The 60,948-nt window shown below is 37.4% G+C and overlaps 1 protein-coding gene across 1 annotated transcript; it reads left to right on the top strand.

Annotated features, from left to right (window-relative positions):
* Positions 1–1,589: 1,589 nt before the first annotated feature.
* LOC128106722 (arylacetamide deacetylase-like 2) lies at positions 1,590–36,186 on the top strand. Its single transcript, XM_052732252.1, has 5 exons — positions 1,590–1,727; positions 16,543–16,765; positions 24,435–24,504; positions 26,070–26,241; positions 35,584–36,186. The coding sequence occupies exons 1-5, from the start codon at positions 1,590–1,592 to the stop codon at positions 36,184–36,186; spliced, it is 1,206 nt and encodes a 401-aa protein (XP_052588212.1).
* The last annotated feature ends 24,762 nt before the right edge of the window (positions 36,187–60,948 follow it).

Here is a 60,948-nt window from a genome sequence, read left to right as displayed (position 1 = left end):
CAGAAAGGGGCAGGCCTCCCATGGGCATCAACAAAGCTTGGCACTTCAAGTTGAGGCAGGACCAAGCTCCTCCCACTGCATCAAGACTGAGCAAGGCAATCTAGCATGAGGAATAGGCTTCCAAAAGCCAGCTCAAGCACCAGGGGCCAGATCTGGATGCCACTGCTAGGAGCCCCACACAGAGCTCAAGCTGTATGACTGTCACACACGTGAAGAGAGTCTAGCAAGGTCCCAGGTGTGCTCCCTAGCTGTTGGTCCAGTGCTCTTGATCTCCCAAAAGCTCAGATCACTTGTCCCCACCATGGGTTCCCCCATCATGGTCTTGACCCCTCTGGCTCTTACAATCCCTCCTCCCTCTTTTCAACAGGACTTCCTCCAGGAGCTCAGTGCAGGGCTTAGCTGTGGATCTCTGCATCGGATTCCATCAGTTACTGGATAAAAGTTTCTGATGACAATTAGAGTAGTCATCAATCTGATTACAGGAGATGGTCAGTTCAGGCACCTTCTCTACTATTGCTAGGAATCATAGCTTTTATCATCCTTGTGGATTCCTCTGAGTTTCCCTGGCACCAGGTTTCTCCCTAACCCTGAAATGCCCCTGCCCCATAGACACATCTCTTTCATTACTCTCCCCATCTGCTCTGCCCCCTACCTGCTCAACTCAATCCCTCATGTTCCCATCCCTCAATCCCTTCCCGAACCCCCACCCATTTGCCCAGTTTATCCAGGAGATCTCTTCTATTCCCTGTCCTTTGAGCCTTCCTTATTACCTAGCCTCTCTGGAGCTGTGGATTGTAGCCTGGTTATCCTTTATTTTACACCTAATACCCACTTATGAGAAAGTACACAGCACGTTTTGATTTCTGGGTCTGAATTACATCACTCAGGATGATATCTTTTATTTCCATCCATTTGCCTGCAAATTTCATGATGCCCCTGGTTTTTTTTTTCAGCTGAGTAATACTCCATTGTGTATTGTACAACATTTTATTTATCCATATTTTGGTTGAGGAACATCTAGGTTGCTTCCAGGTTTTGGCTATTACAAATAACACTGCTATGAACATAGTTGAGTAAGTGTCCTTGTGGTATTATTCACCATCTTTAGGATATATGCTCAAGATTGGTATTGCTGTGTCTTGATGATCTGTGGTGTAGGAGTTAGCCTTAAGGTTGAAGAAATGATACCTATCATTTTACCTTGTTTTTAAACTAATCACTACTCTGCAAAATAACTAGAGAACATAGGGATCATTTGGTCCTTTTTTTAGTGTGCTCTAATCAGAGTCCTAAATGCTTCCGCTCTTCTGGTGTTATGTGATGAAAGAGGAGCTCACTGATCTCACAAGTTCATGCCATTGCAACACACTTTATTAGGCATTCATTCTGTCGTAAATTCTATTTCACAAAGGTGTGCGGTTGAGTAACCAGTTTCATCTGTGGCTTGATCTGAGAAGTGAATGTCAAGTCACTATTGCTAACCTTATCATTTTATCTCAGACAATACACCTACCTTTGTCCACTGCTCCCTAGTCTATATATGAGATGCTGTTGACTGTCACCACACACAAGTTTGGTAAAGATTTATCATGGGGTACAAAACACTGTGCTTCGGATTCTCCTGTATTCTATTTGCTTATTGTGTTTATTCACCTCTTCCAGAAAATATTGAAGAACCTTGGAGAGTGAGATTGGCAGATGTTCTTATAAAAATAACTTCACTTGTGGTAATATGTTTTTTACTGGGGAATTGGGATGCCATGCTATAAGTATATTTGAAACTTCTTTTATTTAAAGTGTTTGAAAGAGCTTTCAGTTTTCTTTTTTTCTTTCTTTTTTTTTTTAGTTGTTTTGTTGGTTGTTTTGTTTTGGGTTGGGTTTTGATTTTTCAAGGCAGAATTTCTCTGTATAATCCTGCTTGTCCTGGAACTCACTCTGTAGATAAGACTGGCCTTGAACTCAGGCCTTGAACTCAGATATCTGTTTTCCTCTGCCTCCTGAGTACAGTGATAAAAGGTATTCACCACCACTTGACTTTCTTTATGATTTGTAAACCAGATAATATTGCTGTATATTTAATCACTAATATGCTTAACTGATTGTCTACAAACAGGAAGACAGAAAGTGTTTGCTAAACTACTACATATAGTGACCATATGTCAACATCAGAATAAAAGAAATATTATTATCTGAAAAGAATATTTGGGAATTGCTAGGAAGTTAGGATATGTTTGATGCTTTAAACAATGCCTAGGATTCTACAGTCTCGGAAAACTCACTCTTTTATGTCCATTAAGCTTAAAATTTTGTTGTATTTAATCATTTATCATTCTAGTGATTTTCTTTTTTAATGTAGTTCTCAAGCTTTCTGTTCACAGAACTTTGTGTATTCTTTGTGTTATTGAGGGCTCCAAATAAATTTTGATTTGGGTACATTGCTCAGTATTAACTATGGGAGCAGTTTCCCTCTGATGATAATGACGCTGTCATTATAAATTAACACAACTAGTACATTTTATAATTAGATGAAGTGTGTTTTAATAACATGCAGAAGTGATAGTGGAATTTATTGTATTTTCTCAGATCTCTTTAGTACAATTTTACTTTGAAAAGTTACTGTTATTCATACTTTATACATGAATATAAAGAGTCAGCAGATGAGGGCTGGAGAGGTGGCTCAATGGTTAAGAACACCAACTGCTCTTCCAGAGGACTTAGGTTCAATTCCCAGCACCCACATGGCAGCTCACAACTGTCTGTAATTCCAGTTCCAAGAGACCCAACACCCATGGCAAAATACCTATGCACATAAAATGAGAATGAAAATTTTTTTAAATCATCCACAGTTAAAAAAAGAGTCAGCTTATGAAATTAATGTGTAATTTGAGATCAGTCTAGTTTTAAAGTGTTTTACATTGTATACAGTGAAACTCAGTGATATTTTTATTGAAAATTCATGCACTGTGCAGGGGGCCATGTGAATGCACAGTAGTGACAAGTAGCATTTAACAGGCTGACCCCCCAGTCGCATGAGTCCCTGTTGGGGCCCCACTTAGCAAAACTGTGCATTTATTGACTGTAAATGACTGGTTGTTTTCTGTCCATAACTTTCTCGGGTGCCACTGTTGTGCCTCCCTAATAAGAACAGCTGTGGGGTTTTTTCCACAGCCCTTGAGTGGTGTTTTATACTTGTTGGGGACACATATAGCTGTGGATGATCAGGAAGATAATTTCTGCCTATATTTTACATTACTCAGACTGATTTAGGATTCTCAGTCACAAAGACAGCCTATTACACAGAAAGCTAACTTTAGACTTCAGAGTAGATTCAAAGCAGTCTGGTTGCCCCTAGAGACAAATAACAAGGTCTATTTCCCAGGTGTTGTTTGTTGCTGATTCAAGGTCAGAGTAGAAGCAACTTTATTAGTCATAACTTCCTAAGTAATTGATTTTTGCATGTAGGCCCAGTCTCAGGCTCAAGGTTCAGTCAATTGTTTACTGTCTGGGATCCCTCACCAACTTAGAGCTATGTGCATGGATCAATGTTACATTACTAGCCTAAGAGAATCTACGTGACTTATTTTGTGTTATGAGCATGGGTTGAACCATGAAAAGTAACATAGTTGTCCAGAGTTTGATTAAGAGAGGGCAGCAGGAATGTAGAAGAGGAAGTTATAAAGAATGTGAGTGAAGTGTGTGTGTGCTGAGTGAGACATGAAGAGGAAAAAGAAGTGTTAGGGAAGGTGAGAGAAATGTGAGAGAATGAATGAATGAATGAATGAATGAATGAGTGAGCAAAGAGTGAATAATGTGGAAGAAATACATGTGTGTGAGTGAGTATGTGTGAGAGAGAAAAAGCTATGTGAAAGAGCTACTGATATGGACAGGAACTGTGTAAAGAGTGGTATGAAAAAGAGAAGGAATTGTGTAAAGTGTTATACAGTGAGAGAGCTATGTATGTGAAACGACTCTAAAGTTCATACTTAATTTATCTTTTATCGTAACCAAGGAACACTTTGACTATGGCTATCTAGCCTTCAACTCCATCAAAGACCCCAGAAAGATGAAATGTTACCAATGACAGGGACATCTGCCTACCTGGACAGTTACCCTAAGTTCTTCTGTAACACTGGAGCATACATCTTTGGCTCACAGGCCTAGTATATCTGACAGACTTTTCTGAGAAGCAAGGAATTTTGAAGGACTCTTCTACTTTGTCTGGTCAAAGTTTGGAAGTTGACTTTTTTGCATCCTGCTGGGCCACTTTAGACAGCATACTGTCGGGTCGAGGCAAGGGCAGTTTCTTGCCCAGGGGCTATCTTTTGCCACAAAGAAAGCAAACTCTATATGGAGTTTCTTTGATGCCCATCATCTTCTCTGAATTAGATTGGTATTGCCAGGAGCAGACATGTCTCACTGACGTGAAAAGCCTTAGGTTATTAAAAATATTAAATGCCATATTCTGTAAGTCTTGGAAGTGTATTGGTGGCAACTCCACATAGTTAAAAGGGAGGTTTATTTGGGAAGTAACTTACAAGTAAAGGGATAGGCTACAGGTGCAGGAGAGGTGCAGAGCAGTCCAGTGGTGTTCTCCAGATAACTCAGCTCAGTCTACCATCCAAAAGCCAGGATTACCAGGAACCAAAAGACTAGCACATCCAGATCCTGTCTCAGCCCCACCTCCGGGGCAGGCCATAGGTAGGCATGACAGGTACCAGAAGCCTCAATGGGGGTAATGCTTCCAGGTCAAAGCTGGAACAGCTACCCACTACAGAAGTGTTTGAAAACCACCTATTTAAATATATCTGTGTATTACCTTGAAAACATACCTAATATGACTATGAGTTTGACTATTATAGATGATTGCTAATCTTTATTTCTTAATTATACATTATATTTTTATATAAGCTGCATGGACATAATACCCCAAACAAGAGTAGAAATATACATACACTGTAACAAAATTAACTTTAAATTTGTATCAATATATAAATATCCACACCAATGTAAAATATTTAAGACTAGTAGTTGTTCTTTTCATTTAAAAGTAGATTAAATAATCTACCCTTTTATCCTATCATTTCTATATCCCTCCTTTTTCTTTTCATAAAGAGACCTTTGGATCTAGTCTCCTTTGTTCAGCTTTCTTTCTGACAATACAAATAACAATTTGTACTAACTTTCCTTAAATCATAATAAATCATAATAAATATTCATAACCCATCTTTTGAGAATATGGGTGTCATGCTCTAGACTATTTCATGTTGTTGTGGGGTGCTGGAAATCGTTGCAAAAACTTTGAGAAAATCAGGATAATTGTTAGGTCTTGACTGGAGTATTCTGTGAGGCTGGATCACTTCTGTCTATTGTGTCCCTTTAGAAAAGAGCCTGCCTCCCAGGGGTATCAACAGAACATGGCATAACAAAATTCCATAAGACAAACCATCAAACCATCATATCAAGGCTGGACAAGGTAACCTAGTAGGAGGAAAGAATCCCAAGGACAGGCAAAGAGATTCAGAGATACCCAATCTCTTACTGTTATGAGCCCTGTAAAAACCCTAAGCTCAATAACCAAAGCATGGAGGACCTAGTGCAGGCCCATGTCAGCTCTGTGATTCCTGTTTCAGTCTCTGTGGGTCCATATGAGTCCTGCTTGGCTGATTTTGTAGGCTGTTTTCTCCTGGTGTCTTCGACCCCTCTAACTCCTGCAATTTTTCCTCCCCCTCTTCTGAAGGCTTCCACAAGCTTCACACCTGTTTTTCTGGGGGTCTCTGTTTGCTCCCATCAGCTCTCAGAGGAACTCTCTCTGATGAGATCGGGCTAGGCACCAATCTATAAGTATCTGTGGCGGCTCACAGAGGCTCCCTAGTAAGGCCTTATTCAAGGTCAGAAAGTCAGCACTTGCTTTACCCAGCAGGGCTGCACAATAGGATGATTTGGTCAAGGGCATGGTTACCAAGTGTTTTGAAGGGTCTACACTTGGCTGTACATTGTACTTGGATCTTGAAAGGGGAGGTCTTTTGCCTCTCCCCTTGGTAGTGTATAGAAAGCCCATTAGAATAAATCTCAAGGTGGCTGGGTATTAACCCAGGGCCCTCCTGAAGCTATCCTGTGTCTCTGTCTTACTCTCTCTATCTATATTTCTATTTAATATTTCCTCATTCCTCTCTCCTCCCACCAAGAACCCTTCAACAGGTTATAACCAAAGCCCCCCTCCCCACCCCTGTGGGTACCTGCCCTGAGGAGATTTCTCCCAGAGTCCTGGGGAATAAGCAGACAAGTGACTGGGTATTTAATCTGGAGGATATCAAATGAATCTATGCACACAGTGTTCTTTCAGTCCATTCACTTCATTGTTCTAAGTTAATTATTTGATTTCTTTGCTGTTCTCTCTCTTTTTTTCTTTTTCTAAGTCTACAGCCCCTTTTTCCTCTTATAATTTTTTCTTACCTGAATTATCACATTTTTCACAGAAGACTCCTTGCGATCCTAAGAAAAGTTTCAAAACCCTCATGGTCATAGCACATTCCTGGAATAGATGATAGGGAGCAGAGCCATTATCATAGTAATGGAAGGTCCCAGAATCCCAAGACCAGAGGGAGGGATCTCAGTGCCCAGTACCACAAACTCTGAGACATAGTTGTTGTTTTTTTTTTTTTTTTATCATCAGACGTGGAAAGTGAAGAATTGGCAGGCTTATCTTATGGAGTTTTGTGTTAGTAGCCTTAAAGAGATACCTGCAACTCTGACCTTGATCATAGCTGTAAAGTTTTAAACTTATGATTGATATACAAAGGACTTTAGTCTAGTTTGAACTTGCTCTGAGGTAAAAATGAGCTAAATGTATGCAGTTTGTGTTAGACTGAGACAAGATTATTATTTTCTGTATTAGTCTGAGCAAAAGGAACAAAGATGTGTTTAAGTGTCAACAGTCTCATGGGACAATGGACCTGGCTATGAAGTATATCTGTAACACGGATTGCTAAAAGGTCATATTAATAGAAAATCTGGAACCAGATATTGGGGTGAAAGCTGAAAGATCAGTGAAACAGAACAACCACAGCCAATCTCACCTTGCCAACTGCTCAGCCCATCATGTTTCCACAAATGGGTCTCAGTTTAACTGCTGCTTAGTTCCTATCTCTTCAAGCCTTAAATACTGTTATCCACCCAGCCATGGGATTAAAGGCATGTGTACTTCCCAAGCAAAGCCTACAAAAACTCTAGTTCCTGGTCCTTATATATCTTTCTGCTTCCTGCCATCACTTCCTGGGATTAAATATATGTATCCTTCCCAAGCAAAGACATGAGATCTCAAGTGCTGTGATTAAAGGTGTGTGCCACCATGCATGGCTCTGTTCCTAATGTGGCCTTGAGCTCACAGGGATCCAGACATATTTCTGCCTCCCAAGTGATAGGATTAAAGGTATGTGCCACCACTGTCTGGCCTCTATGTCTAATTAAGTTGCTGATTCAGTCCTCTGGTCCCAAAATAAGTTTTTAGGGTACACAATATATTGGGGTACACAATATATCACCACATATATCCTAGTATACATTCTATATTTCAAAATTATACAACTAAATGAAAAACATCTTCTTGACCACCAACAGATATATGTGCCCATAAGACTGAAGTGAGATTACATTCATACATTTTATGAAAATGCATGGTAATGGGAATATCATAGCTGTACTTGCATAAGAAGTTTGCAACAAGAAACAGCCAATAAAGGCAATAACTCCAACATGCCTTACATGAGAGCTTAGTCCTCTACCAAAACCCTTGGTTCTGTTAGATGGAACTTTTGAACACTAGTTGTCACCTGCTGCATACTCCAATGGCCTTTTGTTATCAGCATCCTTCAATAAGGTCAGAGCTGTTCTCCCACAAGTATCATTAGGAATCATTTCATTAGTTTTCCTTGTCAGTTGAGTTTGGTTCTATCCTATTTCTCTGAGCTACACAGCTGCCAGTTCCTGGCCATCTAGGCAGTTTTGGACCTGAGCTTGGATATAATGTAGATCAGTCATTTGTTGGCAGCTCCCACAAGCCCAGAGCCACCATTGCCCTAGCACGTCTTTCAGGCAGGTCAGGTTTTAGTTGACAGTTTTGTGGCTGGGTTGGTGTCCCTGTCCCACTACTCGAAGCCTTGTCTGGTTATAGAAGATGGATAGCTCAGAGAAATAGGGTAGAACCAAACACAACTGACAAAAAGAAAGAATTCCTGATGGTTCTGTGCTTTACTCATAGGTATTTATCAGCTGTAGGAGCTCACTAGTAGAATTTTTGGTAATGCTTATGTATACTATCATATCATCTGCAAATAATGGTTTTTTAACCTCTTCCTTTCCAATTTATATCCCCTTGATCTCCTTCAGTTGTCTGATTTCTCTAGTTAGATTGTCAAATACTATATTGAATAGATATGGAGAAAGTGGACAGCCTTGTCTTGTTCCTCATTTTGATGAGATTTACTTTGAGTTTCTGTACATTTAATTTGATGTTGACTATAGATTTGCTGTAAATTACCTTTATTATGTTGAGGTATGTCCCTTGTATACCTAATCTTTCCAAGAATTTTGTTATATAGTGGTGTTGGATTTTTTCAAAGACTTTTTCGGCATCTAATGAGATGATCATGTTTCTTTGTTTTTTCATTCAGTTTGTGTATGAGGTGGATTACATTGACTGATTTCCTTATGTTGAACCATCCCTGCATCTCTGGGATGAAGCCTACTTGACCATGGTGTATGATTTTTTTTATGTGATCTTGGATTGTGTTTTTAAGTATTTTGTTGAGTATTTCCATCTATGTTCATAAGGGAAACTGGTCTGCAAGTCTCTTTCTTTGTTGAATCTTTGTGTGGTTTGCCTATCAGGGTAACTGTGGCCTCATAAAACAAATTTGGCAACATTCCTTCTGTTTCTATTTTGTGTGATAATTTGAGGATTATTGGCTTTAACTCTTCTTTGAATGTCTGGTAGAATTCTGCCCTAAAACCATCTAGCCCTAGCTACTTTTTTAATAGATGTTCTTATATGCATGTTTCTATATATGCATATTTGCTTTTAAGTTGAGAGCTTTATACTGTTTTTAAAAAAATTTTTTAATATGACAAAACGACAGTTCTGGTACCATCAACAGCACCTGTCACTCCTCGAAGTGTTTTATACCACTGCCATTTTGATCTTCTACTTGTTACATTCTTCTAGAATTTAGCATTTTTTTTTACTTTTGTTTATAAGATGTATAGCCGGGCGGTGGTGGCACACGCCTTTAATCCCAGCACTCGGGAGGCAGAGGCAGGTGAATCTCTGTGAGTTCAAAGCCAGCCTGGGCTACAGAATGAGTTCCAGGAAAGGCACAAAACTACACAGAGAAACCCTGTCTCAAAAATAAAGTTCTATAATGTATCAGCTAATATACAAAGAAGATCATATATACCACTAGCCTAGATACATGGCATTTCATCTTGTTCTTCAGTTACTATCTGTGTAAAAATGATCAGCCTTGGGGGTTTCTGGAGACAGTATTCTCACCATTAATGTAGATAGGTATAATATCTGTATGGATTTATAACCTTAACATCATAGGGCAGACATGCTGTGGGATGTCTTTCTCTATGCTGTGAATATGTAAGGCTCCCATTGGATAATAAAGCTGTTTTGGCCTATGGCAAGAAAGCTTACAGCCAAGTGGGAAATCCAAGCAGAGATACAGAGAAAAGTGGAGTAGAGAGGGATGCCAGCCACCAGTAAAAAAGCAATAAGATGCCAGCAGACTGGTAATGCCATGGCTGCATGGCAACATATAGATTAATAGGAATAGATTAATTTAAGATGAAAGAGCTAGCTAGCCAGAAACTGGAGCCATAGGGCTTACAGTTTGTAATTAATATAAGCCTATGAGGAATTATTTTCTAAGGTGCTATAGGAATGCAGGGCCAGGTGGGACCAGGTGGGACTGGAGAAACTTCTGGCTACATTTGGCACTCAACGTGGTAGCAAGAATTTCCACCTAAGACCTGAAAAAAGCTTTAGAAAGGGTTCTAAAATTGAGCTAAAAACAGCTTCCTAGTGGTGTCTCTCATGCAAGCTGTGATAAAGAGACACATTGGTGTGTAGGCTTGAGCTACAGCATGGCAGGTTTGGAGCATGTAGGCTCAACCTACAGCATGGCAGATTCCCAACATGGTACACAGAAGCATCTCCAAGCTTCACTGCATGATAGATTTAGTTTTTGCTAGTACAGACAGAAAAAAAAGGTTTCTGGGCTACATGCTGCTTCATAGAGGCATAGACCCACTGCTTCCCATGGTAGTGAACATGACTCCCAGAGCTGGTGATAAACATACCTCCACCATGTTGGAAAGCTGAGGTGAGCAGAGCCAGCAGCCAGGGCATTTTAAATCAATGGTCCTAGCCAGGCTGCAATTTAAATCAATGGTCAAAAAAGGATTATATATATACAATAAGACAGATTCAGATGGAATAAAACTTTAAACAGTGTACATTGTGTGTAAAAAATACATAGGCTTGAGAGAGAGAAGAGACAGGATATAGTCATAAAAATAAAATCTTACAAAGATAAAATAATATATAAAAATATAGTAAGTAACATAAAGATGGAAATTACAGAGAGTGACTGGATTATATTGTCTTTGGGATTTTTAACTGGAGAGAGACATTTGATTTTAAAGGCTGCTGAGTTAAACAAATATACATGTATTTTAAAAGTATCTTGATTTCAAAATTTGGATCTAAGGATATATTCCATTGGAAAGGAGGCTCTGCTTTTCCACAGAAAGCAAAAGGCTATGGACTAGCTCCAGGTTAAGATGGATCAGATTTGATCAAGCAAGACCTCCTGAACCTTGACAGATGGTATCTATCAACAAAGGTTGCAACTTGTCTTCCCAGGACTTGACCATGATCTTGAATTTTCTCAGGATCCCCATATGATTGTCAGCATCCCCAATCAGCAGGAAGTAGTTTGGGAAGCTACATCCAAATTCTCAAAATATTGTTTATTTAAAGTGAGTTGATTATAAATGCAATCTCTTTCTAAAGAAAAAAAGGTGATATATATATATTGATAGGATAGGATAAAATGGTAGATTATGGAATCTACTTTTAAAAAGCAACAATTTGTTTGAATGTTTTACATTGCTATGGATTTTGGTTTATTGACACAAATTTAAAGTTAATTTTGTTATACTGTATATATATTTCTACTCTTGTTTAAGGTATTATGTTTATTCAATTCATTTAAAACTGTAATATATAGTTAAGAAATACAGATTAATAATTAGTCATCTATGATAATCAAACTTATAGTAGTTAAGTTTTCTAGGTATACATAAGTATATTTCAATCAGGTAGGTAATCTTCAAATACTTCAAAGACCTACAGAATATGGCATTTAAAATGTTTTAAGTACTTAGACTTTTCTGGACAGTGAGACACATCTGCTCCTGGCAGAACCAATTACTTCAAAGAGGATGATGGGCATTGAAGAAACTCATTATGGAGTTTGCTTACTTTATGGAAAAAGTTAGCCACTGGGAAAAAAATGCCCTTGCCTCAACTGCTTCACAGGATGCTGTATAAACTGGACATGCAAGACTCATAGGAAGGTGACCACTGAACTTTTCAAGGCAAGATGGTCCTTCGGGTTTCTGCTTCACAGAAGAAACTGCCAAACATTCTATAAGACATGGATAGAAGCAACTGATGAACTATGCCAGAATGAACAGAACAGTCCTTAAAATTTCCTGCTTCAATGAAATATATGCCAGAGACTCTAGGCCTGTAGGCTGAAGATAGATGCCCCAATGTTACAGGAGAACATAGATGATTGTCCAGGTAGCCAGATGTCTCTGTCATTTCAAGTATTATGGAAGTTGCTTGCCATGCACTTCCTGTCTGCTCAGGTACTATATCTTTCTGGGGTCTTGATGGAGTTGAAGACTACATAGTTATAATTATAGTTTGCTTTAGTCATGATAAAAGATAAATTAGATATAAAACTTAACACTCACAAAAAGAGTATAGAAGATAGAATATTTTCTTAATTTTGCCAAATACAAAGACTAATATTGTAGCTATAATTATTGCTTGATAACTGTTTTATAATATATAATTTTACTATGTTAAAGTTACAACCTTCCTTTTTGACTAGACAGAAAAGGGGAAGTGTTGTGTGATGTCTTTCTGTATGCTGTGATATGTGTGACTCCCACTGGACAATAAATAAAGCTGTTTAGGCCTATGGCAAGAAAGCTTACAGTCAGGTGAGAAATTCAAGCAGAAGTACAGAGAGAAGGGAAGAGTAGAATGAGATGCCAGATGCTGCCAAAGGAGCAACAAGATGCCAGCAGACCAGAAACGCCATGGCCGTGTGGTAACATATAGATGAATAGAAATTTGGTTAATTTAAGATGAAAGAGCTAGCTAGCCTTAGGGCATACAGTTTGTAATTTATATAAGCCTCTGAGTAATTATTTTATAAGTGACTGTGGGACCACGGTGACAAGTAGGACTGGAGAAACTTCCAACACAACAGTATATACCCTGGAATCTTCTAGTCACGTAAGAATATAACAATGCTTTAACTGAAATTGGTCAGTAGGATGTTAGATAACTTATCAGAAATACTAAAGAAAACCTGTTTTCAATGGTATAAATAAAAAATGGCTTCTTTTTCCTTCAAGTGATCTAAAGAAAATGAAATGATGCTGTTTTATAGCTGAAAGGGGAGAACATAAACTACGATTTATATAAGAATTGGATGAGATTTTAAAATATTAAACTAAACTAGAGATGATGGAGACAGCATAGTGGGTAAAACGCTTGCTGTGCAAACATTAGGGTCTGCCCTCAGGTCTCCAGAACCCACAGTCTGCTGGATATGGTAGTGCGCATCCCCTACAGTGAGAGGGGAGGAGAGGGGAGGACAATCAAGGAAGCCGCTGGGTCAGAAAGATTGCCATATACAGCTGGAGCAACTGAACCTGCCTTTAACAAGTTCAAAAGATAAGGACCAATACCCAAGTTTATACCTGACTTCCACAGGCACACATGACCAAAATGTTCACACACACACACACACACACACACACACACACACACACACACACACATCATTTTATAACACTAAATTGAATGACCAACAAATAAAATAAAATATTGGAACATCCCTAAAATGCCACTTTTCAGATAATTTTGTTTTATATAAAATTACAGCCAGCTGGTGATGGTACATGCCTTTAATCCCATCACTTGGGAGACAGAGGCAGGAGGATTTCTATGAGTTCAAGGCCAGCCTGGTCTACAGAATGAGTTACAGGACAGCCAAGGATACACAGAGAAATTCTGTCTTAATATATATATTGAAAAAATATATTAAAAACTTTGGTGGCAATAAATGAGATTATGATTACTTCCAAATACAGCATGCTTAATATTTTTTAATTTTATTTATTTGTACTCCATGCATTTCCTGTTTCATTAGTTCTTTGAGAATTTTGTACAATGATGTTTGACCATATTTACCACTCTTGAAACTCCCTACTGAACCATACAATGTTCCTTACTTGTGTTGTCTTTTTTCCACACCCACCAAGTCTAAACTGGACTTCCTGAATACTCTTGGATGTGTGAATTTTCATAGGCAGACAAGTGATATACCAGAAGTCATACCCATAAAAAAACTGACCTTCTTCTCTGACCAGTTAAAAATTGCCTAGAGCTCCTTAGCTAAGGGGAAAGACTGCATGTTTACCTCCCTCTTCCATGATGGGATTTATCCTGTTTTAAGTTTACATAGGTTGGTGCATGCTGCCACAATCCATGAGTTTATACATTCAACTGCCATGTTGTACCTTGAGTACTCTATTTCTTTGTATTTATTCAATATCTCTGACTTATACAGCCCTTCAGTTTATCGAGGGCCTTTGAGATCCAGCCTCAAGGCCGTCTTCAGGGTTCAGGTCAGACACTATAGGAAGTGAAAGGAACTTTGGGTGTCTGAGGGCAAACAAATTAGCTCACATGCATGCTCTTCAAATCAGGTATCTTTATTGTTCCACTTTTCTTCTAATTTTCTTGCCCTAATTGTCTATAATTTCTTCACTCTAATTCTCTATTCTAGTCTTCCTGCTTCTTTTTCTCTAGCCTAAAAATTCTCTTTTTACAGGAGGTTTGAAGCAATAAAAAATTGCAAGAGTTAACTCTCATTGGTCAAAAACATATTTCTAGGGTGGGTGATAAGGAGGCAACCCATTTGCCATGGCAACACAAGGTTTTAAGGTTTCAGGACTAGAGGGAAGGGTCATAGTGCCCAGTGTGACAAACTTGAAGACATAGCTCTTTGTCAGCAGACTTGGTCAGCAAGAACAGGCATGCTTAGGGTGCTTTGTGTAGATAGCCTTGGTTAGACACCTGCAATTCTGACCTTGTGCATAATTATAAAGTTTTAAACTTATGATCTATTTACAAAATCCTTTAGTCTAGTTTGGACTTTCTCTGAGGTAGAAATGAGCAAAATATGTGCAGTTAGTCTGAGCAAAAGGAACAAAGCAGGCTTTTAAGTGTTTGTGGAACAACAGATCCAGCCACGAAGCACATCCTAGCATATAGTCCATATATCAAAATATACAGCTAAAAGAGAAGTCATGTTTCTGACCATCCACAAATACATGTGCCCATAAAATTGAGATATAATCATGAGATTACATGTACATATTACATGAAAATACATGGTAATATGAAATTATCATAGCTGTTATTGCATAAGTGGAATTACAGATGATAGCAACTGGTTTTTCAGAGCCTGTGACCCTGCCTAACAGGTTACTCCATTAGAAAACCATTTGTCTAGTGTGTTGGCTGCAGATGTAATTCTGAACGGTCTTATTAAATAAGAAACACAGAGCCAAATGCAGAGTTTAAAGCCCAGAGATCAATCAGCAGCAACCAAGAGCTAAGACCAAGACCGCCTTCTTACCCCTTGCTGTTGTCGTCCTTCACCTCAGAAAGAGACCTACTTCCTGTGTGTCTGTCTTTTTATTGACTTTCTGTTCTGCCTTCTCATTGGTTGCAAGCCCAACCACGTGACCTCCTTGTCACTGCCTGTCTATACAGACCTCCGGGTCTCTGTGGTTGGTATTGAGATTAAAGGCATGTATCTCCATGCTGGCTGTGTCCTTGTACACACAGAGATCTGCCTGTCATGTGATCAGGACTAAGGGCGTGTGCTACAACTTCCAGACTTCTGCTAAATTGCTTGCTATTAGCTCTGACCCCCAGGCAACTTTATTAAAATTCAAATAAAATTATATTTCAGCACAAATAAAATATCACCATAGTTGGCATCTGAATTATCAATTGCTATAAGCTGTAATTGTGTCATGGCCCACAGTAACTCATAACAATCACTCCTGACATCAGTCTCCTCTTCTGCAAAGATCTCTGAGCTTTGGAAGGAGAGAAGGCTCTATGAAAGTTCCATTTAGGGTTGAGTATTCATTGGTCTTTTATTCTCCTTAACTTAGTTCGTTTTGTATCTCTACATTAATCACAATCTACTACAAACAGAAGCTTCTCTACTGAGGATTGAGAGATGTATTAATCTATGGGTATAACAGTAAGTCATTAGGAGTCAATTTTAATACTATGTACATTTAACAGAGTGGCTGTAGTAGGTTCTCTCTAGGGGCCTATGACCTGTGTATCCAGATTCTTGACCCAACAATGGTATTAGATGTAAGTTTCATCTTGTGTAATAGGACTAAAATCAAAAAGAATGTATTTGGTTACCCTCATGATGTCAAACCACTGATGCAAGAGCAGGTAAGTCTTGCTAGTCCTATGGTTATTTTGGTTCATGGGGTTCACAGTTGGGTAAAATTGATGATTACTTTTCTTCTCTGGTAATATACATAGCATGTTTAAGTCCAATAAAAGCTAGCAAGTAGGAATGAAACTTCCAAGCCAATAGAAGCTTAGTATCTCCAAGCATTTATTTATTATTGTTGAACAGATTTATGAATTTACCTGATAAATTCCCTTCTCTCTCACTCCTTTCTGTGTCTACTGGAATCCATTTTCCCACCAGGTTCCCCACCCACCCACACATTTTCATGTCTTAATTCTTCTGTGCAGTCCAATGAGTTTAACAGAGTTTCTCACTTGAGCATTGGGAGGAGATTATTTACTATAGCAAGGGTAGTTCATTAACAGCTATGCAAGAAAATGACTCTTCCTTCTTATTAACCTATAACCACCAATATTTTCTCAAAGGGGTGGGATTTTATTGACGAATCTGCCATTCATTATGAATTGTTCATGAAAATAATCTTATGCTGGTCTGGAGCAAATAAACACATTTAGAATTTCACACTACCAAAACACTGTTAGAGATAAAATCGGTCCTCAAAGTATATCACACTGTTTGTTTTTATCATTGCATGAGTGTGTGCAATTTTTGTTATTAAAAAATGTTTAATGTTTAAAACTTTGTCTTCTTTTTATAGGCTACATTATTTGAAAACATAGGTCTCATGAAATATGAAGGACTATTTTCAATTATAGCAACAATGCACTTCACAAAACCAGTTTCAGATGAAAACGTTACAGTGATTGACACAAACTTTAGTGACATTCCTGTTCGTCTGTACTTGCCAAAAAGGAAATCTGAAAGACAGAGACCAGCTGTAATTCACATTCATGGTGGTGGCTTTGTCTTAGGGAGCTACAGTAAGTGTATTTCTGATGTGTGTGTTGTTCATATATTCATATTCAAATAAATGCTGTGGATTGACAGAGCAGTTATCAATATAATGTTGACTTGAGTAATGTGTGCTTCTTAAGTGAGATACATTGGAATTTATGGGTAATGCCTCATATGTATTTCATATTGGTAAGTAAAACATCATGGGGAAATAAAATTGTTCATTAGGAAAACTTCACTTTTAAATAAACATATAGATAGCCAAGATTTGAAAGTATAAACAATAAACTCTGAATTGAGACTAAAATAACCCAATCACATAAATTATATGAAACACTGATGTGAAACCGGTGCTTTAATTGTTGGATCTGAAATAACATAATCACTACCATAATGCAGTTAATATTTGTTCAAGTTATATATTATGATGCAACAATGATATAGATGCTTAAAATACAAAGCATAATGTTGAATTAAAGTGATAAAATGAAATAATGCTGAGTAATCAGTTCCTGACTTAAGCCAGAGGAGGGTGTAGTAGCTAAGACAGACAGGTAGACACACAGGCGTGCACACACACACACACACACACACACACACACACACACACACACACACGCGTGCGCACACACACACAGAGAGAGAGAGAGAGAGAGAGAGAGAGAGAGAGAGAGAGAAAGAGAGACAGAGACAGAGACAGAGACAGGAACGGACAGAGACAGAGAAAGAGACAGAGACAGAGAGACAGAGCAAGAGACCATTTTAGACTTTTGATGTCTTATGGATTCACTATGTAGCAAAGTGTTGGGATTTCATACTGTGTACTTAACAGACATAAAAAACAAATGATAACACCCTTTTCTTCAATGACGCTGTAACTTAATTATTATATCCAATATTTTGTTTTCATGAACTGTAGGCATTTTGAGATAAGCAAAAATGAGGGGATGCGCCTAGTCTTATTATGACTCGATGTACCATGTTTGGTTTGTATCCCTGGGAGGCCTGCTCTTTTCTGAAGGGAAAGGAGTAGAAGTGGATCTGGAGGAGAGGGGAGGGAGGGGAAGGACTGGAAGGAGATGTGGAGGCCCACAAAGTTTTCCTAGTAAGACCTGAGCTTGCTTTACCCAGCAGAGCTGCATTAGAGGATTGCTTGACCATGTGCATGGTTACTAGGTGATTGGAAAGGGTCTGAACTTGGCTGTGCTGGGGGGAGATCTTTTGCTCCACCTTGTAGCTAGAGTTTTTCTCTCCAGGTCCTGCCAAGTCCCAGCAGTTCCGTAGCCCACTTATAAAATAAACATACAGATGCTTATATTATTTAAACTACTTGGCCATTAGCTCAGGCCTACCATTGTCTAGCTCTTACTCTTATACTCAGCTCATTTCTGTTAATCTATATGTCGCCACTTGTTCCATGGCTTTACCTGTTGCCTCTACATGATGCTCCCTGGATGGCAGGCTGGCATCTCCTCCTCTCTGCCTTCCTGTTCTCTCAATTCTCCTCTCTGCTAGTCCCACGTATACTTCCTGCCTGGCTACTGGCCAATCAGTGTTATATTTATCAATCAATCATCCACAGCACCACCATTCCTATAAATAGCCCCTTTGAAGAGACAGAAGGGGCTGGTGGATTAGGATCCAGGCCCTCCTGAAGCTATCCTGTGTTTCTGTTGCTCTCCCCTCTATCCTTCTATCTAAATCTCTTATCCTTCACTCTTCAAGAGTATCCTGGGGTAAAATGTGGGAGCTGGTCTCCCAGTTGACCTCTCACAGATGGCACCCAGATCGGGGACCAGGGACTTGGTAAAAGGAGTGTCGGGGGCATGGTGGGTGAAAGGCATGTCAATAAGAATTAATAAGGCAATGATATTTTATTCTCAGGAGTCAAGTTAGGCAGTGGAATACCAAAGTTGAAAAGCGAGGCTGCAGGGTATATTTCTATCTAGGTACCCTTCTTTATCGCTCTCTCTCTCTCTTAATTTCTATCTATAGAAAAATAGTGGAGGAAAAAATTTAGAGTAAGTTAGAAAATAGAAATATTGGGTTAGGAATATAGTTTAAGAAAAAATTAGAATAAGCAACAAGACAAAGAAACAGTGTCCTTAATTACCAACTATAGGGCTATGTGTGCAAAATCCAGGGGAAGAGTCAGAAAAATCCACCAAAGATGAGGGGAAAAAATGGGCAGAAAAAGATTCCTGTAGAAGCTTTTTGCCTGGAGACAGCTTAAAATCAAGCCTTGAGAAACAGGGGAGAATTTTCCTGAGGCAAATTTGGACAAAACAAAATTCTCTGCTCCACCAGCAAACATCATTACAACACAGTACAATCAAAATTAGCTTCTGTTTGACTATGAAGTCAAAGTTTAGAGAGCAGAAGTTTTGGGGGAAAACTTAATAATCTTTCTCTCAAAAACTGAAAGCTTTCCTGGGAAAAACTTAGCAATCTTTCTCTCTAAAACAAACTAAAAGCTTTTCAGACCTTTCTTTCTCATATTTTTTCTCTTTCTGTAGGGGCAAAAAATTAAATACACATGGACAAAACATCTATCTGAATGGGAGAATCACTCCTAACTGCCCTAGTATGTTTTTTTAAAAAAAGTCCCCCGAAGCATTGCTAATTCTTATTGTTAACATTTTTTCTCCATTTCTAATCAGCAGTCGGGAAGCAATTAGCAAAGGGAGCAAGCACCTCCAAGTTTGAGTGCATTCTGGGGATGCTAGGGTTCCTGCAGTTGTCAAACAGCTTCCTCCTCCAGCATGGGGCCAAGGCAGAGGAGGTGCAGGACCCAGGAGAACTGCTAGCTTAAAAAAGGAGGACCATACAATCAAAGCTGGCATGAACGCCAACAGTTGCCCGCCCGACTGCAAACCCCAAGTCAGCAAGAGGGGCTACACAGCATCCAAGGCTGTGAAAAAAATCTCTCTGTAAAAGCTCTCTTTTCTATCAGGGGAAAAGAACTTTCTGAAAATGTTTTTAGTCCAAATACTTTCATTTCCCTTCACTGTCCTGGAAAAGAAGGGGAGCAAGCCCTGAAGGGTTTTTGCTTCAGGCATGAAGACAGATGTGACCAGCTCCAAAAACAGTGGCAGGTGAAAATTCTAATTAGAGAGGTACACCTGTCAAATGGTAATACAGGCATCCTAGAGCAAGCTCAGAAGCTCAGGGAGAACAGAAACCTCCCATGGCAAAAAAGAAAAAAAAAAAAGCTTGCTTGAAAACAGACCACATGAAGGGAATTTTTCTGCCAGTTCCAGAAAGGCAACCTGAGAAATGTAGTGTAGAAAATGTAGCACATAATGTAACAGCATGATGAAAGAGAAAGGCAATATGGGAAATGTAGTTTTTCAGCTCAAAATGGCAATATTGCCTGAAAACTCCATTTTTTATTTTCCAAGCAGTTAGAAAGCTCAATCTTATCTCTTGAGAACTATGAACAGGTGAAAAGTTTGCCTTTAAGGAGATAATTAAAGTGCTAATATCACTTGTCAGCAAGCCACTTTGAAATCTTTTAGAAAACAAGGGAAAGTGGTCCTTTCACTGGGAAATTGCTTCAGGTGTGAAAAAAAAAACTTACAGGATTGAGTTGTGCTTACAGTACAAGAAGAAACATTGGCATCATTAAAAGAACTCATGGTAATCTTAAAAAGCAGCTTTAAAAATTATGAAGGTGGATATATTGTACTTAGTCACCAAATGAATCTTGCTGGCTACCCACAGGAGTCTCATATCAAAGCTGACCTTAACTCCAAATTCAGAAATAAAGCAGTATTGAGTTCACTTATAATGGTAACTCATGATTTATGTACTCTCTATCTTTTTGAAAGAAAATAAGTTAGTTCTTTTAAGAGATTCTAGTGTAAGTTCTGTTAAGAGACTCTTTCTAGATGTTTGCTATAGAGTTTGCCTTTGAAGGTAATTTAGTTTTGTTAAGAGATCTCTTCTGGATATGTGCTAAAATTGTTCTATAGATATTCCTTTTGAATTAAGCATGTAAAAAGTATAAATGTTAAATGTAAAAAGTATATGTTGAATATGGATTTGTAAATATATAAATGTTAAGTGTAAATTCAAAATAAAATTGCTTTTTTTATTCCATCAATATCTGTCTAGTCCAGACAAATTAGATAACATTAATTTTTAAAGGATAAACCAAGTAAATTACATTAGAAGCATCTTGAAGTTTTTATTTCTGCTTTACCTTCAGATATATTTGAATACATTTTATGATAGCTTAAAATTGAAGAAGTCATAATTAGGAGAGTTTTTCTGTCTTCTTCCTGAAAGCTTCCACTCTTCTGTTTCTGTTTAGAAAGGGGTAGGCCTCCCATAAAGGGATAAGCCTCCCACAATCAAGTTAGTTTTAACAGTGTCTTTATAATTAGCATGGGATTTTGTAGAAACTTTGAAATGATTTGAAATCACTGTTTTCTCCTGGAAATCAAAATAGTCTCTTGAAATTTTTATTGAACATCTGTTAGGAGAGAGTTTTGATCCAGGAAAAAGGCTTGGTGCAGCTAAGACTGCTGTAATCACCTTAGACCCATTCCAATAAGGATATTTATTATGCTCTAATCCTTTACTGGGAGGTTTGGCAGCTATGGAGATTGCTGTGGATGTTTGCTAGCTAGTAGTATGGACCTGGGTCAGAGCTGAGTTAAGCTTTGTATTCCCTCTTGCCAGAGGCTGGTAGCCAAAGATAGGCAACTTTCTTCTTGATAACTTTCTGAATGTATGTATATAAAATTAATCAAGAAGAATGACCTAAAACAGGCACAGTCTATCTGAGAGGTCTGGGGGAACATTTCTTATATCAAGATGGGGAATTGTGGAGGCCCAAAAGGTTTCCTAGTGAGGTCTGAGCTTGCTTTACCCAGCAGCGTTGCATTAGAGGATTGCTTGGCCATGTGCATGGTTACTAGGTGATTGGAAAGGGTCTGTAATTGGCTGTGCTGGGGAGAGGTCTTTTGCTCCACCCCTTGTCATTCCTATAAATAGCCTTTCAGAAGATCCAAAAGAGGCTGGTGGATTAGGATCCAGGCTCTCCTGAGGCTATCCTGTGTTTCTATCTGTTTCTCTCCCCCTCTACCCTTCTATGTAATTTTCTTATCCTTCACTCCTCAAGAGCACCCTGGGGTAAAATGTGGGAGCCAGTCTCCCAGTTGGCCTCCCACAAGGAGAAAAGGGAGGGAAAACTGTGGTCAGGGTGTAAGATATGAGAGAAGAGTAAATGAAAACTGAGTAAGCATTTTTCAGATAGTTATCATCAGAGTTTTAGGGGTAAAGAAATAAATGGATTAAAGAATGCTTTCAAAGTCACACAGTTAGAAAGGGGAGGAAGTATCAGTCTTATTAGCAGAAACCAGGGGATTCAGTCTCATACTACTGCTGAGCAGACCATCCATGCTCTCACTGTTTCTAGAAAATGCCCCCTCTCAAAAGCAATTAGTCCCTCTGTTTTACTCCATTGATATTTCTAAATTTCCATCCTGTTTCCAACCTTACCTGCTCCTTGGAGCACAGAAGTCCATATGTTTGGCATCTCCTAATCTACTTTTCCCTTACCCATCTTGCACTGTCTGAAACTTACCGGCATCTTACTGATCCCTTCTTCACTACTCTCTACCTATATCCTGGGGAAAATGTGTTTATCTTTTGTCCAAGATGTGTCTCTTTGCTTACCTTGGGATAGTTCCTTCCAAATCATCATCTGTTTTGTGTTTCTTCCACCTTCAATTGTACACCATTTAGACTCCTAAGAATGTACTGTCCTTTCTGCCTTGACTTCTGTTGACCCTGGTTGGTCTTCTAGTTATTAGCTAAGTGTGCTTTATTTTCAGAGACATGTCTGTCTCTTTCTCTCCTTTGGATTCTGTCTTTGAGCTGTGTAATCTGAAAGCAATGCCCTTTGCTACACTAGTATTCTTTACTGTTAGCTTGTATGAATAAATTTTTTTCTTCCTTGCTTTATCCCTTCATTTGCAACTACAACTGTAAAACAAAAGAAAGCTGAAACCATGTGAGATAAGTTATTGTTTAGATGTTACAAATATTAATATTCCCACCTTTTAATATTTCATCCTTTATTTGTTGGTTCCATGTTTTTCCTCTTCTTTGTTGTTTACTTGTTTCCACCCTAGCCCCCATGCCATCCAGTTTTCCATCTCTAACATTGTTGCTGAATTTAAGTTCAATAAACTCAACTGTGAAATGAGTTGCATAACTGGCCATTAGTGGATCATGTGAATTCTGTAGCAGATACAACATAGTTTCCTCTTACAGAGTAACCAAGGAAATAAATAAAACCCCAACAACACAAGAAAGGCAAATGTCCCCCAGTAGTGACCACTATGCTCTACTTTATACTGTCTTTCAGATCCTACACTTTATGACATATTCTGGCCACAAAATTGTGAGCATCTTCTTGTTCCTGTCCAACTATGTAGATTCCTGTCCTTTCATTCCTGGTTGTTCACCACTGTTTCTTCATTTCTCTTTCCTTCTTCTCTGTCTTTCATAATGAGAAAATATGGCCACATGAATTATTGATAAACATTACTGATATATTGACCTACTACGGATAAATCTTTTGTCAAACATTGAAGTATTGACCCTCCATTCTTATTTTCTTATATTGCCCACTTTCTGCCTCAAGGCTAACTTTATATTGCAACTATATTTGGCTACATATATTTCCTTGAACTTTGAAAATTCTCATAAACTTATTATTTTTCTTACTAAAAATTATTATTTTCTCTAGTTTATTTGCTGGTGGTTCTTACATATTTACATTTAAAACGATGGTTGCCAATATATGCATTTTGGGTGAATTAATACATATTTCTATTAAGAGAGTCTTGACATTGCTACCTATTAAGAGTTTAATAAGCCGGGCGGTGGTGGCGCACGCCTTTAATCCCAGCACTCGGGAGGCAGAGCCAGGCGGATCTCTGTGAGTTCGAGGCCAGCCTGGGCTACCAAGTGAGTTCCAGGAAAGGCGCAAAGCTACACAGAGAAACCCTGTCTCGAAAAACCAAAAAAAAAAAAAAAAAACAAAAAAACAAAAAAAAGAGTTTAATAAAACACTTATTTTTCTCCTTTCTAATTCTTTTAAGTTGATTATAAGTCTATTCCATCCACAGTTAACTTTTTTAAAAAACTAAAAATGTAAGAACCTGCTATTACTTGATTTTAATAAAAATTAAATTATCTCTTTGATACAGAAAGTTAATATGAAGTTTACTTATAAATTAATTAAATATGCATGACTTTATGTAACTATGTAAGCATTAAGTAAAGGAAAACTCATTTGCTTTATTTACACTAATAGTACATCTTACTTTAAGTAAGTTGATGTCCATTCATTGAAAAGTTTCCTAAAAAATTAACTATAGTAAATCTATGAATTTGTGAAAATTATAATACTGGCTACAATAATATTTTCAAATTAATTCCAGATTTCCTAATTCTTCTACCAAGATTTTTGTGAAATAATGTGGTAATGAGTTGTAGACAATCTTATTTTCCTGAACTCTGACAGACTGTTGCTCTATATAACAACAAAAGTGGGTATTGCAGGATTTCTCTCAAAAAAATTACAATCTATATTTCTTTCACATTCATATGTATTTGTGGGATTCCATTGCTTTCTCTTTACAGTGCACCAATTTGTATTTATTTCTACTGTTTCAGAGGTGTCAACCTATGATGATTTGAACAGATGGACAGCAAACAAGCTTAATGCTGTTGTTGTGGGAATAGAGTAAGAGAATGATAATATTTCTTATCACAGCCCTTGCATTGTCAACATAGACTTGGCTTTCTCAGGACTAGACACCCACCTCAGCTTCACAAGTAGTTTATTTCATCTGCAAGTAATATATGTAGAATGTATACTCATTATATGCTTGAGATATTGAGTTTTGACATGATTATAAAACAGTGTAAAGTTAGTGTTGCTCTTGGTTCCAGCATTTTTTTGGTGAAAATATTGGTGAAATTTGAATAAGACATTATCTAAATAATGTCTTATTATCTCATGACTTTTACCAACATTTCCAATAACACACAAAAATATGAGCAAGTGTTTATTATTTTATGAATTATTGTGTCCTCTAAACTACTGAGACTCCTATCAGGAGGATGAAAAGATTATTGCACATCTAGACAATTCAATAGTGAAATAGTATAGAAATAGATTTACAGAATTCTAGACTTCAGACAAGAATCACCTCAAGGAATTTCATAGTTCAGAGTATATTGGGGGCAGGTAGGACATACTAGAAAGTTTAGTTCTGTCCTGCTCATAATTACTTGTTAATGGAACCAGACAAATTGCTTAAGTTTTGAGAAATATCTATATTATAATAGTAAGAATGGTGTGCTTTTCCTGAAATAATTTTAGCCAAATTTAACACATAATCATTTTTAATAAGATTTTTAAATGGTGTGATATATTGTACAATGCTTAAGAATTCTACATGATTTTAGGTTCTTGCTGTTCTTTACTGTGAAGAGGAATGATATTTGTATGTCATTGTTCATAATATGCTAACTTTCAAATATTTAAGACACAGATTAAAATATAAATATCTGCAAGGACCATGTGATGGATATTGTTTAATATAAGCATGTGAATAATTCACAAATTCTAATAGATATTAAGGTGATAGAAATAAATTATGATAACCCAATTGAGGTGTCCTCCAAAGAGAACACAAACACACACACACACACACACACACACACACACACACACACACACACACACACACAAAGCAAAAATGAAAAGACACAGTAATACTTAGTCTTATGAAACACTTCAAAAACTTGAGTAAGATCCATTGGTATACTTAGAATGTTCATATTTCATAATGACTATGTTGGCTTAAATTCTGATGTTCAATTTGTGATATGAAATTCTACAATTTTATAAATAATGGTCCTACATACATTTATAATTGAAGTCATCTGTCAATAATTTACTCTGATATTATCTGTATTTAAAAATTCTGGGGAATCCTATTGATAACTCTGAGCTCCCTTTGAGTCACCAAGCACACTGAGAGCCATTGAAACATGCAGGCATCACAGGGTGAACACCCCTGTCTCACTCATTTTTCCTTAGAACCAATACCTGAAACCCTGAACCCGAATCTATGCCTCACTTTAAGAAAGAAGTTTCCAGTGAGCTAGTGGGTAATTGGTGAGATTTAGGATTCAAAGTAAGGCCAAGATAAGAGTGTATCTGTTGGTGAGAATGAGAGCTATCTAATTGTCCAATTTTAACAAGGACTTTATTGTGTTTTTGTCCATTTTCCTCTAAAGCTACAGACTTGCTCCTCAGTATCCATTCCCAGTTGCACTTGAAGATTGTATTTTTGTGATCAAGTTCTTTCTCCAGGATAAAGTGCTTGCAGAATATGGAGTGGATACCACTCGAATCTGCATTATGGGAGACAGTTCTGGGGGAACCTTGGCAGCAACAGTGGTTCAACTGGTACGTTGTATGTATTATATATGTTTTAATCCTAACATAAAAAAGCTGTGTTTTATGTGTATTTGCAGTACTTTTAAACTGTTATCTGTGAAATTTAAACTAAACAGGATTATCCATTTTGCACATTACTTTAGATGTGTCTATCATTTTCTAGTGCTAAGGGAGGATTGTACAACCCTACTTATTTTTAGGGAGGAGGAGCATGGGCATTGAATCCAGGGATGTGTGCTTGCCAGACAAGGACTCTACCACAGCACTATGAAACCTTCCCTTTTAAACTTACTGTTTCAAAATAGGTTTTTGATAAGATTCCCTGAAATTTTCTGTAGTTCGTGCAGGCCTTGAGCTTGTGAGCATCCTGCCTCAGCAAATCAAGAACCTCGTATTAGAAAACTGTCATACTGACCATTACTCAACATGGCTCACCTTGCCAATGTTAGGAAAAGGTTCAACATCATCTATGAACCACTCTATTCATTACAATAAGGGATTCTGAGTTCATAACTTACTGATTTTCTATAGATAAACTATTAAAATTTTCAATATTTTTGTATCACTGTCATTGATGAGTGTTTGGTTACTTTTTTTCTCTGAGACTAAATATCTGACAAGAAGCAATTTAAGGGAAGAGAGGATATAACAGCTCCTGGTTTGGAACTTTCAGTGCATCATGGCCTTGAAGGCATGACAGTGGGAGTGGCCTTTGGCTGTGGGAATGTAAAGCTGTTTTTACTCTTATCTCTCAAGTCTAGAATTCAGAAACAGATGCTTGCCGGTACTAAGCCTCACTTCTGATTTATCAATCCTCTTCTCTTCTGAAAACTAAAACTTTTAAGATGATGCCTCCATTTTTAGGGTGAATCTTTACTCCTTAGTTAATTTTCTCTAAAATACTCTCATAGATACTCCTAGAGATATGCTTCAATCTCTTACATGATTGTAAATTCAGGCAAGCTGATATTGGCTAGTAACCATGGCAATGTGGCAAACATGCAGATTGTCATAGATAACATTGGACAATAAATCATGCTTGTATAGAAGAATTCCTACTATAATAAAACTAAGTCACCTCATATTAAATCCTTGCTGAGCAAAGCTAAATAATCACTGCTCAATAAGTGATGTTTTGAAAAGTGATCTTAGTCCAACACATGACTCATATTCCACCAAATGCTTTTGCAGAACAAAATGAATATTTATTTATTTATTTATTTTTATTTATTTATTTGGTTTTTCGAGACAGGTTTCTCAATGTAGTTTTGGTGCTGGTCCTGTATCTTGCTCTGTAGACCAGGCTGGTCTTGAACTCACAGATATCCGTCTGGCTCTGCTTCCCAAGTGCTAGGATTAAAGGCGTGCGCCACCACTGCCCGGGTCCAAAATGAATATTTTGTATCATTTATACTGCATAAACTAGCTTCCTCTTATAAAATATATGCAGTCTCAAAGTTTGTATTTATTGAATTTTACTGAATACTGCTATTTTTATTTGTAATTTACTTCAATCAATATGTTTCCTTTTTCAAGACTAGTTAATTCATTTTAAAACAACGATCCTTTTGATTATTCAACCATTATGAAATGCCATCTCATATAAACCCATGAAATACTCAAATTTTTTCTTGAATCACTTTGACATTCTGTTTGGTCAGGTAATCAGTGCATGAACACGGTCTCAGAATAACAGAATTTTTAAAAGAAACTTCTAAAACAGGCCATGGTTTTTCTAGTAGAAAAACAAAATATAGATGGACTAGAGTACAAAAGATGTGTTTTCTCATGTTTTAAAGAAACATGGCAGCCTGATGAGATGGCTGAGAAGGTAAAGGCACCTGGTGCCAAGCTAGAAGGCTTGATTTCACCTCAGGGATCATGTGGTAGGAACAAAAATTAACCAAATCCCAAAAGTTGTCATCTTCAGGTGGTTGTATATTATTATCTAATATACCATCAGAAAAAAAAGACCTGACACTATTCTAAACTGTGTGGCCCAAAACTAACATAAAGAATTAGAGATTAAAAATGTGTCATTTCAGTAGGGAGCAGCACTGTGATGTCTTCATATGAATCCCAAAGTTAACAAAGGTCCACCAAATCATTTAGAAAGATGAAAGGATGATGAATGGATTAATTCAACAAAGACATATGGATAAAGAGGCAGATTTGTGATGGCTCAGAAAGTGTCAGAAGTGAAGATATAAAAAAAAAAAACGAAAGTGATGAATAAAGACAGACCACCTTCTCCCCAACTGAAAAAGCTTTTAGGCATCATGTATACAGTGTTTAACATAAAGTAGGAAACGATCATTGAAATCAAGGTAAGTTGCCTTGTAAGTTTAAGAAATGATTCTCTTTCCTATGTGTTAGTATGTGTAAAACAAGTGTGCATGATTATGGTCAAATTAATTAATACATACTCAAATAAATGAAATAGTTATTGCCAGACTGGCAGTCTGTGGTTTTGGCTAGTATAGAATCCATAACTTGTACACTTTAATCCTTCAGTTCATTTTTTAAAATTAAATTTGGCTTGTAACTTGAAATAAGATTGAAAAGAGCACTGCATGCTAGATAAGCAAACATCACATGGGAACATTAGGATTGAGATAGCAGTGACAAAATGAGTTATCAGTCACTGAAAAGTTGATTCACCCTGACCATCTGAGTTCTATCTATGGGTCCAACAATTTGGAGGAAGAGAGTAACTCCTAGAAGATGTCCTCTGACTGCCACATGCACAAAGGCAATTTTCCCACTCCCTACGGTCTCTGTCTGTCTCTGTCTCTGTCTCTCTGTCTCTCTTAAAAACCCAGAGTCAGATATTGGGGTGAAAACTGAAAGATCAGAGGAATAGAATAAGCCATAGCCAACCTCACCTTACCAACTCCTCAGCCTCCAGAGAGACCTACTTCCTTTATACTCATGCCTATATCCTTTCTGTGCCCTGCCATCTCACTTCCTCTCTTATCCCAGCTATATCACTTCCTCTTTTTGCCCAGCTGTACCACTTCCTGTCTGTCTGTACAGACCTCCAGACCTTTATGGTTAACTAGTGCTGGGAATGAAGGCATGTGCCACCACACCTGGCTATTTCCTGTGTGGCCTTGAACTCATAGGGATACAGATGAATTTCTGGCTCCCGAATGCTAAGAATAAAGGCATGTATTACCATTGCCTGACTTCTCTGTTTAATGTAGTGGCTGGCTTTTTTCTGTGATCCTCAGATAAGCTTTATTGGGGTGAACAAATAAAATATCACCACATTTCCTCTTTTTATCTAAAATTAAAAAGTTATAACTAATATAAGAAAAATTATATACAATAAGTACAATAACGATATATAATATATACAGGCAATAAATATATCAACCATGTCTAGCCCATTTGCATTTGACAAATTCAGAGTAAATATTCCATTATCTATCCTATTTTGTTGAGTCTAAAATGTACCTAATTCACTTTCTATCCTAACTTATATTACCAACCAAAACTTATCTTTTGATGTCTTTCAAACTTATACACTTATACTCTTAGTGAGTTTCTTTTCTGAATTTCTTAAAAGGAAAATTATAACTATAACTATTTAATCTTTAACTCCCTCAGAGACCAAAGAAGGGAATAATATTACCTAGTTAAACAGGAAGTGCAAACAAGCAACTCCTGAAAAATGTGAGTTATGACAGAAACAGCTTGCTGCCTGGATAGTCACCTGAGGTTCCTCTGCAATGTTGGGGTACCCATTCTTTGGCCTACAGGGCTAGCATAACTGACAGACTTATCTGTGAAGCAGGATTTTCTAAAGAGCCTTTCTACCTCATCTTGGCAAGGATCGGCAGTCCTTTCTTTTGTGTCCTACTTGTTTATTTTGGATAGCATACTATCAGCTGTTGATGCAAGAGCACTTTCTTACCCTCTGACTAACTTTTGCCACGTTAAAAGTAAATTCCATATGGAGTTTCTTCAATGCCCATCATCTTCTTTGAATTAGATTGGTGCTGCCAGGAGCAGACATGTATCATAGTCATTAAAAAAAAAAGAAAAAAAATCTATGTTATTAAGACATCTCAAATGTCATATTCTGTAGATCTCTGAAATCTTTGAAGATGACCTGTCTATATAAAATGTATCTCTGCTTTACCTTGAAAACATGTCTAATATGACTACAAGTTCAATTGTAATGACTGACAACTAACTTACATTTCTTTATATCCTACTTAGTTGGTAATAATAACTTTCAAGGATTAGTAAATTGCATAAAATTGTTAAATGAACTGTATAGGTATAATATATTAAACAAGATTAGAAATATATGTACAGTACTTTTTAACAAAATCAATCTCAAATTTGTATCAATATACATAATTTAAATACAATATACAAAAATCCAATCCAATAAAATATCTAAAACTAGTAGATTCCTTCTAAAAGTAGATTCAATAATCTACCTTTTTATCTTATTATATCTATATAAATCAATCTCAAATTTGTATCAATATACATAATTTATATACAATATACTGAAATCCAATCCAATCTAAAATATTTAAAACTAGTAGTTGCTTTTTAAAAGCAGATTCAATAATCTACCTTTTATCATTATATATCAATTATTTCTCTTTTTTTCTTTTCAGAGTAGATTCAATAATCTACCCTTTATTTATCATTTATATATCTTTTTTTCAGAGCAGATTCAATAATCCACCTTTTATCTAAACCCTCTTTTTTCTTTTCAAACAAGAAAAAGAACCTTAAATCTAATCTCCTTTGTTTAGCATTTTTCCTGTCCATTAACAATAACAATTTGTAACCAACCATCCTAAACAGTGACAATTATCCAAAACCCATTGAAAGACCAAAAAAGACCCATCCCACCTCTTGAGAATGTAGGCATTGTATTCTTAAAATGACTTCCTGCTGTCTGGGGGTGAAGGCATCTTTAGGAGATCCTGAAAAGAAAAAATATTGAGTTAATTGTCAAGTCCTGGGAGAGGTAGTTGTATCATTTGTTGTCCAGTCTCTGCATAATGTGAAAGTGCAGGACTTGTCTCAAGTCCTTGCTCAAGTAGTCTGTGAAGCTGGATCATCTCAGCTAGCCATCTCGAAATTGTCCTGAGCAGTTCGTAGTCCAAAGCCAATTTTTGGGTAGTGTTTGTCAACTTAGTGATATTATCATCATCCTGATGGAATCATCATTAGGGGGCCCCATTATCCTTTTGGAGACTTCAAATTTGCTGTTAGGTGTGGTCATGATTCCCTGTAGAAAACAGATAGAAACTCAAATGCTACAAGGCACAATAAAATATAATGGAAGTCAGCTACTATCACAAAAGCTACTACTTGGAAAGGTCAAGGACATTTCCAAAGGTCAAACCATGGCTTAAGAATTTTTGGTGATATATTAGCTTTTGTATACATATTAATCAATTCCTGTAATGATTTTCCTTGTATGCTATGGATGCTTCTAAGAACTCATAACAGTGAATTTTATCTGAAATACCTATCAAGCATCCAAGACCAAATGATCTCCTGAATTAAGATAAATTAAGCTCAGACCCTCCTTTCTTATATAGCACTAGTGGTGTTTATACAAACATTATAGACTCCTAACATTTACCTAACCAACCCTAGGAATGTAGTTTGAGCATATAAAATCCTCCTTTCTGATCTATTAACCAATTTTGACTCTTAGTTGACCTCCTCCTTTACCACTCCCCTTTTAGGTTGTAAAAGAAAGCCTGATGGTCACTGCCTGAGGAAAATTCTTATCTGCCTTTATGACTCTGTAAGAATTCAAGCCTGGTGAACTTGCTTTAGCTAGAGCATTGCTATTGCATGGGTATATAACTGTACCTCAGAGACTTGAAGAGGATAAAAAGGAGTTTGACTGGAGAACTAGAAGAATGAGATGGAAGATGAGGAAGAGCCAGATGGGGAAGAATAAGATGGGGGGAGAACGAGATGAGAAAGACCAAGATGGAGCAGAACTAAGATGAGAGAATTAAGATAGATCTTAGAGGGGACAGCAGATAAATGTAGAGAGAAATCAGACAAGAAAGGAGCTAGGCATGACAACAGAATTGAAGCTGTGTAGACTGGATTTTATCCCAGAGGAATAAAGTAGATGGACAAAGAACTTGATGTATTTACATTCTTTTTCTGAAAATAATTCTCGATGTTTGTAGCTTCTTTTCTGGGCCCCTGGAAAGAATTTTCTTAAGGCTGGTCCTTAATAATATTTGAGACCTGGCGTCCTTGGGTACCCAGACTCAGAAGAGTAATCAACTGAGCACACTCAAAAAGGAGGAGTGTTGCTTGACAGAGGCTGTCCAGAGTAGAGGCAATTTCCCCAGGGAGTAATAAAGGTGACCCCTGAATTTCTGGCTACTAACAGACTTCACCAAAAGATGCTGCAGACCTGGAGGACCGAATACCTCTTGTAGTAGTGAGTAGATATGAACCCCCTTTTCTAAGAATATTTCTTGCACCATGAGTCAAAAGGAATCTAAAGAGAAACAGCTTTTGATAGAAGTTACAGGACACAGGCTTAAAATAAAAGACATTTTAGCCAGCTCCAATCATAAACTGACTTAAACAGGCTTAGATAAGGAAGCAACAAACTATCTTAATCCCAAAAAGCCGCCTAAAAAAAACATAAGAAAGTTTTAGAGTATTCCTAAGGGCTGCTGACCTTGTAGGATGGTTTCACTGGCAGCCTATGATAAGAGGCAAAGATTTTAACCCTTCCCTTCAAGGGAGAAATGTGCCATTAATTCATTTGGGGTCTTACAAAGATATAACACACTATTATCGCACTACAAGAATTTTGAGAGCGTAAACTAGAGCTGATGAAGTTCACTAAGTTCTCAGTAGCAGCAGTGTCCTGCTACAAACAGCTTTTTTGTGCTATGACTCACTGGAGTCTAAAAGTTAACTTGAGCCATAAACCTTCCAAACTGCCCTGCAGCTAGCTAGGAGCTTGGTTCCAGCAGCCCTCATATAAGTAACAATGCAAGCCTCCCAGCCCTGCCAGAGCTGCTTTAAAAACTAGTGGCAACTCCCAGCTCTCCTATCACTGTACTAAAAACATGTCTTTTTTTCTCTCTTTCTCTTTCTGGGTTGACTATTACTATGAAGTTCTTGGTAATTTACAAACATCTTGGCCAAGTGCAAGAACTCCCAGTTAACTCATTCAGTACCAGAGTTGTGGAATGGGAACACTCTTCCACGATCTGGAAATCCTATGAATATCCTGGACTGCAGAGACATCTGGGGGACTGAGAAATTCTACCTAAAGAAATGCTTACTTCTTTTTTCACATCTGCCTTCTTTTCCTGCTATGTGCATCTCAACTCACCTCGACCTGTGTCTCCAGTCCTCCCCTCACCTTGCCACTCCTGGTGGCTTTTGGTATAAATGAGCATTTGTGATGGTTTTTATTTGAAACCTTTTTTAATAACATTTAAAACTTAGAACTTAGAGGTAAAGACAGTATTTCCACCATGAAATTTTACTAGTTTTAGCACAGTAAGTATTGAAGGAAGAAGAGATCCAGTGGCTCACAACAGCATAGGACTAGTGAAATTTGAATCCCAGACACCCTCCTCAATGGTTAATGTATCAAAGCATTTAATTCACCTTCTTTTGGTTTAAAGCATGTGGAGTTTTCAACTACTACCTAAAGAACTATAGTTCTCTCCTTTTTTCCACCTTAAATGCAATAGTTTTCTTTTAATGTCTGTGTTTATGTGAGTATACACATACAAAAATGTGTGTATTTGCAAGTGCTTGTTCATGTGTATGGTCATGCATGTAGAGGTCAGAGGATGTCTTTCTCTATATTTCTATACCGAATTTTTGAAACTAGGTCCGTTACTGGGTCTGAGATCACTGAGTCAGATGGATTGGCTGTCCAGTTAATTTCAGGGATCCCCTTGTATCCACATAGAGATGGGTAACAGGCATATGCTGCTATGCCCAACTTTCTTGGTTCTGACCATCTGTAGTGAGGCCTTCAAACTTGTATCAACAAATAATTTACTGACAGAGCAATTTCATTTCTTATTCATTTCATTTTGTATTTCAATATAAAATTAAGATAAAACTACATTATAACCTTGGTGTTCTTCAAGCACAAGCATATGTGCTAACTCCCTTGGGGGCAGCACTCCTGCTGCTCCTGAAAGAGCTATCACAACTGGGCCTCAGTTTGTAAGCTGTGCTCAAAGCAGAATTTTTTCCCACCTTTCTGAGAGGTTGCATTTTATCTAGAAAATTCCCATTGCAAAACTACTGGGAAGGAACACAGACCCTGGAAAGAGTCTCTAGTGGAAATTTTTATTTCTTCATTTCCATTCTGAATTTATGAGTTCTTTTATACTCTCCTGGAATTTTAAGTTAATCAGATGGTTAACCTTGTGATGAGCTAATGAGTTTCATGGAATTCTTTGATTTCATTTGCTTTTATGAGGTCATGGTCTTGAGAACATTTTGCATATCTTGGGATACCCAAAGAATGGCAGTGTATACATTCACTGATGTACAACTGCTATAGAGGCTGGTGCTGGTTAAGTATTCTTATGCTTACAAGTGAAGGCTAGATTCACTGCTGTGGAGTGTACAAGAAGAAAAGAATGTAGCTACAGACTCAAAACTCCTCTTATTTCTGATAAGAGACAGGCTAGATGTGCAACATTTCACATCCCTCTCTGTTCTTCTAGTTTCCATTAATTGTTTTCTATATCTTCTATCATTTCTATCATGCCACATTACTTAGATAAATATTATTTGTTTCCTTTAGCATGCCAAGTACCATCAGATTTTATATGTGGTTTTTGGCATTTGTCTTACATTATATTTGTAGTTTTGGCTCATTATATTACTTGGGTCAAAATTATTTTAGGGAAACTAGACATAAAAATACATACCTATTTGTAGAACATTTGGGGGACTGAGACAGAGGGACATTATGTTCTCAAACAACTTGAGACACACAACACAACCCTATCAAAAACAACAAAAGCTAAATTTATTAAAAGAAACAAACAAAAAATTCATTATAGTTATTTTATCATTTTTACTAGGGTGCTCCTGATCTTCCTGATCATATTCCTGTTTGGATGTCATATGTGAATAAACGTATAAGCAACAGAATATGCATTGTTTCTGCATAGATGAAAGTGGGATGACATGCTCTTGTGTCTCTAAATTAGAGTAAATTTTATAGGAAAAATCACCAATAATATTTCAGGTTAAGAAATTTATTTTACCACAGAGTATTAAAATGAACCTACCAATCATTTTGTTTGAAAGCTATTGACTCATGAATACTTATTATATGTCTAGCTACAGAATGATCCAGAATACAAAGACAGAATTAAGGCACAAGCCTTGATATACCCTGTCCTGCAGTTGATTGACACCCTTCTGCCATCTCATCGAGAGTATGAACATGGTCCACTTCTATACAGGGAGGTATTAATTAAGTTGATATGCCTGTATGTGACTGAAGACAAAACTCTGCTCCAGGCCGCACTAAGAAATGAACACATGCCTGAAGGATCAAGACACCTGTTCAAGTTTGTTAACTGGAGTGACTTCCTTCCTGAGAAGTTTAAAAAAAACCATGTTTATACTGAGCCTGTTCTTGGAAAACTGAATGATTCCTATCCAGCACTTGTGGATAGCAGGATGTCCCCTTCACTAGCCAGTGACTCCCAGTTACAGAATTTGCCCCTGACCTACATCGTCACTTGTGAACATGACCTTCTAAGAGACGATGGTCTCATGTATGTCACACGGCTTAGAAATGTTGGGGTTCCAGTTACTCATGACCACATAGAGAAAGGAATCCATGGAGCCATGTCACTTACCAGAGCTCCAGTGTTTTTACATCTAGGATTAAGAATAAGAGATAGGTATATTAGTTGGTTAAAAGAAAATCTATAAATCAGTGGTACATGTAGATAGGTCTTTAGTAAAGTATCCTGAAAGTTATATTTTGAACTCTTGTATTATGAATGAGAACAAAATGATCTGGTTTTTAGATAAAGCCACATTTCAATTTGAATGAAGATTAATGTGTATGTTTGAAAAAGTTACTTCATTTTCTCTGTCTTAGAAATATTGCTAAAATGGGGATATTCACTTCAATATTCCCATTAATTATTATTTGTTAGGAAAGATGTACTCTGAGTATTCAAAAATGTTAGGATAATGCAAAAAACAATGTGATGAGACTCAAGGCTGTGATATGAATGGAGTCATGAAGAGTGGGTGGGTTGGCATATTACTATGCAGCATTCTTGAGGAAATAAGGCAGGCAGATTTCTGTGAGTTCAAGGTCAGCCTGGTGTTGTACCTAATTCTCATCCACTCATTGCTCTACAGAGGCATGCAGTCTCAAAACCATGAATGAGGAGAAAATCTGATAAAGAACTGTTGCAATGACATTTTAATGGACTGAGCTTTATACTGTACTTCTGCCATGGTTTTTCCAGTCATGTTTTGTCCATACATTATTTTGGGGTGCTCTAGGTAAATTAAGTTATTTGTTCTTTACACTCACTTCACATGAAGTTTGTATACTGCTTTTAAAAAATTCTTTGTGTCTTGGAGGAAAAGGTTAATATCTGGATTGTAAATTATTCCTAAAGCTTAAATAATTGCTTACACTTTTGTAAGATCAAACTTGAAGGTACCTACATGGATGGCATTCATTGATAAACAGTGTCTCTTGATGCATGATGGTACATAGCCAACTAGATTGCAGGTGGAGTTATTTATAGTATTCTTTTGAATTTCTGTAGTGAATTATTGTGCAAACAGAGGCTGCATATCCAGGGATTTATCTGAGTTGGTGATCTCCAGAACTGTTTCCTTCCCTGTGATGATCTGACCCATACTCCTGTCAGCACAAATCAACTCACAAATCTCTGCATTTCTGCTGGGAAGTGTTGAAATCAAGGTTTAATTTTCTGATATCCTGATGGTTCTGCTGCTTGTGTATGGTTTTTTGACCTGCTTGTGCTTTTTTTAAAATGCTAAATAAACTTTCTGAAATGGAAGTTAAGGGTGTCATATGGATTTAGCTGGTAATGTGACTCTAATCTCCAAACACATTTTCATTAGGGCTTTTCTTCAGGTTGAACCTTTTTATTCATCTCAACTATGATCCACTCATTAATCTCTCAGATTTCATCATATGAGTATCTTTCCTGACACTCAGACACTAAGATGTTGCCAGAATATTAGGAAAGATTGACTAAAAGATTCCTTTGCTGTTCTTTGTGACACAATAACATCTTAAATAACATCATTTTGCTTGTTTCATTTATAAAAGAGAAGGAATCTTATATCAAACCACACTTGATAAAAATTACTTGCCTTCTTTAACTATTAATCACAAATTGAGGAGGGTTAGAAGGTCATAGGTAGACATGGGAAGTGAATGTGTGTTTCCTCAGACGATAGTTTATTGTTTGAAGAGACATTTTGGAGAAAAAAATGGGGAGATAGGTTGGAAGCAAGTTTCTAATCATAATCAAAAGTGGAAAGGGGAGCACCCAGGGGCCCTATAAAGCTCTAAAACCAGAGCCTGATTAGCAGATTCCTAGCTTAACATCTCTCCCATACTGAAGAGTGTTCTTTAAAACAAAGCTGCTACTTTGTTTTCTCTGTGACTTGGTCTTATATCTTTCCTGGATGTTCCTTTCATGTAGTTTTTATGGAGTGAGCTCAGAAACTCCTAGACAACCAGTCAAAACTTTTTTTTTCATTTAGTACTTTAGATTCTGTCAGAATTTAAAAGATCTCTACTCAACAAGTGCATACTCCCTACTTTATTAATCAAGTTGCTTATCATACTTCTGTAGCTTTGACAAAACATATAGATAGAAAATTAGACAATTAGTATGATGGATATTCTAGGTTGTCAACTTGACTACATAAGGAATGGACTACAATCCAGAATGAAGGGCACATCTGTGAGAGATTTTTTGCTTGGTTTAAAGTGGGTGATCCGCCAGGCGGTGGTGGCGCACGCCTTTAATCCCAGCACTCGGGAGGCAGAGCCAGGCGGATCTCTGTGAGTTCGAGGCCAGCCTGGGCTACCAAGTGAGTTCCAGGAAAAGGTGCAAAGCTACACAGAGAAACCCTGTCTCGAAAAAACCAAAAAAAAAAATAAAGTGGGTGATCCACTTCTAGTCTGGACCTTTGAGGTAGGAAGACACTCCTTTCATTGGGATCTTGAAGATAGAAGAACCACCTTTAATCTGGACCACTCCTTCTGCTGGAAGCATATATAGGGACATGGAAGAAGGAAGCTTTGACTCTTTGCCTGCTTGCTCTTGATTTGCTAGCACATCCATTCCTTGGCTGGCATTGGAGCCTTCTTCTTTGCAATTCCAGCATATGCAGAAGACAAGCTGAGACATCCACCCTTGTGAGACTGAGCAACTACTAGATTCTTTAACTTTCTATTCACAGCTAGCTATTGTTGAATTATTGGACTTCAGCCTGTAAATCATTCCATTAAATCCCCTTTACGTTCATACACACACACACACACACACACACACACACACACACACACACACACACAAATATGTGCACATGAGTATATTCCTAGGAATTTCAGCAAAACCTTCAATGTACCATGTGTTAAATGTACACATATCAGTTTGCCATAGTCTGTAGGATTTAAACGCACTCAGTCTTTGGGAAAAGGAAGACTCTTTGCCACCAGCTAACAGAAGGATGATGCTATCTGCAGAGGGGCATCTCTATGTGACTCCTTTTAATGGAGATTTTTAAAAATCAGACAAAAATATTGAAAGAGATACTTGAAAAGCTTTAAAGCTACAGGGAATAGGTTTTGTTGTATTTTGAAAAAACTGATTAATTGACACATTTAAACTTGAGCAACTGGGGGAAAACGCTTCATTTTGTAAACCACCTTTTGGATAAACATACAACACGACTCAATAAAAGGAAATGAACCCATGTGAAACATCTCATGTACTTGAGACAGCCCTGGGTCACAGCATCTTTTATGAAAATCAGAGAGCTGTTTAGGCAGAGCATAAACAGCATACTAGGCAAAAGAAAATAGTATAATATGGCTAAAAGCTACCCAACTTTTTTGTATGTTTAGTTATTATACACTTATGAAGTATTTTATAGCTGCTGTTGTCAAAGATTATATAGATATTTTGAGGCACCTACAAATAAATAGCACTTTCTGGATAGGAAATAAAATTGGAATTCACTAACATTTTAGGGGGTAGCTCTTCATCAGCGAGATGTAGCAAGCGAGGAACTGACACCAAAGCTGCATTGTTTCTGACCTTGGTTCCACAATTAGACATGTGGGAATTTGTTCATGTGTACTATCTGTGAAGGTTTAACTCATGAGGCATTCAATCTAGTTTGAATTTGCTTTGAGGCCTAAAATCAGCTAACGGTATGTAGCTTGTTTTAGAACTGAGAAGTAGTTGCTATTTTCTTTATGTCAGGCTGAGTTAATGATATAAAACAGGCTCAAGTGTAGCACGAGTCTTAAAAGTTCTTATTAATAAAATCAAACCTGGGAGCCAGGTATTGGGGTGAATGCGAGAAGATTAGAAAAGCAGAACAAGTCACAGCCACCTCACCTTGCCAATTCTTCAACTGATCCTGTCTCCTCAAACTGGAAGCCTCTGAGTCCAGAATGAATCTAGCTGAACTGTTTCTCGAAAGCCTGAATGCTTAACCAGCTAAAAGCTTCTAGTTTCTGGTCTTCATGCCTTATATACCTTTCTGCTTTCTGCCATCACTCCCTGGGATTAAAGGCTCACTTTCTGGGACTAAAGGCGTGAGTCACCATGCTTGGCTGTATCCTTGAACACACAGAGATCCAGGTAGATCTCTGCCTTTGGAATGCTAGGATTAAAGGCGTGTGCTATCACTGCACATTCTCTATGTTTAATATTGTGGCTGTTCTGTTCTCTGACCCCCAGATAAGTTTATTAGCGTGCACAATATTTCAGGGAACACAATACCACCACACTCAAGTGTCTCACAGTCCTTGTGGAGCAATAGATCTAGTTATGAAGCATATCCTAGTATATTTCTACTCATCAAAATTATAGAGCATCTGTAAACAGATGTATAGTACAGGGACAATGACCTTGAAGTGTGACAATGAACAAAAATATCTTAATCAGAGGTACAAATGTGTGGTGCAATATGACACAATATCTTTAATATAAATATAAATATATATATATATATATATATATATATATATATATATATATACAAAATAGCCTAATCAGAGGTAGAACATATATAAGCTATGACAAATATAACTTTACATTTGTATCAATATACAAATTATTTCAAACAGGAGTAGGAACATATGTACAATATGACAAATATAGTTTTGTATTTATATCAATATACAAATTTTAAAAAGGAATAGAAAAATAATTTTACATTTGTATAAATATACAAGAATCCATACCAATGCAAATTATCTAAAGCTGATAGTTACTGATTTAGTTTACAAGTAGATACAATAATCTACTTTATTATTCTATCCTATCTATTCCCCTTTTTTTCTTTTCCAAAAGAGAATCCTGAGTCTAAACTTTATTGTTCCACCCCTAACCCTTTTACAACTTATAACCAACCCCTAACAGATAACAATTATCCATAACCCAGAGAAAACAAAACCTGTTGGGAGAGGGGGCATCGTTTTCTTAAAATTGCTTCATGCTGTTTAAGGAGTGATTATATCTCTGTGGGATCCTGTAAGAAAACTAAAACAATGGTTAAGTCTCATAAGGACTATCTGTAGCACTTGTAGCTAGAGGTGTGAGATGGTGGACCATCTCAGCTAGCCATCTTGGAACTATCCTGAACAGTTTGTAGTTCAACGCTGATCTGTGTGTGGTGTTTATCACCTCAATGGCATCATTATGAACCATGCAGAATCATTGTTGTGGGGCCCCATCTTCCTTCTGGAGATTTCAGAGATCACTGTTAGGAAAATTTTTGTTCATTGTGGAAAATTTAAATATTATTTATATCAGAATGAAAAGTTTAAATTTTAGGATATTACTATATCTAAAGAAAGGTTCAAAAGAGTCAAGAATAAGTATGAGGAGAAATAGAATTTTGACAATAGTCCATAGATTTTTGGTATTCTTCTGTCCCACACCAGGTGTCTCTGTGTGAGACAGAAACTCTTAATTATTACTTTTACCAACATGCTTGGATTTAGAGGAGAGAGCCACACTCCAACTCCAAAGCCAGCTTTGATTATAATTGAATCAGGGCTACAACTTTCCAAGAAGTAAAGAGATATAGATGTTTATGTAGTGATAATTTACCCTGCAGAGAATATTGATACCAATATGTCTGGTTTTTCTTTGCTTTAAATTTTTTCTGGATAGCCTTCCCTTCTGCTTTAGATGTCTAGATGTCCAGGGTCTTTTGACTTCTTGAAGATGGGTATTTCTAGTTTCCTGTAAAGACAAAAACAGAACCCTGCCCTGACCCTTGTTTGGTGAGTTTTCCTTACATCTTATAGAATTGTCACATTGGTAGATGAGCCATCATTTCTCCATATCAAGAGGTTTCTCCTGTTCAAGTAGAAACTTTACTAATTTTGATGCTATTCATAGCTTTTCTTCTCCTGTGGAAACAAATGTGAAACCCCTTCCCCAATGTAACACATATCCTGGTTTCCATTCTGAGGTCAACACATCTTTCAAGTACACAGGCTGATTTAACTCAGTAGTTTTTTCATTATCCAATATCTCTCTGCAGCTATTGTTCCTTTTTTATCAGCATTAGGAAAATTCAAGGTTAATAATGCATTGTGCAATCTGTCTTTGGGGGTTTGGGTTCCCTCTTTCTGTTTATTAAGCATTTCTTTTAAAGTGAAATTGAATCTTTCTACAACAGCTTGGCCCATAGGATTGTGTGGTATACCTACAATGTGTTTTATATCATAATATGCAAAAATACTGTTTTATTTTAATGGAGACATATGCTGGAGCATTTTCAGTCTTAATTTGTAAAGGTGTACTCATTATGGCCATGACTTCTAATAGGTGTGTAATTATAGAATCAGCCTTTTCAGAACTCAAAGCAGTTGTCCATTGAAACCCTGAAAATGTATCTATTGTATGGTGTGCATATTTAATTTTCCAAATTCTGCAAAATGAAACTCATCCATCTGCTAAATGTCATAACTCTGTATACCTTTAGAATTACTTCCTGCAGGTAATACAGTTTGATTATAGAAGGAACAAGTAGAACATTTTTTTCACTATTTCTTTGGCTCATTGCCAAATGACGGAGAAATATCTTTTTAAACCTTTGCTATTGACATGATTTTTTTTATGAAATTCTGAGGCCTCCAACACACTTCCTATTAATAATCAATCAATTTCATTATCACCTTGTGCTATTTCTGATTATTTCCTATAATTGTATAAATAGCAAAGTTAGCTCTGTTTTATCAGGAATAAATTCAGCAGTTTCAATATGTAAAACAACTCTTTCTGCATATTGAGAGTCAGAACTATATTGAGAGGTTTTGTAAAGTCCATTAGTACCATAAGAATGGCATACAATTCTAACCTTTGTACAGAAATGTAAGGGTTTTGAACCACTTTACTTAAATCTCCTGATTTATATGCTGCCTCTTCTGACTTATTTGCATCGGTATAGAATGTAAGGACTTCAGAGATTGGTGTTCTCCACAGAATTTGAGTCAGGACCCAACTGGTTCTTTTTATGAATTTGATTCTCTTACTTTTAGGAAAACTGTTATTAATCTCTCCCAAGAAATTACTGAAAGCTCTTTACCAATATTCATTATCTTTCCATAAAGAGGATATTTCCTCATTAGTTAAAGGTACTACAGTTTCTGCTGGATCCATTCCTTTCAATTGATAAAGTCTTAATTTACCTTTTAAAATCAAATCAGAAATCTTTTCCACATATATCTTTGATTTCTTACTCTGTTTATGTGGTGGAAATATCCATTCTAATATAATATCTTCTCTCTGTAGCAAAATCCCTGTAGGGAGTTGCCTAGAGGGTAATATAACCAGAATGCAGTTATACTCTGGATTCACATGATCCACATGTGTCTCTCATATTTTCTTTTCAACTAGAGCCAATTCCTTCTCAGCTTCAGCTGATAATTCTTTTGGACTATTTAAGTCCTTGTCTTTTTCTAGGTCACAGGGCAAATTTTCAGTTTATTAGAACTTATCCCAATACTGGGCCATAAATTAGAAATGTCTCCTAGCAATCTTTGAAAGTCATTAAGAGTCCATAATTGATCTCTCCTGATTTGTAACTTTTGGGTTCTAATTTTTTTGGAGACTTATTTTATATCCTAATTAATAGAATCTCCTCTTTGTATTTTTTTTTCAGAAGCAATTTATAATCCCCAGTGAGGCAAAACTTTCTTTACTTCCTCAAACATTTTTTTCCAAGTATCTACATTTGAATTAGCTAATAAGATATCATCCATATAATTATATATTATAGATTGTGGAAACTGTACATAAATCATTTTCAAATTTTTTGCAAAAAATATTGGCACAGGATGGGACTATTTAAAATTCCCTGTGGGTGAACCTTCCATTGATATCTCTTAACTGACTGAGAATTATTATAAGCAGGCACTGTTAAGGCAAATTTTTCACTATTCTTTTCTTGTAGAGGTATGGTGAAGAAACAGTCTTTTAAGTCAATAACTATAATAGGTCATTCTTTAGGTAACAGAGAAGGCAAGGGTATCACATACTGGAGAGAGCTCATTGGCTAAATTACTTTATTGATGGCTCTCAGGTTTGTCAGCATTCCCCATTTTCCTGATTTTCTTTAATAATAAATACAGGAGAATTCCAAGGGCTTGTTGATTCTTTAATGTGTTGAGTAGTTAGCTGTTCCTGAACCAGCTGTTCTAATGACTGTAGTTTCTATGATATCATAGGCCACTGCCCAACCCAGACAGGTTTGTCAGTTAACCATTTTAAAGGTAGAGCAGTTGGTACCTCTGAGATATCAACAGCTGTTGTTCCCTGTTTTTGTACAGCCTGAATGGTCAGTGACTGTTTTTTATAGTCCATTAAAATAGTTTTCCCAGAAACATGAATTGACTTATGGTTTATTTCTGAGATTGGAGGAATATTAATCTGGGTATTCCATTGTTGTAACAGATCACGACCCCATAGATTCACCGCTACATTAGACACATATGGTCTCAGTCTTCCTCTGTGTCCTTCTGGCCCTATGCATTCAATGCATCTCATGCTTTGTTTTACCTGAGATAGGGTTGCAATCCCTAGGAACTGAACATCTACCTCCTAAAGAGGCCAATTCAGATGCCATAATTCTTGTGTAATTATAGTCACACCCACTCCTATGTCCAGCAAGCCTTCAATTATGATGTTATTTATTCATACCCTTAGCTTTAGTCTTTGTTCTTTTATGGAACTTTGCCATAATATTAGTGTTACGGTTTTTCTTGGGATTTTTGGTTCATCTTTCAAAGCTGTTCTACCATCCAGAGCAGTATTGTTTTTTATGTTGGGCACTGTTCAGCTAGTTGTTCTGGGGAGAAGTTTCCTCCACAGTGACTGGGAATGACTGAACCATGATTGACAAGGGGGCCTGTGAGAGTTCCCCAAGGTGTTTCCAGATGGTAAAGGGTTGTCTTCTTTGTTTCTTATTGATCTGCATTCATTAGTCCAATGTTGGATTTTGCTGCATCTTCTACATAACCCAAAAGGTTGGGGCCTTCTGTTTTGGTTATTCCTAGAAGAAACATTGTTTCTAGGAGTGCCCCGTGAACAATTTCTTCTTATATGGCCTGGTTTATCACAATGACAATATTTGACACTTCGATGTCTCTTTATGCCTTTGGAAATTGCCTCTCTCTCCTATCTAAGCCTCATCACTATAGTTAAGAGATTGATTGTATGTTGGATCCATTATTCTATGTGTGCTGATCTGACCTTTAAAGGTACAATTATCTTTTTGCATTTTAAATTAGCATTTTCAAACACAAAAGACTGAATTAGTACTCATTTAACTTCTTGATCTGATATTGTTTTGTTTACAACTGTAGTCAGTCTTTCCAAAAAGTCAGCAAATGTTCAGCATAGTATATGACTCATTTGTTTTTCCTGGTTCTGGAATCTTATTCCAAGCATTTAAGGCTGCTGTATGGCATATGGACAAGGTATGCTCATTGAAGGTAGCTTGTTTATTTATATCAGCAAAACAGTCCTCACCAAGAATCTGATCTTGAGAAATCTCAAAACCTCTAATCTTGCTGTTCAAGGGCCTTAACTTCTCTCCACCAGCTTTTCCATTGTAACTGATGACTATATTCTAATACTGCTGAGATTAATTGATTCTAGTCATTTGGAATTATTCTATTCCTTGAGGGCCACATATTTAACATCTTTCTCACATATGGTGAATGCATACCATAGTAGTAGCTATTGCTTCCTTGATGTCTTTTAAATCTCTCATATGTATAAGCTTTCATTTACAATCTGTGTATCCTTTGGAATAATTAACATTTGCTGGCTTTTTTTTTCACAAACAGTAACAGAATAAATCAGAGCAGGTGAAGTCACAACCTTAGGCAAATCATGTCTAACTCTGTAAGGTACTGGAATGGTTAGTTCCCCTCTAATATCTTTTGTCTGTGCCTTAAAGCTCTTTTTACCAGTTTTAATAACTTCTTCTAAGGCTTGAAATCAATTTGACACTGCTTTTTGTAGGGTCGCAACATCCTGAATAGTAAATGATTTCAGTGACTTCATTAGATCAATCAGTTTCTTTTTTTCTTCATTCACATATGATTCTAAAGATTTCATTTTATCATCAATGCTACTTTGTCATCCTTAGAGATTATTTGTATGGTATGCAAATTACCTTTCAAAAGCATGGTTCTATCAACCAATTTTTCATTTCCATGTTCCACAGAATGAATTTTATCTGCCAATTTATCATTATCATTCTCAATGGAATAAATCCTTTGGGCTAATTTCTCATTACCACTTTGCAAATTCTGTATCATTTCTCATGCTTGGCACCATTATCAAACCATTTTTTAAAGGGTATGATATGAATTGCCAGGTTAATAGCAACTGTAGCTAAGAATGTATACATCTCAGGTAGGTCATATATCTCTTCTAAGATTTCTATCCATAGTAGAAACAGTACGGTTTTTAAATTCCTGAATGGTGATATTATCTGCCATTGGCATGGAAGAAATTTACAAATTGAAAAAAAAAATCATCAGTTTAAAGTAGAAAGTTATCAAGTAATTTACCTTAGATAAAATCCTCTGGAGAATGTCCTTGGTGTCCTAGGTGTCCTAAGCTCTTAATTAACCAGGCAAGTATGGATGGCTGGCTTGCCCAGTGATTTTAGGATGTATTGATGATGTTTGGTCAGCAGGTGTCACAGATGTAGTGCCAAAGCAGGCCCTGGAATGCTGCTCTGACTTGGCACTCTGACTTGGTGAGGTTGGCTGACCTAAATTTTGAACAAAACTTAAATAATATACTGAACAGATTTGGTTAGAGAAAGAGAGAGTGACTGAGAGGAGAGAGAGAGATAAAAGCTGGATCAGCGGGTCACACAGGAAGTGTTGCCACACGCAGGAGCTGGGAGTTCCAGCCAGGCAGATCCCAGGCTGGAGGCCAGGGCCTGCCTTTCTCAGAACCCAGTGCTCAACCTGCTGACTGCACTTGTTTCTGGCAGCAGCTGCAGGCACCAGGGAACAGCAAAGTGAAAATGGTTGGTGAGGAGTGAACCGCTCAGCGCTCAGCAGGCAGCCAGACACAGCTTTTAAAACCCTGGGTTTGGGTCAGCTATTTTTGTGGTTTTTGCCATCATGATTCTGAACTAATGGAAGCTCACGGAATCTGGACTGACAACTAGGAATCCTGCGTGGGACTGAACTAGGCCCTCTGAATGTGGGTGAAAGTTGTGTGGCTTGATGTGTTTGTGGGTCCCCTGGAAATGAAACCAGGACTTATCTTGGGTACACGAACTGGCTTTTTAGACCCCATTCTCTATGGTGCAATGCCTTACACAGCCCTGATGCAGGGGGGAGGGGCTAGGTCTGGCGTCAACATGGTATAACAGCCTGTGTTGGCTACCCAAGGGAGGCCTTACTCTCTATGAGGAAGGGATGCCGATGGGATGGGGATAGGCAAGGGGGAGTGGAAGAAGAGAAGGGAGGGGGAACAGGGGTTGGTATGTAAAAGAAAAGAATTTTTTTAATAAAAAATTGTATATATACCTGGGTTTGGGATGCACAAGTAGAAAACTCCCACTCGGAGCAGGCCCGCTGGAACAGGTGGGCTGGCTGTGGAACACAGGCACACAAGGGACTGGAACCTCCGGAGCTAGGGAGCCACCTGGGCTGGGACACTTACCTGCAGCTTGGAGAAGAGTGGAATTATGCTTCACCACTAGTGAAGTGCTGGCACAAGCAGGGCTGGTTGTGCACAAAACGGCAGTGGTGGTGGCTGGGGCAGGGCAGATTGGAGCCACTTGGACAGGGCAGGATCTGCTGGATCTGCTGGACCTGCACCTCAATGCACTGAGTGCTCAAGGCTCTGGGGCAAGCCAGCCTGCTGTGGCTGAGTGCTGCCTGCTGATAGGGGCCCCAAGCAACTTGGAAGATGAGGAATGCGTGCACTGCAAGCCGCTATAAGTGGGGTGGAGTGGAGTCGAGCTGGGCTCTGCTTGGACAGACCAGCTGCATGTGGGCTTGGGGGTGGTGGGCTTGGGGGTGGTGGGCTTGGGGATGGTGGGGTGTAGCGGCACACAGCGTAATTGTATGAGTGCCCAGGGAGTGCTGGGGCAGGGGGCTGTCAGGGTAGGCAGCTGCAGAGATGAGACTCAGGCAGGCCATGTGGACTAGCCATAGGCGGTCAGGTTCAGGTCATGTTAGGCGTCACTTATAACGAGAGCCTCAATGGTATACACACACACACACACACACACACACACACACACACACACACACATATATAAATATATATAAATTATATATAGTAATATAATATTATATTATATAGTAATATAATATATAATTATAAATATATTTATATTATATAAATTTATAACTATATATAAAACAGGCTCACTGGTAAACAATAAAGCGACGCTGTTGCCTCTTCATCTCTCAGGGAAAGACGAGGTCGCCAAACAGAACCATAAGCCAGGAAGCCTTCCACGTCCAAGAGAGAGCTCATGACCCCCTCCCCCTCCCTCTTTAAGAGGTCATGTAGGTAGTCAAGAAGCACTGCCTCTATCAGGCCAGATAGCCCAAAGTCACGGGCATATCAAATTCCCACTACCACTACTCTCCTATTTAAAGAAAAGAATTTCCAATTTGACTTATAACAAGATCAGAGTTTATGGAGGTAGACTGGACAAGGGACAAACCAGAAGAAAGTGTTTCAAGCTGACTAAAAAGTAAAAGAATGAAAATCTGCATCCAGGAAGAAGGAGCAGCTATGATTTACTCTATTTTCTCAGCAAATATACATGAAACTAGTAAATGATGTGCATGAATACAGCATGAACAATCTGAAAGCTGAAGAGAAGCTGGATACCAGCCAAGGAGCTTGAAATTGAAAGCACAGCGGAGCGGTCTGCGGCTCCGGATCTGTTTCTGTTTAATCTCGCCAAGAGTTTGAGCATGAAATACCAGTAACCTCCAAAGCCACGGGGCACAGCCAAAACAAAGACAAAAACCATCTCTCTAGCTAAACCAAGAAAAGGTCAGATTAGCTAGACAGAGCTACCTCCAGAAACAGAGGAACATGTTCCACCCCCAACCCAGAAAGTCTGGTGGAGGAGACTGGACTTGTGCTCTCCAGAGCCTTAACTTCAGTGAAGAAATGGAAGCAACCATTTCAAGAACACAGAACCAAACAAGGTGGTAGGACACAGAATAAACACACTGAAATCAACATTACCTAGCAATTTATTGAATTTGAAAGTTGCATTTCAATTTTGCAATGAATGATGAAATGCCAAACTTAGAAAGTCGAGAAATAGTTGATTTTTTTTTTTAAATGTTACCAAATTGCTGGGATACCAGAGGAAACTTGAGAAGACAGGGATTGTGGAGGGAAACAACAAAGATGTTTTCCATGTACAACAGCCAGCTCTTGGGCCCCTGGACATTGGTAAGCTTGAACTGGGCAGGCATTATGTATAAAAGAATAAAAGTAGTTATTAAGGGAGTAACAGTATGATTGTGCCTGTGGGTTCAGGATGATTTCAAACCATTTAGCCCATGATTTTGGTGCCCTCTGTTGGAATTTTGAAACATAGGTAAAATTTTTTGCTGTCTCTAACCAGACCAGAATGATTTACATAAAAGTAGATTCCAGGTCCTTTGTTGATGTTTTTAATTGTTACTGTTGTTTGTTTGTTTGTTGTTTTCTTTTTCTCCTCTCTGGTGATCTAGGCCTCTCCTGTTTTTTAGTGTAACCTCTGCCAAGGAGTCACCTGGACTTAGATTTTGACAGCTTTGAGAGATTTCGTCAAAGAAATCTTGTATGTTTCAAGACAAAGAATGATAGTGTATGTGTCACTGATATGGCTAAAGTCCATATCCCTGTGATAACACCTGCTACTATACTTAATTCTACAGAGGACGGGAACTGTTTGCATGTGTTGTCAATTAAGAAAACTGGAATTATCTGGCTTTTAGGGACCAAATTTATATTTGTGGATAAGTATGCTAAGGTACAAGTCCCAGACCCATTGGTAGGAAGACAGAAGTAAGCTGATGTGCTAAGGAAGAAAATGCCCTGTTCTGATAGGTAGGTGATTTGATGGAAGAAGAAACTGAGTAATCATGGAAAGAAGGAGGAGAGCTCATATGTGGATTGTGGCTGGTACTTGGAGGTAGTGATGTGGAGTGAGTGATGTCTCATCCCAGAAGTGGAGTGGAACCAGGAGGGGATAACCAAGAAGGAATGAATGAAGGTTAGTATGTCTAAATCACAGGAGAGTGGCTATGTTTTCTGCGGTTTGAAAATAATGCCTTCAATCCCCATAATAGTGATGGAAGATGGACTTGGTTGTCTTGAGTGCTCAATTAAGGTCAGTGCATAGCCCCCAAGTCTAAAAGAATTGGTTTGCTATCACATATGGCGTTACCCTGGCAGTGGAAGATTTGGAACCATTATTTAGAGTCCAATCTTAGAGGTCATGAATTAGCAATCCTGGTTAGATACTTACAGCTGCAAGTTTCTCTGGTCCCACCTGGCCCCCCACCCATGGTCCTGCAGTCACTTATAAAATAATCACTCAGAGGCTTAATATTATTTACAAACTGTATGATCTATGGCATGCCTCTTGCTAACTAGCTCTTATATTTTAAATTAACACATTTCTATTAATCTATGTATGGCCACGTGTTCCATAGCTTTACTGGTCTGCTGGCATGTTGCTCCTTGGGGGGCAGGTTGGCGTCTCTCCTGACTCTGCCTTTCCCTTTCCTCTCTCTTTCCTTGGATTTCCCACCTGCCGCTAAGCTGCCTTGCCATAGGCCAAAGCAGCTTATTTATTAGCCAGTGGGAACAACATATATTCACAGCATACAGAAAGACATCCCACAGCAGATATTGGAATGGTTGGCCTCTGCAAAGAACTTGAGAACAACCTTTTCCAGTGTTCCCTCACATTGTACACTGGACATGTTCTCAGTGGAGTTCACGGGTTAGGAAATATGCTGGCCCCATGTCTGCTCTGGCTACAGTTGAAGCAAGGCCCTAGTAGTGGTCTATTGTGAGGGAAAGATTGTTTTTGGTTGTCCTGGATGGTAATTTTGATTAGTTGTTTTTCAGTCTGATATCTTGTCCACTTTTGTATAGTTTCTTGCTCTACCATTATTAAAGACTTTGAAGACTGTTATAATTAAGTTTTTTGTAGGGTGAAGTTCCTCACCCAGCTTGAGGAGTTTTTTCTTTGGTGTCTGAGGAAGACTGGGGAAAAAATAAGTGTGCAAATATAGTCTCCTACCTCAGAGTTAGGATTTAGTTTAGTATATTTAAGAAGTACTTCTTTAACCTAGATCACAAAGGCATTTACCAGGTTCTCATTAGCCCGTCAGATTAGTTCTTGGATCTTGCCATAATGGGCTACCTTGAGAAAAGCCTTCCCCATTTCCTTCATTAGACAGGTTATGAAATGGGACATGCCTGTCTACTGGGGAATTGAACCTACAATTCTATTTAGAATCAATAGAGGGCACTGATGTATTCTTGATGGAGACTGGTGTGAGCCGGGAAAAGAAAAAGGGTCTATAAAAGCCACTTCTGAATGCCAAATAATGGTTGGTTTTTGTTTGTTTGTTTGCTGTTGGGCAAAAGGAAATGATCTAGTTGTCCTAGAAGGTCACATTGTGAGACTGTAACATGTTAGAATTCCATAGTGTGTTGAGGAGGCTCTGTACACAAGGGACCCAGACAATTCAAATTTAGGAAGGCCAGAAAGGGATAAAAGTATACATTAATGGACACTGTCCTTGGCTGGAGTGATTACATGTCTGTGTAGCTAGGAAGCAGGGGATTTTGTAGAAAACTGAGAGTACTGGATGTTTAAGTGAATATATGGAAAAGGAAAGGTAGAGGGCAGAGAAAGATGGCACGAAAGAGTGTTAGATTCAAGATGTGAGGTCAAAAGAGTATTTGACTTTTGTGGCAGCTTTAGGGGGAGGAAAGTTACCGTAGGACCAGAGAAAAGACATTGGAAAAGGTGGTTCTGGGACTAGTTGGAGGCAATTTGCAGGAAGTTGGGGCTATGTCTGAAAAGGCATAGGAGGAATTATCTATAGGATCAAAATATAAGGAGAAGACACAGATTTTTCAGATTCAGGTGCTGTTTCCTAGGATGGAGGGGTGGTCTTTGAGTGGAACAGGATTTTGTGTAGTAACAGAGTTTGAGATGTAGAACATCACTGAAAGAGAGAGGGACACCTATAGATTTAGAAGCTGAATGTAAGGGATTTCAGACCATTTGAATGCCTCTGAGTTTCCTGGGATAAAGATACCATTAACAGACTGTTTGTTGGCTGCCATTATCTAGTTTGTGTTATGAACAAATAGTATGATCAATGAAAATCGGTATCTTCTGTTTAATAACACCCACAGAGTGAAGGCCTACATACAAAAGTTCAAACACATACTCAACAAAAGTGAAACAAGATTCCATACCAAGAAACTCTACCAACAAACCAATCCCAGATGCCTAGGTACTACTGCAAAAACACAAACACAATAGCCAATATCATAAGTCATTGAAAAAAATTCATGCCTCCATAGTTATGTTCACCAGAAATGTGACTCAGATGATGTTTGAGACAATAATTTGAAAATAACAATAAACATAACCAAAGAACACAAAGGGACATGAATAAATGTTGAAATGAAGATCATGAAAGTGGTTTAAAGAAATAATGAAAACAATTTAAGAAAATGAAAAAGGAATTTAATAAAGAGAATCTCTAGAGAAAAGCCTATATGAAATAAAACTTAAAATGAAAACTTTATGAATTCAAACAAAAAAGCTAGAGGAAAACTTTCCTAATAGATGAATCAGGTAGAAGAAAGAATGTCAGGTCCTGAAGACAAAATAGAGGAATTAGATCGCTCAGATGAATAAAACATCAAATTAAATTTTAAAAAAAGAACAAAATATGCAGAAACTCCAGAACACTACCTGCCCCCCCAAAAAAGACTAAATCTGTGAATAATAGGTACAGAAGGACAGACCTAGGTCAAATGCAAAGAAAATATTTCAACAAAATCATAGAAGAGAACTTCCCCAATTTAAGACAAGATATGCCTATAAAGATCCAAGAGCCACAGAATACCAAGTAGACAGGACCAAAAGAAGACATACCCTTCACTGTGTACTAATCAAATTACTATATGTATGGAATAAAGAAAGAATATTTAAGGGGGCAAGAAAGAAAAATCAAGTCATATACACAAGTGCATCAGAGTAACAGCAATTTTACCAATGGAATTATTCATGTTACAAAAAAAAAAAAAAAAAAAAAAAAAAAACAGTGAAGCAAGGCCAGATTACTACACCAAGAGAAACTATTAGTCACAATAGAAAGATAAAGGAAAATGTTCTAAAACAAAAACAGATCCAAGGGATTTGTGACCACTAAACCATCTCTACAGAGGATACTGGAATGAATACTTAGGTCTAAAGAGAAAGTTAAGCATGCCAAAGAAGGTATAAGAGCAAACAAGCAGTTCTGGAACACTGAATCAATCCAACAGAGCACCAGAAATGCAACAAAATGATAGGAATTAATATACATTATGTAATAATAACTCCTAATATTAATTGTCTCATCTCCACAATAAAGAGATATGGGTTAACAAATTAGATCAGAAAACAAGATCCATTTTTAAGCTGCCTCCAAATAACATATCTCACAACCTTAGGGGAGAGGATGAAGAAAGTTATCCCAAGAAAATGGAACTAAGAAATAATCAAGTGTAGCTATTTTAATATCCAAAAAAATAGACTTCAAACCAAAACTAAACAGAAGAGATAAGGGGGAGGCTTCATACTTACTAAAGTAAAAATTTCAACAACAAGATATTACAATCTAAACATGTAAACACCAACAAAGGAGCACCCAATTTTAAAAAAGAAGCACTAATAGATTTAAAATCACAGATCAACCCCAACACAGTGATGAGTGATACCTAATTCACCAACAAGCGGATCATCTGGAATAACCAACAACAAAAACACTAAATAGAGGCTGGTTATGGTGGTGCATGCCGATAGGATTTGCTGAAGGAGGCAGAGGCAAGAAGATCATGAGTTCGAGGCCAGCCTGGGCTATAGAGTGTATTCCAGAAAAGGCCCAAAGCTATACAGGCTATACAGAGAAACCCAGTCTTGAAAAATCAATAATAATAACAATAATAATAATAATAATAATAATAATAATAATAATAATAATAAATCAAATGGACCTAACAGATACCTAGATAACATTCTAACCAAACACTAAGGAATACATGTTATTTTCTGCTGTGGATATTGATCGCTCTGTATGCTGTAAAGGTGTTGCTCTGATTGATTGATAAATAAAATGCTGATTGCCCAGTAGCCAGGCAGGAACTATAGTGTAGGAGGGATAAGGAGAGAGGAGAATTCTGGGAAGTGGAAGGCTGAGTCAGGAGAAGCTGCCAGACACTACCACCATGAGAAATAAGATGTAAAGTTACCAGTAAGCCATGAACCATGTGGCAAGGTATAGATTTATAGAAATGGGTTAATTTAAGATATAAGAACTAGACAGCAAGAAGCCTGCCACGACCATACAGTTTGTAAGTAATATAAGTCTCTGTGCATTTACTTGGGTCTGAGTGGCTGCAGGCCCCAGAGAAAACTCCAGCTACAATTTTCAGAATCTCATGGAATATTCTCCAAAATATACCACATATTATGACACAAAACAATTGAAATTACATACTGCATTCTGTCTACCACCACAGATTAAAGCTGGATATAAACAACAAAATTTGATAAAGGGAGAAATGAAGAAGGAAATTTTAAAATGTTGAAAATTGAGTAGAAAGGAAAATACAGCACACCAAAATCTGTAGTACATAATGAAGGATGTCATAAAAGGAAAACTTAAAGCCCTACATGCCTATATCAAAAAAATTTATAGATCTTTAATTAATAACTTAATGATGACACTGAAGGCCTTAGAAAAACAAGAAAAATCAACACCCAAAAAATTAGACAGGAAAAGTTAAGCAAAATCAGGGTTAAAACCAATGAAATAGAAAATGTAAAAATACAAGGAATATGTAAATGCAAGATTTGATTCTTTCAAAAGATGATTGCCACATCATTATCAAAACTAAATCAAAAGAAATAAATGAGCCAAAGTAATAAAATTAGGGATTAAAATGGAGGAGACATTACAGTAGGCAATGAAGAAGTCCCAAGAATCTTAAGTACTAAAAATGAAAAATCTAAAAGAAAATGGTAACATTCTAAATATATGTGACTGACCATAATTAAATCAAATTAAGTAAATAATATAAATAGACTCATAACTGTGGTTGATATATTGTGCACCCCAATAAACTTATCTGGGGGTCAGAGAACAGAACAGCCACTATATTAAACATAGAGGTTAGGCAGTGATAGCATACACCTTTAATCCTAGCATTCCAGAGGCAGAGATCCATTGGATCTCTGTGAGCTCCACACTGGAAACAGCCAGGCATGGTGACACACACCTTTAATCTCAGTACTTGAGATCTCATGTCTTGTTTGGGAAAGACACACACCTTTAATCCCAGGAAGTGATGGAAGGAAGCAGAAAGGTATATAAGGTATGATGACCAAGAACTAGAGGCTTTTAAGCTTTTAGGCATTTAACAGCAGTTCAGCTGAGATCCATTTGGATGAGGACTCAGAGACTTCCAGTCTGAGGAAACAGGATCAGCTGAGAAGTTGGCAAGATGAGGGTGGCTGTGACTTGTTGTGTTTCTCTGATCTTTCAGCGATCATCCCAATATCTAGCTCTATGTTTTTATTAATAAGATCCTTTAGTGATTCGTGCTACACATAACATCCAGTGAGATAGAAGCAGTAATTTAAAATGTCACAACTAAAAAATAAAAATCAAGTCAGATTTATTCCATGCAGAATTCTCAGACATTCAAAAAAATTATGATCAAGACTCTTCAAACTATTTCACAAAATAGAAAAGGAACAAACTACCCTGATACCAAAACCAACAAAAGACCAAAAATAGATAAATTATAAGACAATATATCACTGAAATTTTTCATTGAAATTTTCTTTGAAAATTCTCAATGAAATTCTTGTGAATTGAATTTAAGAACACATTAAAAAGCTTATCCACCATGATGAAGTAGGCTTCATCCCAGAGATACAGGGATGATTCAGTATATGTAAATCAATAAATATGATCAACCACATAAATATACCAAAAGGCAGAAACTGCATGATCATGTCATTAAATGCAAAGGAAGCCTTTAACAATATCCAACATCCATTCATGATAAAAGTCTTGGAGAGCATAGGGATACAAGGAACATATCTCAACATAATAAAGGCAATATACAAGCCCATTGCCATCATCATCCTAAAGAGAGAAAAACAAATCACTTCCAGTAAAGTCAGGAAATATAGAAAGATGTCTACTCTCCCTACTGCTACTTTCTAGATTTTTGTATTGCTGGATGGTGCTATGCACACTAACAAAGGAGAAAAGTAATTACCAATGAGGACTTAGCTACAAATCCTGTGAGCTTCAGTAATGACTGACTTTGTAAGACATGCTTACTGGCAAAATAATGGCATAAACATCATAGAAGTAACAAACCACTTTTTGATTGAATTTAAGTTGTACTCTATAAGATGAAACCCATTCCTGGCACCTACTATGAAGCCAAGAAACTATAAATAGACAGGTCATGAGCCTTAAGGAATAAGCTTCCACCGTTATTCTGCTAAATGGACACAGTATTAAAACCACTCTTAATGACTTATTGTTATACACACAGATCAAACACATCCCTAACACCTCACCAGAGACTACTCTGATTGCAGAAGATAGTGATTAACAAAGAGACTCTCAACTGGCCAAGGTACAGAGAATAAGAGACTGCCAACTTCTTCAGCTTCTCCTCCAAAGGCCCGGGGATATTGCAGAAAAGGAGACAAAAGGACTCTAAGAATCAGCGCTGGTAGATGAATACAAGGAAACAGTCTCTTCTAAACACAACAAGGAAGCTTCATATACAGACTCACAGTGGTTAGGACAGCAAGCCCAAACTAGACTAAAACTCAGCACAGAGATGAGAATTGAGCATGAACTTCCACCTGCAGTGATAGAGCTATTTGGAATCTTTAGCTGATGAGGGACAGATAGTTTTCTCTAAGAATAGTTAAGATAGTTTTCTCTTGGTAAGTTGACCACACACCAGTAGAAGGCTTCACATCCAAGAATATTTTCATAGTACAAATTAATCTTGATTGGTTTTGTTTAAAAAGGTGTATAGGGAAGAGTGGAGGGATCTAAGAAGAGTTGGGAATAGGGAATATGATCAAAATAAGCTTTATGAAACTATCAAAGAGCTAATAAAAATATAAAAATGATAACACTACTAACTGTTCAAATTATTTACTTCTAACATACATATTTTCTGTTTATCTGAGAATCATCAAAATGAGAGATTCAAAAGTAATGTAATATCTTTTCAGGAAAGCTATTGATAAGTTATATGTTCTTAAAGAATTTTTTAAATTATATGTACATATGTGTGTCTATATGTGGAAATGTGAACTTAAATACAGCTGCTCTTGGAAACCAGAACAGGTGTTAGATTTTCTTGGATTTGAACTCAGGTCCTCTGCACCTGCAAAAGCATTATGTGCTCTTAAATGCTGATCCATCTCTTTAGAATATCTAAAACGTGTGTGTGTGTGTGTGTGTGTGTGTGTGTGTGTGTGTGTGTGTGTGTGTGTGAGTGTGTGTGTGTGTGATGTATGGTGTGTTTGGTGCTGGTATTTAGGGCCTTGTACATGCTAAGCTAGCACTATTCTATCCTGAGATACATTCCCATCTTAAATGGTATGTTTATAGTTTTATTGTACTTTAAAAGTTATTCTTTATTTATATAATCTCCTATCTATGAATGTGGGATTAGGTCTTCATAAAAAGACACAAAGATTGTTTTATAGCATTTCATTCCTGTTATGATTAATCTTAACTGTCAACTTGATGAGATTTAGATCCACAAGAAAAACAAGTATCTTGACATGTCTATTAGCAATTACCTAGATTGGGTTAAAGCAAGGTGGGAAAACTCTCCCTAAATTCGGGTAGTACCATTCCATCGACTGGGGTCTTGGACTGAATAAGAAGGAGAAAGCCTACTAAGCACTGGAGTTTTCATCTTCCAGCTTCCTGATTATGGAATCAATGTGACAAGCCTTGCTTTTCTTGTCATGAAGGACTGCATCCCCTGGAAATAGAAGGCAAAGGAATGCTTCCTCCTGTAAATTGTGTTTGTCAGATATTTTGTCTTAGCAAGAGAAGGAACTAGGAAAGTGCTCTACCCATATACCTTCATAGTATTCATTACATAGGATAGAGTTTAGGCATAATCTTCTCCCAATTCTTCCATGTAGTTTCTTTTCTTCCTTCTCCCTGCATTAATATCATTCATTTGCACCTTTTAATCATCAACTATGGACATTGGCTTTCAGTGCCAGCATTTCGACTTCAGTCCACTCCATTGAAAAAATGACTTTGTAGACGAATTTCTAAACAGTCTTATTAAATAAGAAACACAGAGCCAAATATAGATGCAATAGCTGAAGAGATCAGAGAAATAGCAAATAGCCATGACAAGCCTTAACTTACCACCATGCTGTAGCTTTCCCAGAGAGAGAGCTTCTTCCTGTCTAAACTGTGCTTTTATTGCCTTTCTGTTCTGCCTTCTCATTGGCTCTAAGCCCAGCCACATCACTTCCTAGTCACTGCCTGTCTATACAGACCTCCAGGTCTCTATGGTTGGTACTGGGATTAAAGGTGCATGTCACCATGCTTGGCTGTGTCCTTGACCACACAGAGACTTGGCCTGTCATGCGATTGGATTAAGGGCATGTGCTACCACCACCTGACTTCTGTTTCTGGCTCGATATGTGACCTCTGATCTCCAGGCAAACTTTATTTATTAAGATACAAATAAAGTCACATTTCAGCACAATTAAAATATCACTACATGACTTAACTGCTTCCTAGATACTTTCATACCTCAAGTCTGGCCAGGTATAAGTAAACATTAAGCACTTAGATTAGGATCACAATGGTTTGATGTGACAGTTTTCGTGGACTGGTGCAACTAGTTTTTGTTGACTGGGAGTCAATAAATAATATTATTTGTTAAGAGCAATGGTTCAATTTCATTAACTTGAAAACCATTTCTTAAATGTTCCATTAGAAAAAACAGTCTTCTAATATGTCTAGTCATTCTTCCCTACCAAAGCAAGGCAAACAAATTTCTTCTTTCTAGTACCAATAAATACAGTTTGGTGTAGTAATGTTATTCTACTCTGTGGTGATGAATTATAATTTTTATCTACATACCATCCTCCTTGGTAGACTTTGGGGTAGGAATAAATAACATTTCATTTACCTTACATATCTGCAAATCTTGGTATAGCAACTGACACACAGTAACAAGATGATCTACAACCTTTTTGTTGTTGTTGTTGTTAAAGAATTAAGGAACAAAAACCTGAATTGAAAAAAAAATAAAATCATCAATAAATTCGCTTTACAACAAATATTATTGTATAGCTACTGTTTATTAGAATTACTATTTTAAGTACCTTAATTTTCAGTTCAAAGTCACTCAAAACTTGGTATAGTTTTTATCTGAAATATCCCCTAAAGGCACATATATTGTGAAATTAATCCCAGAAAAGAAGAGTTCAGAGTTGGGGCCTTTGACTGGTTAGTGGATATTGGGGGCTCTAGCTTCATCAGTGGATAATTCACTATTAGGAGGCTGTCTACATGGCTCTCTCTCTCTCTTTCTTTCTCCCTTTTTTCCTCCCTCCTTCCCTCCCTGCCTCCCCTCTCTGTCCTCCCCCTCTCCCCCTCTCCCCATCTCCTTTTCTCTGCCTTCCTGACTTCTGCTCTTTCATCCAGAATAAGAAATTTAAGTGTGCCATTTTGGATATGCACATGGAAATACCCTAATTTTTTATCAGACATTCCAAGACAAACTTCAAAACAGAAAGCAATGGTTGGCAAGAGTAAATCTGATGGGCTAGCACAGATCAGTGGGTAATGATTTTTAGATATAATCGTAAGGCTTTGTTCTGGGGAATCTAGTATTTGATTTTATGTAAAAAAAGATGTTCCTTCAATTGTATTACCTCAAAGCCTCTGCAATAAAAAACAAATACACTTGAGAAATGAACAATTAACAGAGAAAATAGTGTCTGGCATATTGCACAGAGTAGAGAAATTGTGTCAAGTAAGTCTGCTTATTATATGTGGCTTAAAAAATAGGGAAATCTATGTCTACTTCCTATTTACATCTCTCTAGGCAACAGAGAAAACTTGGAAAGTAATTCTTACCAGATGGCTTCTTTATCCATTTAGAAAAATTTATCATAACTCCGTCTATCAGACAAATCCTATTAAACCATTTCTTTATTGATTTAATAAAGACAAATTGTTGAATGTGGAAAGAATGATGTACTGCGACTTGAATTAAGAGAATTTGTGTATATACACCAGCTGGTGAGATGGCTGAGCAAGGAGAGGTGCTGGCCTCAAGCCTGCCATCTGAGGTAAGTCCTCAGAACTCACATAATGGAAGATGGTCACTGACTCATGCAAGGTTTCCTGACATCCACCTGTCCCTGTGGTATGCCCATGCCATACCTACACACACATACATAGATGCATGCATACTTAAATAAATGATTTAAAATTAAAAAGAATATGTATATACACACATGTGAGTTATAAATGTAACTCATAAATTCCCTCCCAACATGTTAAGAAGAAAATTGGAATTGAAATAGTACACGAAGTCCCAAGTT

This window comes from Peromyscus californicus, unplaced genomic scaffold (genome assembly GCF_007827085.1).
Source record: "Peromyscus californicus insignis strain IS unplaced genomic scaffold, ASM782708v3 Scaffold_9__1_contigs__length_137607984, whole genome shotgun sequence".
NCBI classification, from domain to species: domain Eukaryota; kingdom Metazoa; phylum Chordata; class Mammalia; order Rodentia; family Cricetidae; genus Peromyscus; species Peromyscus californicus.
Note: the sequence above shows the minus strand (reverse complement) of the source record. Positions and strands in the feature narration are given on the sequence as shown.

Coding starts and splice junctions, on each gene's coding strand:
- LOC128106722 (XM_052732252.1), top strand. CDS start 1,590: ATGGGGTACAAAACACTGTGCTTCGGATTCTCCTGTATTCTATTTGCT. Junction 1,728..16,542: donor TAAAAATAACTTCACTTGTG/GTAATATGTTTT, acceptor TTCTTTTTATAG/GCTACATTATTTGAAAACAT. Junction 24,505..26,069: donor GCTGTTGTTGTGGGAATAGA/GTAAGAGAATGA, acceptor TTTCCTCTAAAG/CTACAGACTTGCTCCTCAGT.